This window comes from Bos grunniens, chromosome 5, assembly GCF_055505025.1.
Source record: "Bos grunniens cultivar Pamir isolate PY7600 chromosome 5, Bosgru_T2T1.0, whole genome shotgun sequence".
In the NCBI taxonomy this organism is placed as follows: domain Eukaryota; kingdom Metazoa; phylum Chordata; class Mammalia; order Artiodactyla; family Bovidae; genus Bos; species Bos grunniens.
Genome location: NC_141169.1, coordinates 111,859,006 through 111,928,746, shown reverse-complemented (window position 1 = coordinate 111,928,746; position 69,741 = coordinate 111,859,006). Strand labels below are relative to the sequence as shown.

The following is a 69,741-nucleotide window of genomic DNA, read 5'->3' as shown; positions in this document are numbered from 1 at the left end:
ACTCACTCCTCTCTTAGCTTCTGCACCAGAAGACATTGCATGGGAGTGTGAACACTAGCCTGTTGGCCTTCGAGGCATTGTTGGCTATTTTTCCTGCTGTGTACATTCCCTTCTCTAAACAGATGTATTTGTCTGTTTCAAGTTCTTTCCCCCACTTTTATTTATCCTGAATTAGTATGTCTGCCCATCAGAGCTTCAGTCATGGGAAGGACCTGGCATTTCAAGAGCGGTCCCTGCATAGTTCTGCTGGCCTATGCGCATGCCCCTGGGGCCCACTTGTTCCCTAACATAATGAGACCACCAGACGGGCCCTCATGACTACCTTTTGTGACCCCCCACAGGAATTCAGGGAGTCCTGTGTGGCCAGAAGACCTGAGGCATCTGACTTCCTCACACTTTGGTCCTTGTTCACAGCTAAACAGCTGGGATCCCTTGGACAGGTCCCCAGCAGAGCAGAATCTCTGCTTCCTCATCTCCAAATTGGAATGAATCCTCCAACACAGCAGTGATGTGAGGATTAGATGACAGATACAGAGTACCTAGTGCATGCTTAACCCAGACAAGGCACTTAGTAAATGTTTGCTATTAATAGTAAGTTACGCAGCTGGGCTCCTAGGTCTCACCAGCCAGGAGAGGGGTTTGGGGGGATTCTACTGCCATCTAAAGTAGCTTTAGCCCTCCTTTAGATCAGTCCTCTCATGTTTCAAATGAGGAAACCAGAGCCCAGAGAGGAGAGGTCACTACAGTAATATAAATGCCAACATGGTACCCACTTTATGCCAACCACTGCCACCCCACTTCACTTGGGGGACAACAGATTCAGTCACAGAAAGGAGGAAGAGAACCAGGGCTTCTTTATCACCCACTTTAGTCTCCCCTCCTCAGGGTGCCATGTTTGAAGAAGAGGCTGAGAAAGAGGATGGGGAGTGGAGTAGTTGGACTGCTGCTCCCTGCAGGCCTGGGAGCCTTGGCTAGTGCAGTGCCACCCTGGGTGGGAGGGCGAGTCAGACTCTCCTGCTCCCAGCACCCTCCCCATTCTGGGCAGGTTCTATTAATACAGAAACCACGATGTAAACCAGCACTCACTCTGCCAGGTCCCTGTTGAGCTTTTGGGTGCTTTGCCTGTTTTCTCAGTGCAACAGGAGAGGAATAACTGCCCTTCCTCCCCAGCAGATGGGGTAGAGGAGCTATCCTGCTTGTTCTGAAAAGAACAGCAAATGGCACAGGGAGGGCCTGGGGGCACAGGGTGGAGGGGCTTAATAATCAGCTACATGCTCTCAGCCCCACAGAGGCCCTCAGATACCCTACTCTTATCTCAGCCTGCCAGGGACCCTGCTGCCCCTCTTTGGGAACATTTTCTTTCCCTCTGTTCTTACCCATTTGTAAATGCTACCCCGTTTGTGGGGAGGATGGCCTCCATGGAGCTTTAGGAATGATAGTATCAGTTTATCAGGATACACCAATAATCAGGCTGATATCAATAAGCCCCTATTAAAATCAGGCATTGGCCCACTTAAGTAATTTGCCTAATGGCAACCCAGTGGACAGATGAAGAGACAGAAACCCTCAGCAGAGGAGGCCCTCCCCCAGATCATAAAGGTGGCACGATTTGAACTATGGGCACTTCCATTTCCTCAGCTGTAAAATGGGGCTCTAGCCTCACGGAGCCCCATGGAAGGTAGCCTGAGACAAGGAAGGGTTCATAGCAGTGCCAGACACAGAGGAGGCCCTTCTTTCTCCTCCAAGACCCTGCTGAGTAGCGGCAGCAGAGTCCTGAGATTGGTCTTGGCAAGTGTGTGTGCGCTCTGGAGGCTTTCGATATTGACTTAATTACTGCTTGTTTGCTTTTATTATGTACCACATTTTATTGTGTACCACAAGTGCTGTATGTGGCTTAACACATCTGATTGTCACATCCCCCTAAAAGACATGCACTATTGGTAGCTCTGCTTCACAGATGAAGAACTGGAGGCCCCAGCAAGTGAGTCACTTGCTCACCGCCGCCCCCGCCAGTCTCTCCGGGAGCCCGGCACACTGCTTCTCATTTGGGTGGCTCTAAATCGGAGTGGAGGGGTGCTGGGTGGCCTGGCTCTATGGGGCGTCCAGCCCCCGGCACTGCGGGAGTCTGCGCGGCAGGGCCCAAGCTGCGCGGCCGCGAGCCTGTTTACCCCGGCTCGGGGGCGGGGTGGCGGTCACGTGGCCGTGTTTACCTCGGAGCCGACGCGCGCAGTCCCCGCCCCCGCCCTGCCCCTCATTGGTCGGCCCGGTAATCTGGCGCGCGCGCCCCCGCGTGCGTGCGTGTGCCCGCGCGGCTGCCAGGCCTCTGGGGGCGGGGCCCACGGCGCGGCGGAGTGGAGCCCCCTGTCGGTCTCCTTGCGTTCCGGCCCAACCGGCGGCGCGGAGACCAAGTCTCAACGGCCGAGCACTCCTGTCCTGTTTGAACCCGGGCGGTTCACACAGCGTGATCTACGCTCGCCACGACCTCTGGCTCCCCACACTGCGGAGGGCTGCTGATGACCGCCTCTTTCGGAGGGGCGAGGGTATCCGAGAGGGTGAGGCGTCCGTCCAGCGACCCCATCCCGCCTTTCCTCAGCAGGGCCAGGCCTCCTGCTGCCAAGTCTCACCCTTTCTCTGCACCCCGCTGTGTGCCAGGCCCCGGGTCAGGCACTGAAGACGTGGTCAATCAGACCGTGCCCCTCTCCCAAACATGTCACAGCTCAGTGCGTAGCCAGATATGTCGCCATGTGAGGACCCAAAGGGAGAGAGGGTGGCCAAGATTCAGCTGAGTTCCAACCACAGACTGGCTACTTACTGGTTCGGTGACCTTGGCAAGATGCTTCACCTCTCTGCCCCAGTTTCCTCTGTAGTGTCTGTAACCTACCTCATAAAAGTGTTACAAGGGATGGATGAATCCCTGCGGTTGTCTGCTTTGGCACCTAACCATTACGGTGGTGGCGGTGGTGATGGTGATTCTTAAGATGAGGAAATTGAAGTACAGAGAAGGTTAGGGACTTGCCAGAAACCACACAGCAGCTACATCACCAAAAAGTGGGCAGGGCAGAGGAGACTAGAGCACTGAAGAGACTTCCACAGCTAGAGGATATGGGAGGTGGAGGGCAGACAGAGGAACACAAAATTCTCCCTCTTTTCTTACTAGGTACAATTGAGAAAATTCAGCCTTTGTGGGGAGGAAGGGTGACGTCTCTGCCAGCTGCTGATTGCTTTCAGTTTGGGCTTTACCAAACTATGTAAAAAGTATCAGTTTCACTTTTGCAGTTCTGCAGAATGAGCAGCACTCTGCAGTGACTTCTACAGCCATTCCCGGAACACATGGGGGCTGGGCAAGCTGGGGAGAGGTCACAGCCTGCCAGCCAGGGCACCAGCTTGATTCATCAATATGTATGGCAGGTGCCAAGGGCAGCAATAAGGCCCTGGAGAGCAGCTGAGGGGAGGGTTCATTGTGCTTGGAGAGGATGTCAGGGACCTGCAGGACCCTGACTCTTAAAGGGTGAGGAGGTCCCTGGAGGAAGAGGGCCCCCGGGAGGAGAGCACAGCAAGTGCAAAGGACAGGAGCTGGGATGGTGGTGGGCGTATCACACTCAGGGCGCAGACCTTCACAGCTGAGTTCACGGGGCCTTACACAGAGTGAGTGTGCAGAAGTGTCAGTGAAAGAAAGGAGGAAAGGTCTGTTGTCGGGCAGCTTGTCATTCAGATATAGGTGGGACTATTATTAGGTTTCATAGTAACCAGGACAGTTGAAGATGAAGGTTTTAGCTTGGCTGGTTAGAAGATGGCAGGGGCAGGGCCCGGCCTCTCTCTGCCTTCTAATACTCCCTAATACCTACTCACCTCCCTTCTTGTCCAGCACTCCTGGGGGCAGTCTTGGCCAGAATCACAGCCTATTGCTTTGGGTGGTTTTTTTTTTTAACATGCCCATACACATTTGTATGCATAATTGTATACATATATAAATGTTTTCAAGTTATATTTTTTATGTACTAGCATCTATTTATGATGAATCATCCCCCCCCCCACTTTTGGAAGTTATTTAAAATTTGCTTTTAAAATTATTCAAATAAAATAGCAAGCTAAGTTAAAAGCAGATACTAGGTAAATAATCATGCAGCGGGAAGAAGGATGGCTGAGCTCTGGAATTACTCAGGTCTGTCCTGGCTGTCTAGAATGCTGTCTGGCCTGGGAGTGGTGGAAGGTCCCTTGTGGAAAGACCTAGGAGTCTGCTGTAGGATCACTGCACCAGACAGTCTCTGGGCATTTACCAGACTTCCTGCTATGTGACAGGGGACCTTCAGAGCTGGCCTTGATGATGCAGGTGTGTGCTGAGGAGGGAGGGAGCAGCTGGGCCAGGCAGAGCCCACACGGGCTGGGGCGTCGGGGGCTAGGAACAGTAACAAGCACAAAGCACTTCCTGTGCACTGGCCACCTTAATCACGTGAACGCATTTAGTCAGCGCAAGAGACCTTTCAGTTCAGTTCAGTTGCTCAGTCATGTCCGACTCTGTGACCGCATGGACTGCAGCACTCCTGGCCTCCCTGTCCATTACCAACTCCTGGAGTTTACTCAAACTCATGTCCATGGAGTCGATGATGCCATCCAACCATCTCATCCTCTGTCGTCCTCTTCTCCTCCCGCCTTCAATCTTTCCCGGTATCAGGGTCTTTTCAAATGAGTCAGTTCATCACATCAGGTGGCCAAAGTATTGGAGTTTCAGCTTCAGCATCAGTCCTTCTAATGAATATTCGGGACCAGTTTCCTTTAGGATGGACTGGTTGGATCTCCTTGCAGTCCAAGGGACTCTCAAGAGTCTTCTTCAGCATCACAGTTCAAAAGCATCTATGGATGGGGACATCAGCACAGTGATATTGAGCCACTTGTTCACAGTTGTGCCGCAGCCAGGGCAGAGCTGGGGTTTAAACTTCAGCAGTCTGGCTCTGGAGCCCCTGTTCTTCACCACGTGCTCTTGCCTCTCATGGGAAGGGACTCCAGGGATGTATGGGCCTGCCCTCTTTCAGTTTAGTCGCTCAGTCGTGTCCGACTCTGCGACCCTGAGGTGAACATGGGGATCTAGTCGGGAGCTGGACGAAGTCATTTTTATGGTGACGTGATCAAGATGAGGGGAGTTCTGGTGTTGAAGCCCCCAGAAGGCCCCCAACCTAGTCTGGTGGGCTAGGGACAATTTATGGGATTAGGAGACAATTACAGGCTGGATCAGGAAGGGGCAAGTCCTGCCCACAGCGGCTGTGGCCTTTGAATGCGAGGCAGGGTTGGAGGTGGGACAGCTCTGACCGCTTGTTTGTCTCCCCAGGTACAGCACGTGGGAGCCGGAGGAACACATCCTGGACCCCCGCCTGGTCATGGCCTACGAGGAGAAGTAAGGGGCTCAGCTGGCCCCAGGGCTGGGGCGGGGACGGCAGGCTCTGAGGTTTCATGGGGCCCTGTTGGTGGCTTGACTCTGAACAAGGGTCATGGGCCCCGGGAACAGGGTTCTGGCAGGGATAGCTGCAGCTGGGGAAAGGTACTGGGTACCAGGTCCCAGGGCAGCCGAGGGTCCTGCCCATTTCCTGCTGCTGGGTGATGTCAGCCACTCTGCTAACCACCCCAAGCCTCAGTCTCTTGGCCATTGTTGACCACCCCTAACTACACGTGCCCCGATTTTCCCAGAAGGTAGGGGTTTCAGTTGCCATGAAGAAGGTGAAAATGGGCACAGAGATGCCTTGCATGTGAGGGGTGGCAGTATCAGTATTGCTCTGTCAAGCCCAGCGATGGACCAGAGAGAGATATCCCCTAGAGACCCTCTCACCAAGTCTGATGAAGCTCAAGAAAGGTCTGGGTGTGGGGAGTGTGACTTTAGAGCCAGGACAGCTGGGTTGCAGTCCCTCCTGCTTGGCCCCTCCTAGCTGGGTGGCCGTGGACAAAGCTGCCCCCAAGTCTCAGGCTCCCGTGTCTGCCAGGGCTCTGCTGCAGTTCTGAGGGTGGGTTAGCGATTGGCAGCTCCTCCGATGCCGTGCGGGCACGCCTTTAATGGAGAGCTTTTGCCGAAAATCTTGTTTCTCCTGGTTGGAGGGCTTTTTGAGCATAATCTAGCCATTCCCTTCTGATGAGCCTTGGTGTTACTGGCCTCCCTGCCAGCAGACTGCCCAATCTTTCTGCCTCTCCCTGACCCATCGCCCCTGTAGAGTGCAGGACCATTTTATAAAGTCATTTTTGTTTGATTCCTTTTAGTAACCTCTTGAGACAGGGATGAGGGTCTCGTTTGACAGATGAGGAGACCGAGGCTCTGAAGAGCTAAGGGACTTTTCCAGGAGCCTCATGGCTGGGAGACAGTCCAACTAGGGCTTATCGGGGTGGGCCTCCTGACTCCCAGTGATGCTGTTCTCTGCTCTCCCCACCCCCTTCTGATCGCTTCTCCCCCAGGAGGTCTCCTGCTGCTGGTTCAAAGGAAATGTTCCCACTGGTCTTTCCTTTAAAAATCACAGTGTTCCTGTCCCACAGCTTCTTTCTGTTTCCCGAGTGCTGGTGGGACCTTGATCCAAAAGGGTTGTGACACTGGGAGAACCCTGTGGAATGTCCTGGACTGTGGTAAGACCATTGGGCAGGCGTCAAGGGCCTGGATCAGCATCCTGGCTCGGCTACTCCCCAGCCGTGAGGTGCTGGGCAGGGCCTTTTTCCTCTCTGAGCCTCAGCTTCCCTGTCTGTGAAATGGGGAGAACAGTGCTGACCTCGTGGGCTCTCGTGGGGAGCAAAGGTGTGTGAGAGCACGTCATGAGCCATGAAGTGTGGACACTGGCGTGCGAGTGTTTTCCTCATGGTACCTGGGGTCACCTAGCTTGCACTGTCGTTGTCCAGCCAGTCTTGATTGAGATTGTCCTGTGTGCTGGGCACTGTTCAGGGACTGGGGCACAGCGAGGCACAAAACCAGCAAGCGTCCCTGCCTTCGCGGGGCTCACGTTCCAGCGTGGAGGCCCGCAGTGAGAGTAGGCCAGTGGCGGTGCAGATGCAGGCGTGTGGCTGCTGTTCGGACGGGGCGCGGCGGGGCGGGGCCGCTGCTTTCAGCCGGTGGTTGGGTGCTGGCGTTTGTCCAGAGACCTGAGCTGAGTGAGGCAGGGAAGGAGCCCAGCAGGCATGTTACGGAAGACCATCCACGGAGAGAGCACACTGATGCAGAGACCCTGGGCTGAGGAGCGGCACGGAGGCGAGTGGGGCTCTGAGCGTGGCTGGCTGGACTGGTGTGAGCTGGGCAGGGGTGGAGCATTGTGGAGTGGGCATGGGCAGCTGAAGGGGTGGGGCGCAGCTCAGACTCTGCCTGTGAGTCCTGGTAGAGAGGGTTTGGATGTTCCTTTGAGTCAGAAAAGTCAGTAGTTAAGGGACAAATGAGACCCACTGTCTGAGACCTGCAGACCCACTGTGTGGTTTGACTTCCTCCTCCTCTCTGGGTCTTGGTGAGAAGGAAGTGGAAGGGGGGTGATGAGCATTCTAACACCTGCTTTGCAGTGTTTTTAAGGGACTCAGAAGGAGTCTGGTCAGGGAGTCCCTGTGTCCTGGGAGGGCCGAGGGGACACTGAGGCCTGGCTGGGGCCACGATCCCCACAGCCCTGGACACCGAAGGGCCGAGGGTTCCGGGGTTGACAGAAACTGGTCCCTGGGTAGGTCAGGACTGACAGAGTGGAAGCCCCCACCTCGCCCTCCTGCTGCCCCCACACCCACAGTTACAGGGCGGAAACTTGGGCACCACAGGTGGGAAGCCAGGTCATGTGGCCTAGGCTGCAGGCCTGCCCCCGCTGGCCCTGACGGGGCTCCCAGGCTTGACCTCGCCAGGCCTGGTGCCCAGAGCTCAGCATCTTCACCAGTAGCGAAGGTTGTCAGAATTGTGGCGTCGGTTAAGTGACTTAATCTCTCTGTGCCTCAGCTATAAGATGAGGATAGAAACTGCCTCCCTCATAGGGTGAGGGTCGCAGCATTGAGAACAGTGCCTTGTACAGAGTGCCCAGGACACGGTAATAAATGTAATAATGAACAACACTTACACAAATATAATAGACATCATCAGCTTCTTTTCTCTCAAGGCCCTTTCCTCCCCGCCGCCATTTCCTTCTCCTCTTCCTCTTTTTTCTTCCCTCTCTCTTCCTATGATCTTAGTCTTTCTACCTCCGCCCCCCGCCCAGCCCTGCTTTGAGAAGCGTCAGGGACCTCTCACTCCCCACAGGAGCCCCAGGGCCCAGCTGAGAAGGGAAGCTCGTGCTCCAGACCAGGAAACTGAGGCCCAGAGAGGGAGGGTGGCCAGCCAGGGTGTCCCCTGGCTCAGGTAGGGGTGACCTGGGCTCCAGCACCGGGCTCTGAGACTAGATTCTCACTCTCCAGGATCAGAGAGGCCTGATTGCTCTGGGTATCGCATGCCCTTGGTGCTTCTCTCAAACCCTGGTTCTGGGACCCCAGGGCAGGCCTGCTGAAGCTCCACAGGGTGGGAGGGACAGCTCCGCCCCCAGCGCCCCTGGAGTCTGATGCCTGGAAGCGGGTGGCAGCCACTCCTTTGAGGAGGGAAACAGGGGCCATGGACCTACTGGCTTAACTGGGCTCAGACTGAGAGACTGGCCTAAGGCCTCAGAAAGCATGAGTGGAGTGAAGCCAAGCGCAGTGACTTTGAATCATCCCTCTGCTCCAGCACAGGGCTGGGGCATCTGGCGTGTTGCGGTGTGTGTGTCTTTGTATGCGTCCTCAGGTTGTGCCTTGCATGTGTGTGAAGTGAGGAGGGCATCCGGCAGAGAGTCTGGCATCTGCTGGGGACTGAATGCAAGCTAGTTTTTCTCCCCTTCCCCAGCCAGATGATACAGGCAATGGGAGCCTGTCTTCCCCACCAGGTTCGTGCAGATGCCAAATTGGCGGGGAGTTCTGGGCAGAGCCTCACATGCAGAAGGACTCGTCCGCCATTCTCCTCAGCTCCCCTGGGCCCATTCAAGACAAATTTGATTGAGAGGTGTCTCTACAAGTCTCCTAAGAGTGGAAACTGGAAATGTTCTGGGGGTTGTTCCCAGTGCATAGAGAGCAGAGGTCTGGCCTGACCTTGGGGCCATGAAGACCCACGTGTTTTTGGAGATGCCCCCTGAGTCCCACCTCAGCAGATGGGACCGGTGGCTGTGCCCTCACCTTTAGTCAGTTGAGAAGAGGGAGCCCTGGGAGTTGAACACTCTGCCCCATTGTCATGGCCTAAAGAGAGCAACGGGAGGAGCCCGACCCCAGGATGGGTGGTAGCCTGTGGTGGGTGCCCCCCTCCCCCGTAGACAGCAGAGGGCCAGGTGGAGCGGACGCCTTACTTACCCTTAAATGTCACCAGTGTTTCCTTTTCTTCTGCCATCTGCTTTGCACCCCAGGGAGGAGAGAGACCGAGCGTCGGGGTATAGGAAGAGAGGTCCGAAACCCAAGCGGCTTCTGCTGCAGGTAACCCCGCCAGCTCTGGTGCCATCCCTTAGGGCCCCTTGCTCCTACCCACCCACCCCACCCCCGCCCCTACCATCTGTGCCTTTGTCCCGGCTAGTTCTGCTAAACCACTAACCCTCCTCTGGCTCCATCCAGGGCACTGTGGAGGGTGGGGTGGGTGGGGCACTTAGTGGGTCAGTTTCAGTGGGAGGAGTTGGGAAAAGTCAGAATTCGGGCTGGTACCCAGGGGAAGACAGCATGGGTGGGAGACCCGGTGGAGGGAGGGAGGGTGGATGTATGGCTCATGGGATCCTAGAATTTTGAAAGCTTAAAATCTTGTAAATAAATTGATGCTCAGAGTCCCCAAAATACAAAGTTGTAGTATTTGAGAACCTTAGGAGGATAAACTTGAGAGCTGAGGAAACAAGGGGAGTTTGGAATGTTAGAATCTAAGGAGATTCATAGAATTTTGGAATCATAGCCTTGGAATGTCTTAGAAACCTGTCATTTTGAGTGAGAAGAAACCCTCTGCTTGAGGTCTTGAGGGCACGCTGCTACCCTTTGCTGGTTTGCACTGAAAAGAGGATGTAGGCTAGACTGATGTAGTTCCGTGATTCAAGGCACGTCTCTGAGCTCGAGTTTACTCTTCTACAAAATGCGGATGATAACAATACCTGCTGTCCTTAATTTAATAAGGCCCACCTGGGACTTTAAAGCCAAACATAAGGCTTCTTGGTCCATGTGCAGTGTGAGCCATGTCCAGCCTCCTGTCCACTCTAAATTGTAGATCACATGAGGCTTTTGCCAGATTAGATAGGTCTCCCTTCCTGCAGTGGGTGTGATCCCTGGGTTTTGGTGTTGATTGGGTCCTGAGAAAGGGATAGCATGTCAGACATCTCCATGCTGAGCTCTGCGCTCCGTGCTCCTCACAAATGAACACAGTTTATCTGCATGCCAGGCCCACAGGGAGGGTGCATCAGTCATCTGTTGCTGTGTGACAAAGTAACCCTTAACTGAGCAACTGAAGGCAGTAAACGCTTAACACCACACCGTCTCAGTGAGTCAGGAGTCAGGGAGTACCTTAGCTGGTTCCTTAGTGATTCTGGCTCAGATTACTAAGCTGATGTCAGCTGGAAATCCACTCATCTGAAGGCTTGATCGGGGCTGGAGGATCTGCTCCTAACATGGCTACCCATGTGCCTGGTGCATCAGTGCTGGATGTTGACAGGAGGCCTGGTTCCTCAGTGCTGGGCCTCTCCATAGGGCTGCTGGCTGGCCTCATAGTAGGGCCACTAGCCTCCCCTAGGGTTGGGTAAACAGAGAGCAAGGACAAAGCACCATGTCCTTAGTGACTTAGCCTCAGAAGTCCCACACTGCAGTATTCAGTACAGAGGGGACTCCACACAGGTATGAATTCCCAGAGGCAGATATTTGGGACCATCTTGGAGGCTGGCTGCTATAATTTCTTCATTTCATTGATGGAAGAAACTGAGGCTCAGGGAGGCCAGTACCAAGTCACACAGCTGGACTAAAACCCAGATCTGACTCCTGGTGCTCCCAGACCCATTAGTAACTATAATTCTCTCATGAAAAAAAAAAAAAAATTCTCTCATGGTGAGGTAGAGAAGAACAGAACTATACGAGAGTTTCCTCGGCCTGTGAGCCAGGTTGAAGGTAGTTTCTGATAAAGCTGCCTATGGGATAAGCTGTGCAGTGCTGAGGCATTGCCATAGCTTCACAGTCTCCTCCCAGTTAAGCCCTCTTCCCATCGTCATGACAACCCATGCCCATGCCAAGTGATGGGGATTAGCAGGTGGGAGTGGAGCATGGCACTTGCACCTGTGATGACCTCTGTCCCCAGCTTGAGATGTTTGACACGCAGGTCCCATCTGTGGGCCTCACTCTCTTCTGGGAACTCTTGGCCTCTGGTGACAGCAGAGGAGCTCCTGTCCCAGAATGGCCCAGGCCCTCAACATCTTAGCACCGAAGATCTTTCTTGGATTTGTATAAATTTCCCCTAGGAGTCAGTAAGACAAGTGCACAAATTTTAAAACTTCAGCCTTTGAATGATGGAAGCACGTGCCCTCCAGCCCCTTTCAACATGAATGAGGCAGGACATCGACAGGGGTCTGGACCCATTCAGGAACCCCTCGCACCCCACCCTCGCTGCAGCTCAGAGCTGAGGAGGGCCCTGGGGGAACCAAGGGGCATCTGCGGCCTGCCAGCAGTGCACCGTCCCTATAGTTGGGCTGCGCAGTGCACCCCAGCACTGTGTTAACTTTCTCCAAGAAACTTCAGAGCCCTGTGCCTCCCACCATCTCCCTGGCAGCTGACCGTTTCAGCTTTGGGGGCCTGTTAGAAGCAAAGTTTCCTTTCCTATGATGAATAGCTCCTTAATTTATCGGCCGCAGAAATCCTGGTGTGTTTTCTGTCGGCCAGTTTTCCATCTGTACCTCTTGTCTGCTGCTCTGCCGTGGACCGAAGGAAAGTGCCCTGCAGCCCTGGCCCCGTGGCCCTGAGGCCGTGCCTCGGGGGCCAAGATGAAGGCCGAGCAGGACCTGGCCCAGGGGCTGGGGTGCTGGGTGGGGTGCAGGCTGGTTCTGAGCCCCGAAAGTTGGGGAAGGGACCCCGGGTGGGAGGGACGGCATGCGCCAAGGCGCGGCAGCAGGCGGGAGGGCGGGGCTGACCCGCCGTGCCCTGGCTTGCCCCCGCAGCGGCTGTACAGCATGGACCTGCGGAGCTCCCACAAGGCCAAGGGCAAGGAGAAGCTCTGCTTCTCCCTGACGCGCCCACTCGGCAGCGGGAGCCCCGAGGGGGTGGTCAAGGCGGGGGCGCCCGAGCTGGCGGACAAGGGCCCCTTGGTGCCCACCCTGCCCTTCCCGCTCCGCAAGCCCCGCAAGGCCCACAAGTACCTGCGGCTCTCACGCAAGAAGTTCCCGCCCCGCGGGCCCAACCTGGAGAGTCACAGCCATCGACGGGAGCTCTTCCTGCAGGAGTCACCGGCCCAGGACGTCCTGCAGGCGGCCAGCGAGTGGGAGCCTGCTGAGCAACCCCCCGAAGAGGAGGGTAAGGCAGCCCGGCCCCCGGCGCAGACCCAGGGACCCTCAGAGCTGGCAAGGCCCCTCGAGTTGTCAGGGCCCAGAGAGGGTCCCCTCAGCCTGCGGGGAACCCTGGCACCTAGCCCAGAGTTCTTTCCGTGGTCCCACTCGGAAGTAGCGCGTGTCCAGCCAGGGAAGATAAATGTCGTGATCTCTCCCCATGTGGCCAGCCTCGAACTAGGCTCTGACCTGGCTGGAGACTCAGAGGAAGATCTGGTGTTGGGGGTGAGAGGGCCGGAAGGGGGGTTCACACGCGGCCCTCCATGCCCACTTTCCCCACCTTGTTGCCAACGCTGCCCCTCCCCCCCCCCCACGCCCCGTCTGTCTGTCTGTCTGTCTATCCGTCTGTTCCACGGCTGCAGCAGAGGCAGACCTGGGCGAGGGGCCCCCTTCTTGGACACCCACGCTCCCCTCAAGTGAAGTGACAGTGACCGACATCACCGCCAACTCCATCACCGTCACCTTCCGAGAGGCCCAGGCCGCCGAGGGCTTCTTCCGAGACCGCAGCGGGAAGTTCTGATCCGCCATTTTTAACTCTTCTTAAACTGTTTTCTGGGGCTCGGGGTGGGGACTTCCGGAAATGAGGGGGTTAGGGCGGGATAATTATTTTATTTAAAAAAAAAAACAACAACGAAAACATTGACCAGGAGAAGGGGTGATGCTCCCAACACTGTCCCGCCCACCCGCCCCTTTCTCTGCGCGGACGGACGGACAGACAGACAGACGTTTACAGAGCTGGGGCGGGGCGGGGCCTGGGCAGGCCTGGCACTGCTCTGTCACTTGGGACGCCGTCTCCAGGGTAGGACGGGGACAGGGCCAGCCTCCCCCGGACCCCTCTGGCCTGCTTCTTCTCCGGAGAGATAGCAACCGGCCCCGGGACTAAAGGAGGACGGGAAGACCTGAACCCTCCCCCCGAGCACCTTGCCCCCGCCTTTCTGGTTGGTTACCCCTTTTCCCTTCTGTGTGTGTGTTTGGGGAGGGGTCTTTCCTTTTAACTTTGCACTCCAGCTCTTCGAGGGAGATGGAGACTGGCTTTGAGCAAAAGCGACGGGGTCTGAGAGCTTAGGGGCAGCCGGGAAGGGTTGGAGATGGCTGGGCACAACCCAGAAAGTTCTCTCCCTTCCCCGGGTGGGGTGGTTGCCAGCTAATGAACCCCTTCGCTGAGAGCTACTCCCCAGCCCACCCCACCCCACCTGGCCTGTGAAAACCAGTCACATGCGCACCTGGCCTCACAGGTGTGTGCACTGTCCTTCGTGCCCTCGTGACTGCACGCACATGTCCGTAGCCGTGTGCAGCAGGTCTTGGAAACTTCCTGTATAGAAGCCCTGACCAGGTGAATGGGGGGTGGAGGGGGTGGGGTGAATCACAGCATAAAAGAGCTTGCCATAGGCAACCCCCAGCGCTTCACCTGACAGGACCTGTCCAATCAGCGTGCTGGCGCCCTCACTGGAGGGCAGGGGTCGGCTGGGGCGGGGCGGCCAGATGGCCTCCAGTGCTCCAGGTGTGGGATGCCCTCTTGAGGTTTCACCTGGCCAGTCACATGTGTGCCCTGCACCAGCGCAGTCACGGGTGTGCAAGTGTGTGTGTGTATGCCCTGCATCAGCGCAGTCATAGGCGTGCAAGTGTGTGCATGTGTGCCCTGCATCAGCGCAAGCTCTGAGGCATTTGGGTTCCATTCCTCTCCTGCGCGCCCTCTCCCCGCCGGGGCCCCTGTTCACTCTGACTCAGGTGACTTTCCAGCTCTTCCCCTCCCCTCTTTTTCTGCCCCCCCCCCGCCCAACTCAGCCAACCAGACGTGGGTGTGGGTGGTCAGGGAGGGAGAGAGCGTCCCACCACCTTCTCAGGGCAGCCCTTGACTCCTGACACCCTTCCTCCTCCTGTTGTGGGTCTTCTCTGCATCCACCCTCAACGCTGCAGCTGGGACTAACCTTGTTTCCCCCTGGGGGGACCTCTGTCATGTCTTCCTGTGATCGGGCTGTAGCGGAGGGCGGGTCAGGCTGTGTCCAAGCCCCGCCCCCTGCCCCCGCCCTAGTAGGGCCTGTGTCTGCCAGAAGAGGGGGCGCTCTGTTTCTAGTTTGCACAGAGGCGTCCTGTGGACTAGTGGCTTCTCCCCATAGTGAGGAGTGACCTCTTCCCTACCCTGGCCCTGTAGGGGAGAAGCCAGGTTGGGGGTGGGCACCAGGGGAGCAAGCACAAGACTGGCTCCCTCCCCTGTCCCCATCTCAGGCCAGGCACTGGGTCCCGACCCCCGCTCCCTGCCCCAGGGCCAGCTCCATGCTCTGCTTTGTCCTCAGGAAGTAGGCAGAATCCTGCTGAGGCTCCTCCAATAGGGCAGTTCTTCCCCAGACCCCTTCTTCCCAAGTTCCCAAACCAAAGACACCCTGCAACCCCATTTTTCTTTGGGGTGCCTTGCTGGCCAAATTCCAGATCGCTGCGTGTGGGTCCCCTCTTCCTCCTCAGTCCTTTGTTGTCCAGGGTCAATTCAGTGCTTCCACTGGGGGATGGCACCACCCCCAACCCCGTGACTTGATTGACCCCCAGCCTAGGGGTTTGTGTCTAGAGGAGTATGTGGGGGTGGACCGGGGAACCGAGGGGCTGTGGGGAACCCTCCTTCCTGGAGCCCTGGGGGGGGGATGGGCAGCCAGAGTGGACCGATGTCCCAGGTCAGGGGCTCCTGGCAGAGGGGAGGGTGGTGGCAGGGGCCTCGCTGTGATAGAAAGATGCTGGCCCTGGCTTTGAACTTGACTGGCAGCTTCCAATAGAAGTCACACCCACCCCATCCCTGGGGACAGGTGGCCTCCTCCGCCCTCACTTTGAAGAGCTGTTTGCATCATGTGCTGGTTTGGGGGGGTGCTCTTTTGTGGGACGAGGTGGCTGCTGCGGTGGAACACTGCTTGACTCTCAACCCTTCACGGCCTGCAGGGTGCCCTGCTGTCTGGAGGGCTGAACCCTGGCAGCCAAAGCTCTTAGGACCTACCCACCCAGGACACAGGACGGAGACCTTTGCGAGGGGTTGGAAGTGGCCTTCAGGCCTTCTCCAGCCCTGAGCATCCCAGTGGGGCTTGGGGTGAGGGGAAAAGCTGGGCACGACCTTCCTCCCCACCCCATAGCCACCCCAGCAGGCCAGTACTCACTTGGGGAGGGGGCATTGAAAAAGTTGGACCACCTGCCTTTCCTTCCCCCAGGCCCACCTGTTTTGAATGTAGAGACCGGTTGGTACTTTTGTTTTGCTGTGGGGTGGGGCAAAGGGCATGTTCTCTGCCCCTGGCAGGGCCACCCCCCTGCTGATGCCGCAGGCCACTCCAGGACCACCTCTGCTCTCAGGATGGTGGTCCCGTCGCCAGCTTCCTCCTTGGCTCCTGCCCCGGGAGAGGGCGCTTCGCTGGTCCGGTGGTTTTTGCCTTTGCTTTATAACTGGCCCGCCGGGCCTCCAGGGCTCAGCACAAGAACGCTTCCTTTGCACAGAATGAGCGTCGAGCTTTGTTCAGACTAAATGAATGTATTTGGGAGGGGTTGGGGGGCACGAGTCAATTCCAAGCACATGCCTTTTCTGAGTGAGCGTGTGCGGGGAGAGCTGGAGCAGATGCAGAGCGTGGTTTTATTTTTCTACTGATGTTGGTAAGAGACTGTATAGCATCTATTTATTTAGATGATTTATCTGGTAAATGAGGCAAAAAATATTAAAACATTAAAGATGATTTTAGAAAAAAAGCTTTTGGACACCTGATCTTTGCTTGCGATGGCGTCACAGCCATGCCGAGGGAAGAGCTGCACCCCTGGGGTGAGCCCTCCAGACCTCTCAGACCCATCCCCGCCCCAGATCCATCTTGGCAATACACTGGGCCAGCGCCAGGCATCCTCATTGGCTTGTTAATCTTGAGATCTGGAGGTGCTCTCGTACCTGTACATTCTCCCTGTCTGGTTAATTTTCCCCTCTAAGTCTCAGACCCTCACATGCAGCCCCACACGTGGTCTCAGTACTCCCACTCCTGTGTGTCAGTGGGCCTTACAGTTCTTCAGGAGGATAAGGCATTTCCTCCTGGGAAGGAGTGAGCTGTCTCTGGACAATGCTGGGATGAGGAGGGGAGATGAAGGTGAATTGAGAAGGAAAAGAGTGACCTTGAGGGATATCTGCCTCAGGTGTGGCCCTCACATGGGCACCAGGTGGTCCATAGGCTAACAATGCCAGCCAGAGGAGTCAGGGGATTCTGGTGGGCAAGGTTCTTAGATCCTTTATCCCTAATGTTTTCATCGCAGGGCTTCGGGTTCTGATTCCTTCCTGTTGGCCCTCAGCATAAGAGGCCCGTGAGGCCGTTTGTTCAGTCTCCTTTGCAGCTCTGCCTCTCTTAACGACTAAATGTTGGGCCCCACGGCCCGCAGGATATGTCCCATGGCTGCCAGACGTCAGGGGCCTTTTAAACACTAACAAATAAAATGCAAAAAATATGATTCATTTACATACACGAGGAGCTTCCCAGGTGGTGCTAGGGGTAAATGCAGGTGACATAAGAGATGTGGGTTCAGTCCCTAGGTTGGGAAGATCCCCTGGAGAAAGAAATGGCAACCCACTCCAGTATTCTTGCCTGGAGAATCCCATGGACAGAGGAGCCTGGTGGGCTACAGTTCACGGGTTGCAAAGTCAGACACTACCGAAGGGACTTGGCACACACACCACACACATACATCTATGAAAAATAACTATACTCTCCAAAACAACATCTAGAAGAGGGACTTCCCTGGCAGTCCAGTGATTAAGAATCTACCTTCCAGTGCTGGGGATGAGGGTTAAATACCTGATCTTGGAACTAAGAATCCCATATGCTGCAGGGCAACTACTGAGCCCGAGAACCACAGCTAGAGAAGTCCAGGTTCCGCAACAAAGCCCATGGGCTGCAACCAAGACCTGATGCAGCCAAATAAATAAAATATTTAAAATAGGAAAAACCTAGAAGGCCCAAGTTGAGAGTGGGCTGACCTGGGTCTGCCAATTCTTTGTTCGAGCTTTCACACTGAGCCAAGTCCACATTCAGGGCCACCGTCTTGTATCCAATGCTTTATCTCTGCCGCCCGTCCCAGGGCACCGCACAGTCAGGAATTATCACAGAGGTCTGACTGTGGGGGACCTGTTTCCATGTCCCACCCTACGGATCTGCTTCTGAGACCCATGTCCACAACTCTGTCTTAGCTTCAGTTTCTGTTACGGATGGAATTGTGTTTCCAGAACCAGCCCCACCCTCCTCACCTCCCTGAATGCACAAGTTGAAGTCTCGACCTCCAGGGCTTCAGAGTATGACTTTGTTTGGAGATTGAGTCTTTACAGAGATAATCAAGTGTAAATGATATCATTAGCCTGGACCCTAATCCAATTTGACTGGTGGGAAATTTGGGCCCGAGACAGAGAGGGGAAATGATAAGAACAGACACAGGGAGAAGGTGGCCGTCTACCAACCGAGGAGAGAGGCCTGGAACACATCCTTCCCTCAGCCTCAGAAAGAACCAGCCCTGCCAACACTTTGATCCCAGACTTCCAACCCCCAAACTGTGTCAGAATAAATTTCTGTTTTTAAGCCATCCAGTCTTACTTCATTAGAGCAGCTAGCTCCTGAAAACTGCTACGGTATCTATGAGAACAGAGTCTGAGACTAGGCTTGGGTATAGGTCTGAGACTTTATTTTGGAGGTGGTCCCAGGGAGCAGGGTAAGGACTAGGGAGAGAGGGATGGGGAAGGAGGAAAAGCATGTCATTGAGGTTGATGCCGTGGGCAAGAGGGTTGATTCCACCTGGACTTTGTGAGAAGCATTCCAGTCCCCCGCCTCCAAGTGGTCCCCCACCACCCGGAGGACTGGAGATGGGAATGTTTATCTGAAGCCTCCTGTCTGTCATTGGCAAGGGTGCCAGGGTGCTGAGTCCCTTGTACCTAGAGGCCAAGGGTATCAGGAGAGTCCATGGGGCAGGAAGTGAAGATGGCCCATCCATCCTCCCATGGCTAAAATCATTGATGAGGACGAGAGGACAGGAGGCAAGCACCCAGAAAGAAGATGATCCAGCCAGCTTTTCGTTCTGAGTTTCAGGTGGCTGTGGGCACATAAGTGGTAGATGTTGAGGCCCTGCCCCCACCGGTGCGAGGCCTCGCACCAAGGCCTCAGAGGCGGGGCCCGGAACCAAGGACGCCGCTGGCGCTGACTGAGCCCCTTTGTAACTGTTGCCCCCAACCCCCCATCATCACCAACAAGCTTCCTGACTCCCAATTAGGCAAAGATGCCAACCCAGTAAATGCCCTATAGCGCCCCAACCAGTCATCTAACGCCAGCCTTCCAGCGGGAATTTCCTTTGTCTTGAGGCTATAAAAATTGGCTACTGACCAACGAACTCGGTCAACTCTCCCTGGCCTGTCAGGAGTTGTCGGTCCCCCACGCTCACAGTGCCCACTTTATCTCTGCTCTTTGTTCTTAATAAACTCTTTTCTGCTGTACTCTGTGTCTGGAAATTCTTTTCCAACCCACGCTCGGATCGCCTCAACAGTAGATAAAGCCACAGGGGTGATGGAGAGGGGGCCAAGGTCAGAGTTGGTTTGGAGGAGGCGAGAAGGCAGCATGTCGGTGAGTTCCAGATGCTTCTTAGTTCCTGACCCGGGGGAGTCTGGTCTCTGCCCTGGCAGCTCCTTGAAAACTCCAGTTAGAGCGTAGGGGACTCAGCAGGCTCTGCCCTCAGCTCAGAGCCTTGACTCTGATTGTGGGTCCCCAAGAAAAGTTGCAGAGGACTCTGGTATGAACTCGCAGCCTGACACTCAGGTGTGTTACCTGAATACAACCTGCTGCGGTGGCATCGTTACTGTGCTCATTTTCATGGGTGGGACAGACAGGGTGTGGTTAGCTCTTCAGGTGCACCTAGCCAGGTCGTAGAGAGCTGTGTCCACTGCCAACGGGCTTCCTAGGTGGTGCTAGTGGTTAAGAACCCGCCTGCCAATGCAGGAGACTTAATAGATGCTGGTTCTATACCTGGGCCAGGAAGATCCCCTAGAGGAGGGCATGGAAACCCACTCCAGTATTCTTGCCTGGAGAATCCCGTGGACAGAGGAGGCTGGGGGACTACTGTCCATGGGGTCACAACGAGTCAGACATGAGTGAGTGACTTAGCACACCGTAGGGGGCATGGGTTAAATCCCTGGTTGGGGGAGTAGAATCCTGTATACCTCAGCCCAAAAGGAAAAAAACAACGAGTTAAAAAGGAAAAGCTGAAGAACAAGAAAGAAGGCAAGTCGAGAAGGAAGACAAAACGGAAAAGAGAGGAAGGGTTTAAAGCAAGTGGGAGGAAAGACAAGGGTCCGATGGAGCCCGGGAACAGGAGGGGAGAAGACAGCGGAGGAAAGGAGGCCACTGACCTTGAGAAGCCTCGTGGAGACCCACAAGGCCAGCTACCACAAAAAGGAGAGAAGAGGACCCGCATAAGGTGAGGAGGGAGAGGGCCCTGGTCTGGGAACAGGCAACCACCAGCCTTCCCGACTTTCTGAAGGTCCCCAGCTGTCCTTGAAAGGGGAAGAAACATCAGCTCCCAGCATTAGGGCTTCAGTGCAGTCATGTACGGACGTGAGAGTTGGACCATAAAGAAGGCTGCTGGTTGAAGAATCGATGCTTTGGAACTGCGGTGCTGGAGAAGACTCTTGAGAGTCCCTTGGACAGCAAGGAGATCAAACCAGTCCATCCTAAAGGAAATCAAGCATGAATATTCATTGGAAGGACTGATACTGAAGCTGAAGCTCCAATCTTACTTCCCTCTCCAATACTTTGGCCACCTAAGGCAAAGAGCTGACTCACTGGAAAAGACCCTGATGCTGGGAAAGATTGAAGGCAGAAGGAGAAGAGGGTGACACAGGAAGAGGTGGTTGGGTGGCATCACTGATTCAATGGACATGAAATTGGGCAAACTCCGGGAGATAGTGAGGGACAGGGAGGCCTGGCATGCTGCAGTCCGTGGGGTCGAAAAGAGTTGCACGCAACCTAGCTACTGAACACCAACAGTGGCCTTAAAGCACCCCCCAGCCCCACCTTCTGGAGCTTCTACCCACTTCTTTTTTTTTTAGTTAATTAATGGATTTATTTATTAGCTGTGCTGGTCCTATGTTGCCCTGCGGGCTTCTCTCTAGTTTCGGTGCCTGAGTTTCTCACTGCGGTGGCTTCTTTTGCTGCGGAGTGGGGGGCCGTATCTAGGGTGCAAGGCCTTCAGTAGTTGCAGTTCCCGGGCTCTACAGCACAGGCTCAAGAGTTGTGGTCCACAGGTTTACTCTTCGATATGTGGGATCTTCCCAGGTCAAGGCTCGAACCTGTGTCTCCTGCATTAGCAGGAAAATTCTTTACCACTGAGCCACCAGGGAAGCCCTGTACCCACTTCTTGCTGAAGACAGGCCTGGCTGGGCTGAGTCTCTCCAGACCCTGCCCTCTACAACCTAGCACCCCACTGAAGCTGACACTCCTAGTCTCTGTATCAGTGTCCCAAGGCCACCAGAACAAAGGACCACAGGAGGGGGTGAGGTAGGGACTGGAGCAGGACCTCACACTTCTAGAGGCTAGGAGCTTGAGGTCTCGGAGTTGGATGAGCTGTTTCTCCTGAGGCTTCTCTCTTTGGCTTGTAGACGGCCATCTTCTCCCCGTGTCTTCACGCGGCCTTCCTTCTGTGTGGGTCTGTCCCCTCTTAAAAGGACTCATACTGAAGTAGGGTTTACCCCTATGACCTCATGTAACTTAATCTCCCCTTTAAAGTTTCTTACTCCAAATGCAGTCACATTCTGAGATCCTGGGGGTTAGATCTCCAACATGATTTTTTTAATTTGTATTTTATTAAAAAAAAAACTTTTTATTTTGTATTGGAGCATAACTGATTGACAGTGTTGTGCTAGTTTCAGGGGAACAGTGAAGGGACTCACCCACACATATCAGCTCAGCTCAGGCGCTCAGTCGTGTCCGACTCTGCGACCCCATGGACTGCAGCACGCCAGGCTTCCCTGTCCATCACCAACTCCCGAAATGCACTCAAACTCACGTCCATCAGGTCGATGACGCTATCCAACTGTCTCATCCTCTGTCGTCCCCTTCTCCTCCTGCCTTCAATCTTTCCCAGCATCAGGATCTTTTCCAATGAGTCAGTTCTTTGCATCAGGTGGCCAAAGTATTGGAGTTTCAGCTTCAGCATCAGTCCTTCCAATGAATATTCAGGACTGATTTCCCTTAGGATGGACTGGTTGGATCTCCTTGCAGTCCAAGGGACTCCCAAGAATCTTCTCCAACACCACAGTTCAAAAGCATCAATTCTTCGGCACTCAGCTTTCTTTATAGTCTCTCACACCCATATATGACTACTGAAAAAACCATAGCTTTGACTAGATGGACCTTTTTGGCAAAGTAGTGTCGCTGCTTTCTAACATGCTATCTAGGTTGGTCATAGCTTTTCTTCCAAGGAGCAAGCATCTTTTAATTTCATGGCTACAGTCACCATCGGCAGCAGTTTTGGAGCCCCCCAGAATAAAGTCTCTCATTGTTTCCAGTTTGCCCATCTATTTGCCATGAAGTGATGGGACCAGATGACATGATCTTAATTTTTTGAATGTTGAATTTTAAGCCAACTTTTTCACTCTCCTCTTTCTCTTTCATCAAGAGGCTCTCTAGTTCTTCTTCACTTTCTGCCATAAGAGTGGTGTCATCTGCATATCTGAGGTTATTGATATTTCTCTCTGCAATCTTGATTGCAGCTTGTGCTTCATCCAGCCCAGCCTTTCTCATGATGTACTCTGCATATAAGTTAAATAAGCAGGGTGACAATATACAACCTGGACATACTCCTTTCCCGATTTGGAACCAGTCTGTTGTTCCATGTTCAGTTCTAACTGTTTCTTCTTGACCTGCATACAGATTTCTCAAGAGGCAGGTCAGGTGGTCTACTATTCCCATCTCTTTAAGAATTTCCCACAGTTTGTTGTGATGCACACAGTCAAAGGCTTTGGCATAGTCAATAAAGCAGAAGTAGATGTTTTTCTGGAACTCTCTTGCCTTTTCGATGATCCAACGGATGTTGGCAATTTGATCTCTGGTCCATACATATACATGTATCCATTCTCTCCCAAACTCCCCTCCGATCCAGGCTGCCACATAACATTGAGCAGAGTTCCACGTGGTATACAACAGGTCCTTGTTGGTAATCCATTTTAAATATAGCAGTTCCAAAGTGAATATTAAGGGGGGACATAAATCATAACAGTTGCCTATGGACATCCAATTCATCTTACTGCTAATAGAACCTTCATCATTTTGGATGAGAGGAAATGGCAACTATCCAACAAAAGGTTCATTTCCTCAGTTCCCCTCCCCAGCTGCCCACAGCAAGGGGTGCTGTATGACCCATGACAGGTAAGTGAGCGCTCTGAAGTGTGTCCCTGAATTTGGGCTCCTCTGATGTTTCCTCGGGGCTTCCCTGGTGACTCAACTGGTAAAGAATCCATCTGCAATGCAGGAGACCTGGGTTCAATCCCTGGGTTGGGAAGATCCCCTGGAGAAGGGAAAGGCTACCCACTCCAGTATTCTGGCCTGGAGAATCCCATGGACTGTATAATCCATGGGGTTGCAAAGAGTCAGACATGACTGAGCGACTTTCACACGTGTCTACGAAAATTCAGTTAACCCTCAAGTTAAGAAGAAAGGCGGGGAATTTTAATTGAGCCAAACAGAGGATTTTAACCTGGGGAACAGAGTCTCAGAAAGCTCTTAGAATTATTCTGCCTGTTAATTAGAAGTCAAGGGCAGAGTTGTTTACATTTTTAAGACAAAGGACCCGACGTCAAAGGGACACACTGCTATTTCACATAAAGTTCACCGAGGATACATAAATCCAGGTAAGTCTGGACAAAGTGAGCAGTGAGTCACCACGACCCCCTGCAGAGCCGGGAAAGAGTGCTGTTCTTTACGTAGTTACGTTGCCAGCGTCTGAAGAAAGGGGAAAAGTTGATCTTTATGGTTGAGCAGGCACTCCTTTCTTTGAGAAACTCTGGTTAATGTGTAGTGCAGATGCATATTGCAAGTTAGGGAGGGAAGGCGGAGACCCAAACAAACACACACACACAGAGAAAATTTTAATTTTTCTCGTCCCGCCCTATTATATAAATTTTATTTCATCACTTGTGATTAGGTTCAGGTCTTGCATCTGCAGCAGGAACATCACAAAAGTGACCTGTGTTGTCATGGTACCCCATCCGCGTGCCGTTCCTCATGTTGTCCAGTTTATTTGATTAAGGAGGCGCCTGCCAGGCTTCTCCACTGTGAAGTTACTTCTTTTGCTTTGAAATTAATAACCATTTCTGGGAAAGGTTCATGCATGCCTTGGAGATATTACAAATTTGGTTTCAGACTACCACAATAGAATGAATACTGAAATAAAGCAAGTCGCAAGAATATTTTGGATTCCTAGCCCATATAAGGGTTTTGTTTACACTCCCCTGTAGGCTACTAAGTGTGCGGTAACATTATGTTTTTTAAGAGTGTACATAATTCCCTGGCGGTCAAGTGGCTAAGATTACACTTCCACTTGCAGGGGCTCGGACCTAAGATCCTGCATGCCGCATGGTGCTGCCAAAAAAAAATTTAAGTACACACTTTAGCTTACAAATACACAACAATAAAAGCAAATTAAAATGGTAATGTCAAAGATCACCGACCAGAAACCAACACAACATGGTTAAGCAATTATCCTCCAATTAAAAATAGATTTTAAAAATAATAAGAAAAAATATCACAGATCACCATAACAAAATAATAATGAAAACCTTTGAAATATTGAAAGTATTGCTAACATGGGACACAGAGACACGAAGTGAGCAAATATTGTAAGAAAAACACTGCTTGTAGACTTGCTCCACGCAGGCTACCACAGACCTTCAGTTTGTAAAAAATGCAGTGCCTGTGAAACGCAAAAAAGGGGAACGCAATTAAACGAAGTCTTCCTGTAATTTGAAACTATGGAAAATCCAATTCCTCATCACACATTCAATGTAGTTATTAACATTTATTTATATTAGTATGGATTCATGGTTCCCTATTTTATTCAATGACTGTCATCCATTATTATCACAACTTGCTCGAAAGCTCAAAATTTATCATTTTGGGCCAGTTTTAGCCTAGTTGGCTGCTATAGCTTTAGGGTATGTTTGACATTTAATATATTCAAAGTTTTTAAATATCTGACAAGGCAATTCCCCTTTCCACAATATTGTTGTTCTTTTTCAGAATCATTTTGGCTATTCCTGCAGATTTTTCTCTTTCCATATTGAGGTTAGAATTGGATTTGTCAAATTATGTAAGAATTCCAAATGAAATCTTTGTTAATACTCTTTCGAATTTATTGAAGAGAAGGAAAAGTAAAATATTTTCCCTGGGAACATTAAATGTTTCTTCACTTCATGTAGCTCTATTTTATGTCCTTTATTATATTGTTGCAATTCTGTTCATAAAGTGTACATATTGCTTCTTGGGTTTCCCTGGTGGCTCAGCAGTAGAGAATCCAGTTGCAATGCAGAAGACGAGGGTTCCATCCCTGAGTCGGGAAGATCTGCTGGAGTAGGAAATGGCAACCCACTGCAGCCTTCTTGCCTGGGAAGAGGAGCCTGGCGGATTACAGTGCATGGAGTCACAAGAGTCAGAGCCGACTTAGCAGCTAAACCACCACATATCTCATCTTCAGACTCATGCTAGGCATTCCATAAATTTTATCACAGTTGTGAATAGCATCCCCATACCAGACACACACAAATATTTCTAAATTAGTTATCACTGATTTGTGCCCACACCTTGATTCCAGACTTCTGCTCTCCAGAAGTGTAAAAGGATACATTTCTGTTGCTCAAAGTCACCCCATTGGCGGTACTTTTTTATGGCAGCCTTGGAAACCAGTCCAATGTAAGTGTCTACAAATAGTGGTCTGATGAGCTAGTGACTGGGCTTCCTAGGTGGCACAGGGGTAAAGAATCCAATGAAGACGCTAGGGAAGACTCCTTCCCATGGCTTCTCCAGGTGGGGCCTTTTTCTCGTGCTGTGCTGATACCCCTTGACATTCCTGGGCTTGTAGATCATTACTCCAGCCTCCACCTCTGTCCCCACATGAAATTCTCCATGCAAATCTGTGTCTTTCCTCTTCCTAAAGGACTACCAGTCGTGTTAGATGAAGGGTCCACCCTGCTTTGGTGTGATCTGACCATACATAATTATCTCTGCAATGACTCTATTTCCAAATAAGGACAACATTCTGAGGTCCTGGGAAGAGTATTAATTTGGGCGGATACTGCTCAACTTGGTGCATACATATTTCACATTTATTATTAAAAGCTTTTGTCTCTCTCTGTCTTTTTTCTCTGAATTTTGACTGTACTGGGTTTTTGTGGTGGCACTCAGGCATCTCTTGTTGCAGTGTAAGGCCTTCTGTAGTTGTGGAGCACAGGCTGCAGTGAATGCAGACTCACTGACTTCTCGAGTTGCTGTGCTGGCTTAGTTGCCCCAAGGCATGTAGGATCTTAGTTCCCTGACCAAGGATTGAACCCTGCATTGGAAGGCAGACTCTTGTTTGGGCTATTCAGAGTCTGTTGTATTTCCACACAAATTTTAAAACTATTCATTGCATTTCTATTAAAAAAAATGCCTATGGTTTTTGATAGTGATTGCTTTGAATCTGTAGATTGCCTTGAGTAGCGTGCTCATTTTAACAATATTACTAAGAACACTGTATATCTTTCCATCTGTGTCATCTTCAGTTTCTTTCACCAGTGTCTTCAGTTCAGTTCAGTTGCTCCGTTGTGTCTGACTCTTTGCGACCCCATGGATAGCAGCACGCCAGGCCTCCCTGTCCATCACCAACTCCCAGAGTTTACCCAAACTCATGTCCATTGAGTCGGTGATGCCATCCAACCATCTCATCCTCTGTCATCCCGTCCTCCTCCTGCCCTCAATCTTTCCCAGCATCAGGGTCTTTTGCAATGAGTCAGCTCTCCAAATCAGGTGGCCAAAGTATTGGAGTTTCAGCTTCAATCAGTGTCTTACAGTTTTCCAAGTATCTGTCTTTTGCATCCTTAGGTAGATTCATTCCTAAGTATTTTATTCTTTTTGATGTGATGGTAAATGGGATTGTTTCCTTAATTTCTGTTTCTTTTTTTAAAAAAATATTTCTTTGGCTGCATTGAGTCTTAGCTGCAGCACGTGGGATCTTTAGTTGCAGCCTGTGGAAACCGGTTCCCTGACCAGGGACCAAGACCTGGGCCCCTGCACTGGAAAATTCTGAAAGAGACAGGAATACCAGACCACCTGACCTGTCTCTTGAGAAACCTATATGCAGGTCAGGAAGCAACAGTTAGAACTGGACATGGAACAACAGACTGGTTCCAAATAGGAAAAGGAATACGTCAAGGCTGCATATTGTCACCCTGCTTATTTAACTTATATGCAGAGTACATCATGAGAAATGCTGGGCTGGAGGAAGCACAAGCTGGAATCAAGATTGCCGGGAGAAATATCAATAACCTCAGATATGCAGATGACACCACTCTTAAGGCAGAAAGTGAAGAGGAACTCAAAAGCCTCTTGATGAAAGTGAAAGAGGAGAGTGAAAAAGTTGGCGTAAAGCTCAACATTCAGAAAACTAAGATCGTGGCATCTGGTCCCATCACTTCATGGCAGATAGATGGGGAAACAGTGGAAACAGTGTCAGACTTTATTTTTCTGGGCTCCAAAATCACTGCAGATGGTGACTGCAGCCATGAAATTAAAAGACGCTTACTCCTTGGAAGGAAAGTTATGACCAACCTAGACAGCATATTAAAAAGCAGAGACATTACTTTGTCAACAAAGGTCTGTCTAGTCAAGGCTATGGTTTTTCCAGTAGTCATGTATGGATGTGAGAGCTGGACTATAAAGAAAGCTGAGTGCCGAAGAATTGATGCTTTTGAGCTGTGGTGTTGGAGAAGACTCTTGAGAGTCCCTTGGACTGCAAGGAGATCCAACCAGTCCATCCTAAAGGAGATCAGTCCTGGGTGTTCATTAGAAGGACTGATGTTGAATCTGAAACTCCAATACTTTGGCCACCTGATGCAAAGAACTGACTCATTGGAAAAGACTCTGATGCTGGGAGGGATTGGGGGCAGGAAGAGAAGGAGGTGACAGAGAATGAGATGGCTGGATGGCATCACTGACTCAATGGACATGAGTTTGCGTAAACTCCAGGAGTCAGTGGTGGACAGGGAGGCCTGGCGTGCTGTGGTTCATGGGGTCGCAAAGAGTCAGAGACAAATGAGCAACTGAACTGAACTGACATGAGTGCAATTATGCAGTACTTTGAGCATTCTTTGGCAATGCCTTTCTTAGGGACTGGAATGAAAACTGACCTTTTCCAGTCCTGTGGCCTCTGCTGAGTTTTCCAAATTTGCTGGCATCTTGAGTGCAGCACTTTCACAGCACTATCTTTTAGGATTAAAAACAGCTCAACTGGAATTCCATCATCTCCACTAGCTTAGGTCTACTTGACTTTACATTCCAGGATGTCAGGCTCTAGGTGAGTGTTTCCACCATCATGATTATCTGGGTCATAAAGATCTTTTCTGTACAGTTCTTCTGTGTATTCTTGCCAGCTCTTCTTAACATCTTCTGCTTCTGTTAGGTCCCTACAATTTCTGTCCTTTATTGTGCCCATCTTTGTATGAAATGTTCCCTTGGTATCTCTAATTTTTTTGAAGAGATCTCTAGTCTTTCCCATTCTATTGTTTTCCTCTATTTCTTTGCATTGATCACTGAGGAAGGCTTTCATATCTCTCCTTGCCATTCTTTGGAACTCTGCATTCAAATGGGTATATCTTTCCTTTTCTCCTTTACTTTTTGCTTCTCTTCTTTTCACAGCTATTTGTAAGGCCTCCTCGGACAGCCATTTTGCTTTTTTGCATTTCTTTTTCTTGGGGATGGTCTTGATCCCTGTCTCCTGTACAATGTCGTGAACCTCCATCCATAGTTCATCAGGGACTCTATCAGATCTAGTCCCTTAAATCTATTTCTCACTTCCACTGTATAATCATTAGGGATTTGATTTAGGTCACACCTGAATGGTCTAGTGGTTTTCCCTTCAATTTAAGTCCGAATTTGGCAATAAGGAGTTCACGATCTGAGCCACAGTCAGCTCCCGGTCTTGTTTTTGCTGACTGTATAGAGCTTCTCCATCTTTGGCTGCAAAGAATATAATCAATCTGATTTTGGTGTTGACCATCTGGTGATGTCCATGTGTAGAGTCTTCTCTTGTGTTGTTGGAAGAGGGTGATTGCTGTGACCAGTGCATTCTCTTGGCAAAACTCTATTAGCCTTTGCCCTGCTTCATTCTGTACTCCAAGGCCAAATTTGCCTGTTACTTCAGGTGTTTCTTGATTTCCTACTTTTGCATTCCAGTCCCCTATAAGGAAAAGGACATCTTTTTTGGGTGTTAATTCTAGAAGGTCTTATAGGTCTTCATAGAACCTTTCAACTTCAGCTTCTTCAGCATTACTGGTCTGGGCATAGACTTGGATTACTGTGATATTGAATGATTTGCCTTGGAAATGAACAGAGATCATTCTGTCGTTTTTGAGATTGCATCCAAGTACTGCATTTCAGACTCTTTTGTTGACTATATGGCTACTCCATTTCTTCTAAGGGATTCTTGCCCACAGTAGTAGATATAATGGTCATCTGAGTTAAATTCACCCATTCCAGTCCATTTTAATTCACTGATTCCTAAAATGTCAATGTTCACTCTTGCCATCTCCATGTTGTTTTTGCTTTGGCTCCGTTTCTTCATTCTTTCTGGAGATATTTCTCCACTGGGACTGCAGCATGCCAGGCTTCCCTGTCCATCACCAACTCCTGGAACTTACTCAAACTCATGTCCATTGCATCAGTGATGCCATCCAGCCACCTCATCCTCTGTCATCCCCTTCTCCTCCTGCCTTCAATCTTTCCCAGCATCAGGGTCTTTTCCAGTGAGTCAGTTCTTTGCATCAGATGGCCAAAGTATTAGAGTTTCAGCATTAGTCCTTCCAATGAATATTCAGGACTGATTTCCTTTAGGATTGACTGATTGGATTTCCTTGCAGTCCAAGGGATTCTCAAGAGTCTTCTCCAATACCACAGTTCAAAAGCATCAGTTCTTTGGCACTCAGCTTTCTTTTTTAGCTGTTATTTTTAAAAATTTTTAATTGTATAAAATTTAATTTGCCTGATATCTTTTTGTTCATCCCTTTGTCTCTTTGTTCATCCCTTTATTTCCAAGCTCTATCACTTAAAAAGTATTTTTTTTTTGTAAGCGGTGTGGAAATATTTATTCTGTTCACATTTTGTGTTGTGTTAGTCGCTCAACTGTGTCCAATTCTTTGGGACCCCATTGACTGTAGCCCACCAGTCTCCTCTATCCATGGAATTTTCTAGGCAAGAATACTGGAAGCAGGTTGCCATTCCCTTCTTCAGGGGATCTTCCCAACTCAGGAATCGAACCCAGGTCTCCTGCATTACGGGCAAATTCTTGACCACCTGAGCCACCACGGAAGCCCCTCTGTTCACATTCAGTGTAATACATTAGATTTTACTCTTCTCATCTTATGCTGTGTTCATTATTTATTTTAACTGTTTCCTGTCCCTTTCCGCCATCCTGATGGGACTGTTGGCAGTGGGGGCAGTCGAAGCAGGGATTCTTTGTTAGTATCCAGCTGCTGTGGGTGAAGCATGCCATCACCAGCAGTCCTGGCCACTAGACCAGCTAGCAGCATAGTTTGGAGGCTTCCTGGCAGTGAAGCCTTCAAATCTAGTTCCTCGTCCTTCCTAGAGATTCCGTGAACCATCCAACATCTTTCTATTAAATGTTTTTTCTGTGTCAGGAATTTCAGCATTCCAGGAATGCCTGTTGCTTCAACCAAGAACACCGGAAAACAGTTTCAAGTCTGTTCTTTCCCCAGTCAAGGCTGTGGTCAACTTCATGCAATAAAGTTTTACTTTGCTTATTAACAATATTTGATTTATTATTTTACTTGGCTGTGCCAGGTCATAGTTGTAACATATGGGGTCTTTTGGTTTCGGCTTGCAGGATCTTTAGTTGTGGCATGTGGGATCTCATTGTCCCCTGACCAGGGCTCAAACCCTGGCCCCTTGCATTCGGAGCAAGGAGTCTTAGCCACTGGACCACCAGGGAAGTCCTTATCTTATTTATTTAGGCAAATGTTAGATATAGAGAAGGAATAGAGCATAGTTGAATCACAAAATGATCCCACTATTCCAGACTCTACTAGGAATTCTAAAGCAAATTTTTCCTTAGAGCTGTAGCACTAAAGTTCTTTGTACTCATCGTTTAATGAAGGAAAGACTAATCCTTACGTAACCCTTTTAGAAAGTAAAGTTTTACAGACTTTCAAATTGTCTTTATTATTATTTTTTTCAATTAAAAAAATTTTTCCCACTTAGAAAACAGAAGAAAGATCTCTGGACTTGGGCAAGGGTCCGGCTTGCCTGTGGAGCTTGTTCCTCGATCCTGAGAGTCAGCAGTTCATGAAGCATTGGGATGCCCCAGGAACTGTCATCTTGAGTCACTCCGTAATGACAAAGGGATGAGAGTCTGATGCTCAAGCCTCTGAAGATCTTTTCTAAATTGGGGCCTGTTGAGAGAGGAATGAGAAAGCTTTGATTGGCAGGAAACTGTGAGGGAGGTAGGGGAGGAGAGGTGATGCTGAAAACGCAGGGACTAGAAATGCAAAGGAAAAGAACTGAGTCAAGTGCGCCCTGGAGGCCTGGAGGGAAACAGAGAGCTAAGGAGAATTTATTAAGGGGCTTCCCTGGTGGTCCAGTGGTAAAGAGTCTGCATTCCAATGTAGGGGACTCAAGTTCGAACCCTGGTAGAGGAACTAATATCCCACATGCTGCAGGGCATCTAAGAGGCTGTGTGCCACAAAGAAGTGTCAGTCACTCGGTCGTGTCCGACTCTTTGTGGCCCCGTGGACTATAGTCTACAGTAGCCCGCCAGGCTCCTCTGTCCATGGACTTCTCCAGGCAAAAACATGGGAGTGGCTAGCCATTCCCTTCTCCAGGGGATCTTCCTGACCCAGGGATCACATCCAGATCTCCTGCATTGCAGGCAGATTCTTTACTATCTGAGCCATCAGGGAAGCCACAAAGAAGACCTGAAGCAAACAAACAAAAAGGATCTATCAAGACAGACATGGAAGGAACTGCAAACGCCTGGGAGAGGGAGCCAAAAGGAGGTGTCATGAGAAAAGAGAAGGGAGTGGGGGGTGGGAGACAGCAAGCAGAGGACAGATGATAGAAGTGGGGAGGCTGAAGCTGGCGAGGGAGTTGGGGAGAGGCCGGGGACCTGCTTTGGGGCTGGCTTCTCACCGTTAGGATCCTCTGGAGCCTTCGTCTTATGCTCGCACTGTATTGCTCCAGCTTGTCCCAGGGCTGGAAGGGCCTTGACTGGTTGTCCACAAACTGTTCCCAGCAGTCTTCAAACTCTTGAGATATGAGAGAGAGAAGCAGAGTCAGGCCCTGAGGGCAGAGGAGCAGGTTTCCTCCTTCCTTCCCGCTTCTTTCTATTCCTGTCCCTGGAATTTCCCCTCCAGGTGGTATCACCCCTTGAGTCCCAACTGGGCCTGCGTCCTTCCTGCCCAGCCTCCCCTCTTCTCCCACTCCCACGCAGTGGCTTTCGCTCTTGGAACTTGTAGAACCTCCAGGGCACTGACAGCTCTGTCTCTCTTCCTACCTGTGTGGGTCATGACAGCCACTGAGATCCCAGCTTTCTGCAGATCCTGCAGCCCCATCTTAAATGGCTTGATCCAGTGGAAGTACAGGCGGGAGGCAAAGATCTCCAGTTTCAGGTGGTTATTCCTGGTGATGAAATTGACCAGCTCATTGGCACAGTTCGGGCAAGGGCTCCATGTGATATAGCAGATGATTTTGTAGCTCTGGCTCGGGTTCAGATCCAGTGAGTTGATCTTGTCAATAAAGCGAATTTCTGCATGCCGCTGCTTCTGGAGAGGGTATAAGACAGAGAGCAGGAAGGGCTGGTTAGAAGGCAGAGGCCAGAGGTCACACATGGAGGGTGAAGTTGGGGATGAGGGGCTCTATCCTGTGAACTTTCTAGGATGTGAGCTTGCCTATACCACAAAGAAAGAACCTCCTTTTGTTCATTGTGTATTCCTTCACTCACTCACTCATCCATTAATTCCACACATCTGTATCTTGACCGGAATCTGATCAGGGTCCTTGTGGCCAGAGGAGACGGGTTGTAGACCAGACACCCCCAGGGCTTCGTAGTTATTTAGTCACTAAGTCATGTCTAACTCTTTGTGACCCCATGGACTATAGCCTACCAGTCGCCTCTGTCCATGGGATTTCCCAGGCAAGGATACTGGAGTGGGTTGCCATTCTCTTCTCCAGGGGATCTCCCCAACCCAGGGATCAAACCCGCATCTCCTGTGTTGGCAGGTGGATTCTTTACCACTGAGCCACCAGGTAGAGTGTGAGCTGGTGTTTGGACACAATCAGGAGGTTGTCTGGAGATGTTTGAACCTGAGGGTAGTACCAAGGAGCAGGTCAGGGAGGAAGAGAGGAAGAACAGACAGGTAGAAAGATGAGCAGAAAGGCAGAAATGTGATGGAGATCTTGCAGGTGAGGTTAGGTGCTCAGTCCTTGGAAGAGCGCTTGGCTTCCCGGAGTGATGACTGAGCTGAGACCTGGAGGATGAGAAAACATGAACTTCTCAAAGAGGAGCAGGAAGACTTTGTGCTGGAAGGAAGGGCTTCTGTGGTGGCCTGGGATGGGGAAGAAGGTGGAGAGTTCCTGGGAAGCTGGGTTAACTCAGACTCTGCTGAGTCTCGCGATTTCCCCTGCATGGATGAGGTTAGCCCCTTCCGGCCCTGTACCCAGAGGACCCGTCTGGCACCTTGTTGCGGAAGCAGCCTCTGTCAAGCGTCAAGTCATTAAGCTGCTTCAGCTGGTAGCACAGGTAGGTCTTCCTCCTGTAGTAAGGTGCTGGGACCCGGGGCTGGTTGCCAAACTGCTGCTTGAACAGAATTTCTCTTAGCAGATTCATCGTGTTTCTGTGCAACAAGGAAGGAGAAAATCCAAGATGCAGAGAGCGTTCTTTCTCTGGTGCCACCCTAGGCTGGGTTACATTCTGAACCCAATTCCTTGGGCTCGCCTGGGCCCTTAAGGGGAGGTATGGGAGGGTCTCTTCCTTCTTGGCTGACCAGGGGGACCGGGGAGGGAGACGGAAGAGTGTGAGTTCTCCCACCTCAGAGACCACCTCCCACCTCTGGCCTGAAAGAGAACCCCTCCACTCCAGCCCACGCTAGAGGACACTGCAGGCAGGATGCCTGGGCTAGGGTAGGGCGGGGGCACCCCGAGAACTGAACACTGCATGTCCTTCCTCGGCTCTCACATCTTTGTCCTGAGCCCCAGACCCCTCTGTGTAGGTCCCACAAGCACCTCAATCTCATGTCTAATGTCAGAACCCTTTCTCTTTGGGGGATGGGGGGATGGAAGCTGGTGTTTGTCCGTTAACTCTTTGTGCTCCTGGCTGAGGTGTGTGTATCACACTTCTGTCTGTAGAAAGAGCACAGAGGTACATGACCAGGAAAAACTGCTGTCACCAAGGGTGTGTTGCAACAGACACCTTTGGTGGAAGCACTCACTTAGCTTTTTCTCCCCCGCCCATTATGCTTGTACTCTGTAAAGTATTTCGTTTTGTACCTTGCTTTCCTTCATGTAATACATTGCAAAGTGGCCCAGCCTACGTGGAAATGCAGAACCACGAGGTTCTAGTATGCGAGCTTGCCCACAGCACAAGGAAAGAACCTCCTTCTTTCCTTCATTAGGTATTCCTTCACTCACTCACTCATCCATTAACCCCACACTCCTCAAGCATCCGTATCTTGATCAGAATCCGATCAGGGTGCCTGAGGCCAGAGGAGATGAGTTGTAGACCAGACACCCCCAGGGCTTCGTAGTTGTTTGGTCACTAAGTCGTATCTGACTCTTTGTGACCCCATAGACTGTAGCCTGCCAGGCTCCTCTGTTCATGGGATTTCAAGAAATCCCATTTTTTTTCAATAAACGCTGCTGGCTCTGCACAAATTGAAGCAGGTGGATACAACCAGGAGCCTTCCTGCCAGACCCAGGGAGGTGCATGAAGGTACGCTCTGGCCAGAGCCCCACCACACGTGGACACCCAAGGCCAAGCAGATGCCAGCCTGAACAAGCTTGGGAGGCTTGATGGCCTCAGACCACCGTCCTTTTGGACTCTCCACCCACGGTAATGTCACTTGGCCTATCATCGCGTCAGACACAGGTGACCTCAGAGCATCGGAACTGGCACAGGAACCAAACTAAGGATGCCCTCATAGCCCAGACCCCGGGTTGCAACACTCTGCCTACAAGGGTGGAAAAGCTCTGCCATATTTCCAGCTGACTCACTGAAATATCACCAGTTCCACCAACGAAAAACCATTTCTGGTATCTGTTATTCTAATTAGCAAAGCCACAGATTTCACCAGTGGAAACCTATCTTATCAATGGAAACCTAACATGCCTCGTGTTAATCAGTAAAACTTTAGGTGGATTTGGAGAACAACTGCTAAAGAGACCACCTCTGGACTGGGACCCTTCATTACCCACCACTGACCTCCCCTGAAGTTCATACTCCCGGTGAGGGGAACTGGTGGCCAGATCAGAAGGGAAATCCCATTTGCAGCACATCTAAGACAACCACTGCCCCATCTGCCCAGAGTCTTCCTGATTTTAGCCCTGAAGTCCCCGTGTTCTGGGAAACTCCCCAGTCCTGGGGACACCCAGACAACTCAAGGCTTAGACCCTTCACATTTCAGACGAGAGGACTTATCTTCATAGCACATATGTTGCACCTTGACCTTGACTAGCTAAAACTGTAGGTGTGACAGAAACAACCTTTAAGAAGTATTTAAAGATCAATTGAATTTTTCACACTTGGTAGTGTCTTCATGGGAAATGAGTTATCTTCTTATCTTGGAGAGTTTTCCCTCCACAGAGCAGAAATGAGAGTATTCTTTTGCAAAATTGTGCCTTTAAAATAAAGTTTTACAAAAACGCTTTTGTAGCTGACTCCAGACATTGTTTCAATCATCCTTGAACCTAAAGTCTAGGATTGAGGGTGCACAAAAAGCTTCAGGAAGACCTGGGGGCCATGTCTATGGGATATGGCCAGGGCCAGACACAGAGATGGCCAGGGACACAGACAGACAGGCTGTGGCAGAGGCGAGGCTGGGAGGCCTGAGGCAAGAGGAGGAACAGAAGTGGAGCCCTGCAGGGAAGGAGCCAGAGAGAGAACCCAGGGCTGGGAGTGGATGGTGGCAGAGCCCGAGGCTGAGAGGAGAACTGGCATCGATACCTGGTCCCCACAGCCTGGCTCCAGCCCCCTTGGCAGTCTCGGCTTGCCCTGGCACTGGGCGCTCTGGCTCCACCTCCCTCTCAGCAGGCTGCCCTTGGCCTTGGGAGAGTCCCTTATCTGAGAATGTTCCCCGACAGCTTTCTGAGTGGCAGATGCCCTTCTGGCCTGGGGAAGCTGAGGCGGGAGGTCCTAGGCTGGTTTTCTTTTTCTCCATCCTCTTCCTCCTCCCAGGCTCTTGACTTACCTGGTTCCGGGAGTCCAAACGCAAGCTCCTTGCCCAGGATGGCCTGACCCAGCCCAGCCCTCGGTCATAGACACTCCCAGGACCCCTGCTTTTAGGACAGTCCCTGATCTGAAAGCAACCTCCCAGCCATCTCAGCTGAGGCTCCACCCACTTCCTGTTTTGGCACCAGGCGTGGGAGGGCCCTGGGGTGCTTTGATTCCTCGGGTTCAGACCCGCCTTCTCTGGGGCCCTCCCTCTTGGCAGAGCTCAGCCTCTGATGGATGGGCAGGACCGACATTACTGCAAAGGGGAAAGAGAAAGTAAAGATGCCAGCAAGAGGGATGGGCCAGACCTTGGCTGTAGAGAGCAGGACAGAGGCTGCTCCCACTGGGGGAGGGGCAAGCTGATGCTCTCTCCACCCACCCCGGCTTGGTACTTTGTTGTCATTTAGTACCCTGGCAAGGATGGAAAGTACTCTGGGCAGGATGGAAAAGGAGGGCTGGGGGTCAGCACTACAGATCTTCATCTCCAGCCCTGTGTTGGGCAGATCTGTGCACCATCAGCCACCCCAGCGCCCCGACAGCCTCAAGCAGGGAGGATCGTTATCCTGACATTTTAGATGAGGTCCTAGCACGGACAGGCTAAGACAGTCTCTCAAGGTCACACAGCAAATATGAAAGAACTGGAAAGCTGTCCAGGCAGCCTGGCCTGGCTCCCTCCTCCCGCTTCCCCATTGTTCCATTAAAAAGAGTGGGTGGAGGGTGGGTACAAAAGAAAGGGTAAGCTGCCTGCTTACCTTGTCATGTCAAGACCTCCAGATGAAAAAGTAGCTCTGGGGAAAGGGGAAACCTAGGGAGGAGGTCTTAGAGCAGTCGTGGCCACCTCCGGTCCAGATTGCACACAGATGCAACTCCTAAGTTAACTTTTCCCAGCTTGTCATCTCACTGCTCTCGGACCCTGCACACACCCCCTTCTGCCCCACAGGCCCTGGTGTGGCCTCGGGGGTAACAAGACCTTGGGCAGGAAGTTAGAGGATCTATAAGAATGCTGTCCCCTTTACCTCCCTTTGTCCTAATGCCCAGGGTCACAGCCAATGGAAAAGTCTAGAATGATCTGGGTCCTTCTGGGAAGACTGATCAGATCTGCACGCTGAAGTGTTGGTCAGACTCAGAGCTAAGTCACCCCTGGCCTGAGAAGCAGGAAGGGTGGACAAGAAGTCTGAAACCCTTTGCTGGCCTTTCCCTAATGACAGCAATCCTCCAGCCCCGGCCCTAGAAATCCCCATGAGCTGCCGGGGATGGGCCGAGATGCAGGCATGCCAGGAGCGGGGCATTTTGAGCTGGCCACTGGGGCCCTTTCAATGCTGGAGACAATCAGGACGTGTGTCATCCACAGCTGTGTCCGTCTGTGCCTCCCTCCTTGAAGGAAACACCAAGAGGGAGGGCATCGAGGCAGATGAGCTGAAGCAGCCAGGGACCCCCCGGGACTCTGCTCAGGACCCCCAGGCAGCAGTGCAAACAAGAGGGGAGAGCAAACGGACAAGCATCTGCTGCCACTGACAATTCATGCCAGATGCCAAGAGGAGTGGGACCCCCCGACCTTCTCCACGAGGACTTTATGACAGATTCCAAACCAACAGCTTCCTACTTGCCAGTCCTTCCTGTGCCTCTGGTGGCCCAGAAACCCAGCTCATCAGGAGCTTACTCTCTTTACCCCTTGCCATCGTTCCCGCCACCCTTTCTGGAATCTCCACTGAGTTCCTCCTCCTCTGTGCGTTTATGTGGCTGCTGGCTCTGCAATCACAGGGCCAGACACTCACGTTCTGATCTACCTTGAGCAGCCGAGCTGTGGTCTCTGACCTGACTCCTGGAGGCCCTTCCACTTTCTGTTCTGCTTTTGGGAAAATTTCTGATCATCTCAATCCTCAAGTGCCCAATCCTACCTTTTCCCCTAAAGGCCTATTTAAATGTAAACTTAACCATTAACTACCCCCCGCCCCCACTCACTCTCCATCACCATCCTCAGTACTTCATCGCTGGCAGCAATGTGGGAATGGGACCAGGAATGAGCAGAGTGAGCTCGGACTGTGATGATGTCAGAGTGATGGTGGGGTGAGGGTGGGGTTGTGGGGGCACCAAGGTCTAGAATGGAAGCAGACGAGTCAGGGTCAAGGGGTGGGGCATAACCTGGAGAGAGATACACAGGACCAGGATCCTGCTGTCACTGCGCCCGCTCAGCTCAGAGATGCCCTTGGTCATTGTAGGGGCTGAACTGTGAGCTCCAAATCCATATTCTGAAGTCCCCACTTCCACTTCCTCAGAACGTGACCGTAACTGAGATAGGACCTTGAAGGCAGTGATTGAATTAAGAGCAAGCTCTTAGGGCTGGGGTCCCCAGCCTCCGGGCCATGGACTGGCACCTGTCTGTGGTCTGTTAGAAAGGGTCTGCACAGCAGGAAGTGAGCGGTGGGCAAGTGAGCAAAGCTTTATCTGTATTTACAACCGCTTCCCATCGCTCACGTTACTGCCTGAGCTCTGCCTCCCATCAGGTCAGGGGCAGCATTAGATTCTCATGGAAGCACAAATAGGGCTTCCCAGGTGGCATTAGTGGTAAAGAACCCGCCTGCCAATGCAGGAGCCAGAAGAGACTCGGGTTCAATCCCTGGGTCAGGAAGATCTCCTGCAGGAGGGCTTGGCAATCCACTCCAGTATTCTTGCCTGGAGAATGCTATGGACAGAGGAGCTCGGCGGGCTACAGTCCATGGGGTGGCAAAGAATTGGAAATGACTGAAGCAACTTAGCTCACACATACAGGAGTGCAAACCCTACTGTGAACTGTGCAATCAAGGGACCTAGGTTGCATGCTCTTTATGAGAATCATCCCCAAAGCATCCTCTTCTCAACCCTCCGGTCCATGGAAAAACATTGTCTTCCATGAAACTGGTTCCTGGTGCCAAAAAGGTTGGGGACCACTGTCTTAGGGTGACTCTTACTCCAATCTGACTGATGTCCTTGTGTGTGCTAAGTTGCTTCAGTCGTGTCCGACTCTTTACAACCCAGTGGTCTGTAGCCTGCCGGGCTCCTCTGGCCAGAGGATTCTTTAGGCAAGAATACTGGAATGCGTTGCCATGCCCTTCTCCAGGGGATCTTCCTGACCCAGGGATTGAACCTGCATCTCCAACGTCTCCTGCATTGGCAGGCAGGTTCTTTACCACTAGCGCCAGCTGGGAAGCCCCAATGTCCTTATAAGCAGAGGAGATTGGGACACACAGAGGGACACCAGGGGCTCCCCAGAGGTCACGCACAGAAGAAAGGCCATCTGAGGACACAGCGAGAAGGCAGCCACCTGTGGCCAAGGAGAGAGGCCGCAGGAAAACCCAGCCTGCCATCACCTTGGTCTTGGACTTCTAGCCTCCATGACAGCGAGAAAAATTAATGCGTCTTGTTAAGTCACCAGAGTGACTTAACAAGTCTGCGGAGTTTTGTTGCTGACGCCCTAGCGAACGAATACAGTCACTCCCATCAGGAATCCTCGTTCTCTGATTAGTCAAGTCAGTCTTCAAGGTTGTTTTTCAAATCTCATTTTCACACGTATACATGTTCATACCCACTTATGTTCAGTTCAGTAACAAGGTTGGGTCAGCGCGTGAGATGGGAGGAGGCGGGGGCCCCCTTGCTGGGGGAGAGGGAGACGCTGGGAGAAGAAAGGAGAGAGGACTGAGGAAAGGTTCAAGGGCAGGGGCCCGGCAGGACCGGGGCGGGGGGAAGAGGAGGCTGAGAAGGGAGGTAACAGTGGGCGGAGGTGAGGGGGAGGCCGTGGGTCGGGGTAAAGGGGAGGCTAAAGAAGCCCTCACCCGAGAATGTCCTCAAGCTCTTCAACCAGCCGCTGATAATTTCTGTATAGTTTCTTCCAAGGCCTGAAGGGCCTCCTCTGACTGTTTACAAACTTTTTCCAACAGTATTTGAATTCTGAGATAAAGAGGAAAGCAGAGCTGTCAGAACTGGGCCTGTCCTCTGCTGACCCTCTCCCTGTGCCCTGGGCCCTCCTCCCCGCTCCCCAGGCTCCCCTCCCACTCCCCTCTTTCTCGGGAGGTATTCTAGGTGCCCCCCCATACCTCCCCTCGCCCAGCCCCCCAGCCCCCTCTGCTCTCACCTTGGTAGGACATAATGTCCACATGGGCTCCCTGGTCGCTCAGCCTGAGCAGCCCCTGCCTGGACCTCTCCTCCTGGAAGTTGTAGAGACGGGCGGTGAAGATGCTCAGCGTCACATTCTGGTGCCTCCCCAGGAAGTCAGCCACCTCCTTCGCACACTTCATGCAGGGGCTCCATGACATGAACCAGGTGATGTGGTAACGCTCGTTAGAGCGCAGCTTCTCGGCGCGGAACCAAGACAGGAAGCGGAGTTCGGTGTGGCAGCGAGTCCCATCATAGACCTGGGAGAGACGGAGGAGGAAAGCGCGGTTGTTCTTGGCGGCAGAGCAGGCCGTGCGGGTGGCAGCAGGAGGAGGAGTCAGGGGCTGGTGTCCCAGAGGCAGGTGGCTTACTAGTTATCCCTTCTTTCCATCTGTCCCCTCCCTTCTTTTCTTCCTTAGTTGTCCCTTCCCACAGTCACCCACTCATCCATTCATTCCAACATCCATCCTCTCAAGCATTCATTCTACAAGTATCCTGAGTCCGGCTTCGTGCCATGCCCTCTGGGGTCCAGGTTGGTTCCCTGGCTGCTGTCTGCTAGGAGGCTCACAGAGCTGCCCAGCACCTCAGGGAACCCACCAGCCACACACCTCTACAGAGCATCTGACGTGTGGCTCGAGTGAAGGGAGTTGTGTGGCAGGTGTGAAAATACACAGTTAAGGGATTTCCCTGGTGGTCCAGTGGCTAAGACTCCACGCTCTCAATGCAGGGGACCGGGGTTCGATCCCTGGTCAGGGAACTAGACCCCACAGGCAGCAACTAAAACAGATCCCGTATGCTGCCTGGAGCAGCCAAATAAATAAATGTTAAAAATAAAAAACACAGTTCGTTTCAGTGACTTAGTATGAACAAAAAAGAATGCAAACTATCTCATGAAGTTTTATATTAGTTATGCATTATAAAATTCATATAAGTATATAGCTTAGATACACAGACAATTCTCTTATCTGAGGGCTGCTCATCTGTGGATTCAACCAACCACCTATTGAAATTATTCAGAAAAAGGAAATTCCAGAAAGTTTCAAAAGACAAAACTTGAATTTGCCCGGCTGGCAACAATTTACATAACATCTTGTTCATTCGCTAAGTTGTGTCTGACTCTTTATGACCCCATGGACTACGGCACTCCAGGCTTCCCTGTCCTTCACCATCTCCTGGAGTTTGCTCAGACTCATGTCTATTGTGTTGATGATGCCATCCAACCATCTCATCCTCTATTGTCCCCTTCTCCTCCTGCCCTCAATCTTTCTCAGCATCAGGGTCTTTTCCAGTGAGTTGGCTCTTTGCATCAGGTAGCCAAAGTATTGGAGCTTCAGCATCAGCCTCAGTCCTTCCAGTGAATATTCAGGCTTGATTTCCTTTAGGAATAACTGGTTGGATCTCCTTGCAGTCCAAGGGACTCGCAAGAGTCTTCTCCAGCACAATTCAAAATCATCAGTTCTTTGGTGCTCAGCCTTTTTTATAATCCAGCTCTCACATCCGTACATGACTACTGAAAAAAACCATAGCTTTGACTATATGGACCTTTGTTAGCAAAGAGATGTCTGCTTTTTAATACACTATCTAGGCTTGTCATATGCTTTCTTCCAAGCAGCAAGCATCTTTTAATTTCCTGGCTGCAGTTGCCATCCACATTGGTTTGGGAGCCCAGGAAAATAAAACCTGTCACTGTTTCCACTTTTTCCCCATCTATTTGCCATCAACTGATGGGACTGGATGCCATGATCTTAGTTTTTTGAAAGTTGAGTTTTAAGCCAGCTTTTTCACTCTCCTCTTTCACTTACATAGACACTGCATTTACAAATGTTTATGTAGCATTTACATTGTATCAGATATCACAAGTAAGCTAGAGATGATCTAAAGTATATGGGAGAATGTGGGTAGGTTATATGCAAATGCTATGCCATCTTGCATATGGAATTCAGTATCCACAGATTTTGGTGTTAGCAGGGTTCTTGGAACCAACCTCCCGCTCCATACAGAGGGATGACTGCATTGCCCAATACCTTATCAATATTAATTTCATCGGTTTCTCTTAATCTTTTGAATACTGGGTAGTAGAAAAAGTCAGATGACACGTATGACTCGGATTATATTTTGATGGGGTAATATTGCTACAGCACACACTCCTACCCAACCCAGCCCATGAGAGCTGCCTTCCCCAGGTAGGTTCTGAAAAGGCTGCAGGCAGGTGGGGGACATTTTGCAGGAGTGGTGAGATGCTGCCCCAGGAGCCGCAGGGCAGTGGACTTATTAGGCACTGCTGATGCTGCAGTGGTCATCCAGGAGACCTGGCCACGTGCTCACCAGCTGGGGGACAGGCAGAATGAAGGTTGTGGGTCTCCCCTGTGAGATCCCAAGCCCTAGGCACAGAAGTGGAATGGGTGTGGCAGGTGAGGACCCAACTAGCAGAGCAGCTACTAGGGTCTGATCGGCACTGGAACACAATAGACCAGACTTCCTAAACACATCCTTGTTGTTAAGTCACTGAGTCGTCTCCGACTCTTTTGTGACTCCATGGACTGTAGCCCACCAGGCTCCTCTGTCCATGGGATTTCCCAGGCAAGAACACTGGAGTGGGTTGCCATTCCCTTCTCCAGGGGATCTTCCTGACTCAGGGATGGAACCCATATCTCTTGCATCTCCTCCACTGGCAGGTGGATTCTTTACCACCAAGCCACCAGGGAAGCCCACATGCTTTCCTCCGAAGCTAAAGGCCAAGCTTGATGACAACTCAGAGACCCACCACCAGCAGACTCTAAACAAAGCCTGGTGGGATGTCAACTGCCATCTTGTATGAGGTTCCAGGAGCGTCAAGTAGAGACTTCACAGGCCAAGGACTTAGGAAAATGTATGGGAAGACACGGAATTCCCTGACAGCCCCCAAATGGCATAGGACTGATTACAATTTTTTCCACTATATCAACTTGCTTATGAACCTTTGTAATACCTGTGATGGAGGGACAGCATCTGGGGGCTAAAATTTCATCCCGTTTTTGAAACAGGAACTAGATTTGAACGATTACCCTGCAAAGACATTGGACACTATCACTGCTGTGCGTGTGCGCTCAGTCGTGTCCAGCTCTTTGCAATCCCGAGGACTGTAGCCTACCAGGCTCCTCTGTCCATGCACTTTTCCAGGCAAGAATACTGGAGTGGGCTGCCATTTCCTTCTCCAGGTGATCTTCCCGACCCCGGGAAAGAACCGTGTGTCCCGCATCTTCTGCACTGCAGGCAAATTCTTTACTGCTTGAGCCATCCAGGAAGCCCCATCACTGCTATATCTGCATTCTTTTATTTATCTAGGCCCCACCAAACTGCTTGCGGGATCTTAGTTTTCCATGCCCCCACTGGGAGCACCGAGTTTTCACCACTGGACTGCCAGGGAAGTCCCTATAACTGCATTTTTTATAAAAACTGGACGCACTGCAAAAGGAATTTTCCTAGTATCTGACATAACACAGTCGGAAAACCAGTGAATGGCAGTTGTAATTATATCCCCCAGTCATAACTTTGGGAAAACAACTTGTGCAAGGATCCTAAAAGGGCAGTTTGCCATCCACTCCCTGCTCCCGGGCTTTTCCTCCCCTGGCAGGACACAATGCCGGCAGCACGTGAAATCTGTGCTGCCCGCACTGCAATTCTAAGGCACCAAATAAATGCGATGAGAGTTTCCTGGGGCCTGTACCTGGTTATGAAAGACCCCCCAGTCGAAGGAGACACGTGAGTGGTATTTCCTTCTTTCCACCTTGTAGCAGATATAGGAGCAGTTCCTCCTGTTGGCATAGAGTAGGTTGCGAAACTGGAAGTAGAAGGTTTCAGGATCTAACCGTGCCATGTGTTCGCTGGAGTCTCTGGAGCGAAAGAGAGAAAAGAGAAAATGCAGAGAACGCCCCCCTCCACCCCGACCCGGGCATTTCTCCCAGCTGTGTGTGTCTCCTGAGCACAACGCCCTGGCTGCTCTCGGTGCTCTGCTTCCCAGCAACCCTCCTGGGCCTTGGGAATTTCCTGCTGCCTTTGGCAGACAGGAAGACTGGGGAAGAGAAGACGGTGCTGGGTCAGCAGGGTGGGTGACGTCTCCCCCTAGGGCCCAGGCTCTGCTCTTTCCTGTAGCACCCTAATCCCCACTCCAGTTTTCCTGCCTAACATTAGTAAAACATAAAAAATAATAAAAACCTCTCCACTACAAAATAATATCCTTTGACATTTCAGTTCCATTCATTCCTGACTTTTCACTTGTGCATTTGTTTGCTTGTGTTAATTTTTATTGGAGTAAAGTTATTTTATAATGTCGTGTTAGTTTCTACGGTCCGGCAAAGTAAATCAGCTATACACGAACATGCATCCCTTCTTTTTTGGATTTCCTTCCCATTTAGGTCATCACAGAGCACCGAGTGGCGTTCCCTGAGCTATACAGTCCGTTCTCGTTAGTTATCTATTTTATACATGATATCAATAGTTGTTTCAGTTTTTCAACGAGATTAACACCTAAATTCACTGGTTCAGGCTACTGTTTCAAGTGTTTTCTGTATCTGAACTCATCGACTCCTCCCCCAAATCCCAGGGGAACCAAGCCCATTTTATAGAGGAGGGAGCAGGGACACAGCGGGGGCAAGTAGCCCACCCAAGTCACACAGCAGTAAGTGATGGAGCCGGGCCCCAACCAGACGAGGCCATCTCCAGCTATGCCATCTGTGACCTTGCAGCCGTGTGAAGCCTTGGATGTGGCTTTCTTTCCTACTCACTTTTAAAACAGGAGCACTTCCCCTGATCTTTCCTCGATTCTAGACCCATGGTACAGTTATAAATGTTAAGCGTGGTCACCTAAGGTGTGGCCAGGTTGTAAACCATTTAATGGTTTTACTTAAACCAATGGTTGTAAATAAAACCATTTATTTTTCTGCTCAGAGCTGAGGTACCCTCGGAAGAGGGGATGTCTCTACTTGCCTTAGAGAAGTATTCTCACACTGTGCTTACAGTGGTCTAAACAGTAGAGAAAATGGATCGGAGTGCTGTAAACAGTCCACCAGCTGCTTCAGCCATCCTTTGGCCAAATTCTAAGTGTTCATAGAGGGTGCAGCCCAGCACAGGTGGGAAAAGAACTGGCCCACAGCATTTCAGACTGAGAGCTGGGCCAGAGGACCCTCAGAGAGGCGTGGAGGTGTGGGAGGGGCCAGTTCAGAAGCAAGAGTGGGCGCCCCCTCCCCAGAACAGGGCAAAGACTCCAAGTGGGAGAGGGTCCTTTCAGAAAAGGTGCCAGAGGGGGAAAAAGAACGGGGCTGGAGCTGCAGAGACGTCAGGGAGAAGGAGGCTGAGGGATGAGACACAGCCCTAGAGACCTCGGGAGAGGGGGCCCAGTAGACAGAGCGGGCGGGCAGCAGTACCTGGTCCAGGGCATCTGGCTGTAGCCTCGGTAGGCTGGTTGCATCCCTGGCCTTTGTCTTGAGTGCAGGGGCTCCACTTGCTCTCTCAGGACTCTCGGGTAGAAAAACCCCTTATCTATGAGTGACCTCCCAGGCCGGCTCTGCGGAAGCCCGCCCTCCTTCCTGGTTTGGCACGGGGGTGGGAGGAGGGCCCCGGGTGGGAGGGCCCCCGGGGTGCTTTGCTTCCTCAGGCTCAGACCCACCTTCCCCTGGGCCCTCCCTCTTGGCTGAGCTCAGCCTCTGATGGGGCCAGGCCCCTCCATGGGGTAGGACCTGACGTTACTGCAAAGGGAAAGAGAAAGTAAAGATGCCCAAGAGGGGGATGGGCCAGACCCTGGCTAAAGAGAGCAGACCGCAGCCGATCCCACTGGGGGAGGGCAGACTGGATCCCTCTCCGCCCTATCCACTCACCCAGCCCAAATCTGCGCCTAGCTCTACACCTGCCTGTTGAATGAATGGACGCCATGAGGGAGTGTGGCCCTTATGAGGTAGGAGACAGGTGGGCTCCAGGTTGGAAATCTACAATAAGCCACCCTTCTGCTTGCATTTCTTGAGATAAGAGATAGGTGGGCTCCAGTTAAGGAATTTACAGGGTTAGTAGCCAGTCTTTGTCTCTTATCTCTAGGGAATAATCACGGCAAAGACAATGAAAGGAAAAAACCCTGTCTGACAGAGGAGACCCTACAAACGCGCAGAAACTCTCCTTGGAGTCAAGAAATAAAGTAGAAAATTATTAGTTGCCTTGAAGAAGGAATTCATAGGGCCTGGACTCCATCTTAGGCCTGTTCATGCTGATCATGCTCGGCTACCTTTCCAATGGACTCTGAACTCTGTGTTTAGTGCCTATGAAAACAACAGAAGGATAAGACCCCTCCAGACAGGGGAACCTTGAAGATCGTATCTAGGTTACTCATCGCCTAAGAGAAAACATACACTAATCACCCCTTCCTCGAGACAGGCCGTAAGTTTTTCTGTATCTATCAGAGTATAACCTCGGGTTTATTGATTATTGGCTAACTGTTTGACTGTTTGAGCACATGAGCACATAGCACGTGAATGATGGGGTTACTGGGATTGTATTTTCCTTGGTTTATGTAAGTCTCAAGGAATTTGGAGTGGTGGGTTCAGACACATACACACAGGGTATAAAAGATTTTCACAGATGCTGGTTGGGGTCCTTGGCTAAGAGGAGACTCTGCCTTGGGCCCGCCGGTGTAATAAACTGCACTCCACTATCTGCATTGTCCTTCTGAGTGAGTTTGCTTCCCGGAATGTGTGGCTACAACAGCCTGACTCTTAGCGACCCCATGGACTGTAGCCCGCCAGGCTCCTCTGTCCATGGAATTCTCTAGGCGAGAATACTGGAGTGGGTTGCCATTTCCTTCACCAGGAGATCTTCCCAACCCAGGGCCACCGGGGAAGCCTTGGAATCAAAAGTCAGAGGATAATTCCAGGCCATGATGAGTCTTGCTCCTCCCAGAAGCCTTCACTTCAAGATCCAACTGGGCTAGGGTGGGCGTGCGCACCCCAGGGGAGGGTCCTGAGACAAATTAACCAGGGAGGACAAAGTAAGGTGATTGGCTTGAGGGAAGACATAGACTCAGAAAACTGCCCTTTTATGAAGGATTTATTATAAAGGATTTAAACTCCCCAAAGTTGCTAATTTCTCTCTCTCGGAGCTCTCTCCTGTGCCTTTCTGAATGTACTTTTTCTTTTCAATAAACTTTTTACTTTACTCTTTACCTTCTGCCTCCTTGCCTGAATTCATTCTTGATTAGGCAGGCAAGACTAGGAACCTTAGCCTTACCTGCTGACTCCTGTGGTCCAGGGCTTAGGACTCCTGGTCTGGGAAACGAAGTTCTTGCTTCCAGTTGCCGGTTGCTGCCGTTTGCTCCTGACTGCATCCGAAATCATTCCCACCTCCAAGTTCCAGCCTGCTTGGGGTTCAGGCTGTACAGAGAAGAACAAACCTGACTCCAGGTTGAATCTGTTCCTTAAGCTCGAACCCTTGTGCTCTGTGGCCTGTGTTCAGTCACGCTGGCTCTGTAGCCTTATAAACCAATGTTGCTTGGAATTTCCCATGGATTCAGGTTACGGGTCCCACTCTAACGCAGGGGTGGTAGACGCTAGCCCCAGACTAACCACATGATTTGTTGTAAATAACAGTTTATTGACACTTTTAAAAAGGGGAAAATCAAGGAGTTCCCTGGTGGTCTGGAGGTTAGGATTTGGCACTTTCGCCACCATGGTAGGCTTCAATCCTTGATGGGGAATCTGAGATCTTCACATGCCTTGCAGCACACTCAAAACTAAAAAAAGGGAAAATCAATCGATAAAGATTACTTTAAACACACACACACACACACACACATATAAGAACGCTGCCTAGAGCCAGGAATATATGTGATAGACCAGTCTCCAGCCAGCCTCTGACCTTTAAAGGCACTTTCCCATTCACATAGAGATTAAAAGTTGCAGAACAGAAAGTAACAGTTGTCTTGTTGGAGGTTTACTGGAACATGGTGACCAGATTTACCTGGATAGCTGCAAGAACAAAGGATTCTCACAACAACCAGCAACACCCCCTCTCCTTTTAGGATTAAAGAAGCCTGAATTCTAACTCAGATAAGGTGGATCTTTGGGACACGAGTCCACCGTGTTCTTGGTCTGCTGGCTTTCCTAATACAGTCGCTATTGCTTGCCCTGACACCTCTTTTCTCAATTTGTCAGCATGTACCGTGGAGAGCAGTATGAGTTTGGACTCCAAAACAGGGCTTCAACATACAAATTTGCACACAGATGTTCACTGTTCACAAGTGACACAGACTTTTAGCCCAGACCAGCCCGTGACCCACAAGATTGCTTTGGTTGCCGCCTGGACAATGATGGTGTAATATTGCTCTCGATACACTAATTGCCGCTTTACACCCAGAGCTGAAACTGCAGTGCACCTGCCTTCCCAGAGGTCGTGTTCATTGCTACAATACCTCACCCGGAGGCCTGGAACATGGCTCCTTTTAGCTGAGCTTTTGCTGCCCTTAAAGGATCGACATCTCCTTGTGGGAATAAAATGCCTTACTTGGCACTCACTGCCAAATTGCTTAAAAAAAAAAAAAGGTTTACCTATTTACTTGGCTGGGCTAGGTCTTAGTTGCAGCATGTGGGATCTAGTTCCCCAACCAGGGATCGAACCTGGGCCCCCTGCCTTGGAAGCTCAGTCTTAACCACTGGACCATCAGGGAAGTTCCCAAGCTGTTTTCTAAAGCTCTAGTACCAGCAGACCCTTCCAGGAGAAACAAAAAATATTACCATTCTGACAGAGTCAATTCCTAGGCAGATTGATAAGAAGTCCAGGGTCCCCAAGGAGAAAGGGGTCTGGGGCTCTCAAAGTGGAGATTGAAAGTGAAAGTGAAAATGAAGTCACTCAGTCGTGTCCGAATCTTTGTGACCCCATGGACTATAGCCTACCAGGCTCCTCCTTCCATGGGATTCTCCAGGCAAGAATATTGGAGTGGGTTGCCATTTCCTTCTCCAGGGGATCTTCCCGATCCAGGGATCGAATTCGGGTCTCCCGCATTCCAGGCAGACACTTTAAAGTGGAGATTGCTGCTGCTGCTGCTAAGTCGCTTCAGTCGTGTCCGACTCTGTGCGACCCCATAGACGGCAGCCCACCAGGCTCCCCTGTCCCTGGGATTCTCCAGGCAAGAACACTGGAGTGGGTTGCCATTTCCTTCTCCAATGTATGAAAGTGAAAAGTGAAAGTGAAGTCACTCAGTCGTGTCCAACCCTCAGCGACCCCATGGACTGCAGCCCACCAGGCTCCTCCATCCATGGGATTTTCCAGGCAAGAGTACTGGAGATTAGGGGTCTGGAATTCTCGAGGAGGAGAAAAGGACAAACTTTTTTTTCCCTTTACATTCGTTCAGTTCAGTTCAGTTCAGTTCAGTTGCTCAGTTGTGTCCGACTCTTTGCGACCCCATGAATCACAGCAAGCCAGGCCTCCCTGTCCATCACCAACTCCCAGAATTCACTCAAACTCACGTCCATCAAGTCAGTGATGCCATCCAGCCATCTCATCCTCTGTCGTCCCCTTTTCCTCCTGCCCCCAATCTCTCCCAGTATCAGAGTCTTTTCCAATGAGTCAACTCTTCGAATGAGGAGGCCAAAATACTGGAGTTTCAGCTTCAGCATTGTTCCTTCCAAAGAACACCCAGGGCTGATCTCCTTTAGAATGGACTGGTTGGATCTCCTTGCCGTCCAAGGGACTCTCAAGAGTCTTCTCCAACACCACAGTTCAAAAGCATCAATTCTTCAGTGCTCAGCTTTCTTCACAGTCCAACTCTCACATCCATACTTGACCACTGGAAAAACCATAGCCTTGACTAGACGAACCTTTGTTGGCAAAGTAATGTCTCTGCTTTTCAATATGCTATCTAGGTTGGTCATAACTTTCCTTCCAAGGAGTAAGTGTCTTTTAATTTCATGGCTGCAGTCACCATCTGCAGTGATTTTGGAGCCCAAAAATAAAGTCTGACACTGTTTCCACTGTTTCCCCATCTATTTCCTATGAAGTGATGGGACCAGATGCCATGATCTTCGTTTTCTGAATGTTGAGCTTTAAGCCAACCTTTTCACTCTCCTCTTTCACTTTTATCAAGAGATTTTTTAGTTCCTCTTCACTTTCTGCCTTAAGGGTGGTGTCATCTGCATATCTGAGGTTATTGATATTTCTCCCCGCAATCTTGATTCCAGCTTGTGCTTCTTCCAGCCCAGCGTTTCGCATAATATACTCTGCATAGAAGTTAAATAAGTCTTAGTCAATTACACAACTCAGTTTAAACTTTGTACTAGGGATTATACAACAGCAATGTATCCGGCTGGAGGAGCTTCTCCTTCCTGAAAACCTGACTAATTCTGATATTTTAGAATGTATATTATGGGAGTGGGTCTGGAGGATCTTTCTATTGTTAAATTCTAATCTTGTTATCCAAAATGTAAATTGTGGGAGTAGGTCTGGTAAAATTTTCACAAACTTGAGACATTCTTTTGATTCATTGTAATAACTAATTAAAAGGTATATAACTCTATGACCAACCTAGATAGCATATTAAAAAGCAGAGATATTACTTTGCCAACAAAGGTCCATCTAGTCAAGGCTATGGTTTTTCCAGTAGTCAAGTATGGATGTGATAGTTGGACTGTGAAGAAAGTTGAGCACTGAAGAATTGATGCTTTTGAACTGTGGTACTGGAGAAGACTCTTGTGAATCCCTTGGACGGCAAGGAGATCCAACCAGTCCATCCTAAAGGCGATCAGTCCTGGGTGTTCATTGGAAGGGCTGATGCTAAAGCTGAAACTCCAATACTTTGGCCACCTCATATGAAGAGTTGACTCATTGGAAAAGACCCTGATGCTGGGAGGGATTGGGGGCAGGAGGAAAAGGGGACGACAGAGGATAAGATGGCTGGATGGCATCACCGACTCGATGGACATGAGTTTTGGTGAACTCCGGGAGTTGATGATGGAGAGGGAGTCATGGCGTGCTGCAGTTCATGGGATCACAAAGAGTTGGACATGACTGAGCGACTGAACTGAACTGAATTGAACTCCATTGCTAACACTAGCAAGGGGGTACTCTTTCTGCCCCCTTCTGATGTCTGTGTCAGAAGCTTTCTCTATTCCTTTTATACTTTAATAAAACTCTATTGCACAAAAGCTCTGAGTGATCAAGCCTTGTCTCTGGCCGCGGATTGAATTCTTTTCTTCCGGAGGCCAAGAATCCGGTGTCTTTTCATAGGTCAGCAATAACCTTTCAATTCCCCATATTCTCACCAATACTGGTGTTATGAGACCTCTCATTTCCCCAACTTGATGAAATATGAAAAGCTATCTTATTGAGGTTTTATTTTATATTTTCCAGATTTCTAGGGAGACCAAGCATCTTTTCATAATTTTCTGCCCCTTTCTAGAATTGTTGGCTGCATCCTTTGTCTGTTTTCTAGTAGGAAGTTTGTCTTTCCTTATTGCGTTATAAGAATTTTTAAATATTCTGCATAGTAACCCTTTGTCAGTTATACACATTGCAGATACTCCTTTCCAATCTGTGACTAGGCTCTTAGTTCATGAAGTCTTTCCATAGGTAGATGTTTTAATTTTTAATGTTTTCAAATGTATCAGTTTTTCCATGCATGTATATGATATGAGACAGATATCTAATTTTTTTAAAAATTTCATTTCTTGGCCATGCTGCAAGGCATGCAGGATCTTAATTCCCTGACCAGGGCTCAAACCTGTGCCCCACGCAGTGGAAGCTCAGAGTCTTAACCACTGGACTGCCAGAGAAGTCCCAAGAAAATTCTTCTAAGATAGGGAAATAAATATTACACATCCTGTATTCTTTATTTTGGGCTGTGCTGGTTCTTCGTTGATGCACGGGCTTTTTTCTAGTAGTAGGGGGTAGGAGCTACTCTCTAGCTGCATTGCAAGAGCTTCTCATTGGGCTGGTGTCTCTGGTTGCAGAGCACAGGCTCTAAGGCGCGCAGGCTTCAGCAGCTGCAGCATGTGGGCTGAGTAATCGCAACTCCCAGAGTCGAGAGCACAGGCTCAATCAAGAGCTGTGGCACGTGGGCTTAGTTGCTCTGAGGCATGTGGGATCTTCCTGGATCAGGGATCGAACCTGTGTCCCCTCCATTGTCAGGCAGATTCTTAACCACTGAGCCACCAGGGAAGTCCATAAGTCCTATATTCTTTAAGACTTCCTTGGCGTGAATGTTTGCTAACAATTTAATTATGACTTTTCATATTTATGTTTATAAATAAATATGGTTATAGCTTTTCTTTTTCACATTCTTCTTACTCAGTTTTAAAATCAAGATTATTGTAACTGCTCAAAAACAACTAGGGGAGGTTTAACTTTTTTTTATTTCTTAAGAAAGTTTAGTTCTGATACTTATAGGGTTGATTGAACTCAGCATAAAACTTTCTGGGCTGGTAACATGATATGATTGCTTTTGTGACCTTTTAAACTAATAATTGCATTTCTTCAAATGGTTTAGGGTTAACTCATGTGTTCTTTTTCTTTTGGCATAATTTCTATCATTTTTTTCCTAGAAAGTTGTTCATTCTGCCTCATTTTTCAGATCTATTGGTGTGTGTTCATAGTATTCTCTTCTGACATGTACTTCTATAAAAGGTAGAGACTTTTTATGGTGTCTATAACTATGACTCCATTTTACTCATAATATAGTTTATTTTTGCTTTCTCTCTTTTTTGAAGAGATTTTTCAGCTTTGTCTGCTTCAGTGTACTAGGTTTTGATGTTAATCCTTTTGCTATTCCCTTTTATTGAACTGATCACTTAAGCTTCAAATATCAATTTTTTTCTTTTCTAATACATGCATATTATGAGATAAATTTTATCTTAAGTACTGTTCAATTATACTCCACAAATTTGCTCTCTATTGTTTTAAATGATCGATGAGTTCTAAATATGTCTTTAACACGTGAATTATTTAGCAACGTGCTGGTATAGGTGGAAGCAGGGATCCAATTCAGATCCTGATGCCCTAGCTTGAACCCACTGGAAATCAATATCCAACTGTCCATTGGTACCAGGGACACTCAGGGCTCAGCCTTCATCACATCCCCCAAGAAGCAAATACATCTCCCACAAAGTAGAATGAGCATTAAAATTTTGCTAATGTTCTTGGTTAGTTGATGGAGGAGGGTAACACTTCAGGGATGCGTTCATTAGTCAAAGTTCAACCAAGAAAATCAGGGCATCTGTGATATATACATTTCATATAAGGACTTCTCTTTTTTTCCAGCTTTGTTGAGGTATAATTGACAAATACAATTGTATGTATTTAGAATATACAACATGATGATTTGATACACATATACGTTGTAAAATGATGACCACATTCAAGTTAACACATCCAGAGTCACCTTTTGTATGGTGAGAACTCTTAAGATCTACCTCTAGCAAATTACAAGTTTCCAATACAGGGTTATTAACTATAGTCACCATTCTGTATATTAGATCCTCAGAACTTACTCATGACTGAAAATTTGTACCCGATGCCCAGCGTCTCCCCATTTGCCCACCTCCCCTGGCAACCACCATTATACTGTCTGTGTCTATGAGTCTGACTTTTAAGAAGTTTCACATATAGATGATAACATACTTTGTTTTGTCTTTCCCTGGCTTATTTCATGTAGTATAACGTCATCCACTTTCACCCACATTGTCACAAATGGCAGGATTTTCTTCTTTTTATGACTGAATAATATCTCAGGATATGCGTGTGTGTGTTTGCAGTATCTCCTTTATCCACTCTCCCACTGATGGGCACTTTGGTTGTCTCCTTGTCTTGGCTCCTTGTCTTGGCTCCTTGTCTCCTTGTCGTGAGCAATGGTGCAGTGAACACGGAATGCCTCACAAAGCCCTCTCTCGGACATGCTGATTTCATTTCCTTCCAATGTATACCCAGAGGTGGGACTCCGGGATCACATGGCACATATAAGGGTTTCCTCCAGAACTCCCACTTTCTGGAATTGTGGGGGCTGGTTAAGTAGTCTTTGTAAGATGCTGTCTTTGTGTCTGATGCTGAAGTCTGCAAGAAAGCAGCTGGCAAGGGAAGATGGATGTAAGCGTGGGTGAATGAGAACAAGCTGGGACCCTCAGTACGAGCTGTGGAGCACACAAGGGTGAACAGAAACCCCTACAATCATTCTTGCCTCTGACTTCAGTGGTCTGGGTGTCCTGCTGGGGCCCTTCTTCAGCGAGATAAGAATGCGACCAGGGGGATGTGGGAAAGTCCTGGCCGCTGCAGGCAGTTACTGCTTCACACCAGCGTGCTGAGTCTGGTCAGCACATCAACACGTGAGCACCTAGAAGAGGTGCTACTTCTCGTCCTCCCTGGAAACCAGCCAGGACAGTCCTCCCAGGGCCTGGTCCAAAACTTCTGGGAATGGAACTCTGGGAAATGTCATTTGGCCTGGCCAAGCCCACACGTGGCAAAGCTACCACAAGGGGGCAGGATTGGGATTGCGTGGAACCAGAGGATTGACCCCAGTGAATAGTGAACCCTCCCATCCACAAACATGGTACCTCTCTCTATGTATTTAGGTCTCCCTTACCTTCTCTTGGACTTCCCTGATGGCTCAGACAGTAAAGAACCCACCTGCAATGCAGGAGACTTGGGTTTGACCCCTGGGTTGGGAAGATCCCCTGGAGAAGGGAAAGGCTACCCACTCCATTATTCTGGCCTGGAGAATCCCATGGACTGTATAGTCTATGGAGTTGCAAAGAGTCGGACATGACTGAGCAGCTTTCACTGACCCTCTCTTGGGGCTTCCCAGGTGGTACCAGTAAAGAAGAAAGAAGAAAGGTAAAGAGTCTGCTTGCCAATGTAGGAGACACAAGAGACTTTGTTCGATCCCTGGGTCAGGAGTAGGAAATGGCAACCTGCTCCAGTATTCTTACCTGGAAAAGTCCATAGACAGAGGAGCCTGTCAGGCTACAGTCCAAGGGGCTGCAAAGAGTCAGACATACACACATACCTTCTCTTAGAGCTGCTCTCGGTGTATGGGTCTTACACAACATTTTTGTGACAATGTTTAATGCTCTGTTTTCAGAGACAGATTTCTAGTAATGGATAACAGCAAACACATGTATACTGCTTACAATGGGTCAGGCACTCTTCATAATATGTGTAGCTATAAATATAAACAAAGGCATTTAAGCTTCACAGCCACCTATGAAGAAGTTCTATTACTGTCTCCATTTTATAAGACAGGACTGAAGCACAGAAGGGACCCTTCTCCAGCGGATCTTCCCGACCCAGGAATCTCCTGCATTGCAGGATTCAGCTGAGCTACCAGGGAAGCAAGTAACTTGTCAAGTGTTATAATCCAGCAGGTGGTGGAGACAGGATTGGAACTGGCAGCTGACTCCAGCTACTCCCAATATTACCCTATTCTACTTGGTAGTAGCTACCAGCGTTCACACAAGAGTCCAACAGCCCCGAAATCAACACTGATGCTCCGTGAATATAATATCATGTATGAAACGAGTTGCCAGTCCAGGTTCGATGCATGATACTGGATGCTTGGGGCTGGTGCACTGGGACAACCCAGAGGGATGGTATGGGGAGGGGGGAGGGAGGAGGGTTCAGGATGGGGAACAAATGTATACCTGTGGCGGATTCATTTTGATATTTGGCAAAACTAATACAATATTGTAAAGTTTAAAAATAAAATAAAATTAAAAAAAAAAAACAGAAAACTAAAAAAAAAAAAAAAGATTCCATCTGATGTTCAGAGTCATTGAACTGGCGCTTTGAACTACTTCTATGACACAGCAAGGTCTCTTATAACTGCTGTGGGGCGAGGGGACCCTCATCTCTGTCTTACATTATTCTGTGTTTAGGAAGATTAGCAAATATTTTCGAGCAAGTCCATGGAACTTCATCTGTAATAGGAAAGCCAGTAGCAAGCTGGTCAAGTCAAATTTTACAGGAAGAAAGAGAGTGAAAGGAATAGGATTTCCCTTCAAGAGAGTAAACAAACACAGCGTTTTCATCTTGTCCTTAGTGTAACCAAGCAGGACCCCCCGGGCCTCTCCCAGTGTCTTCCACCCACCTCTTTCTTGTCTGTAGAAAATCTTTAGCTTCCTAGGTCTTCCCTGAGTTCCAAAGAATAATTTAATTGGAGAAGTGAGAAAATGCAGAAACAAAGGACAACAGTCAAGCAAGAGAAAATAATATACTAGTTTAGCCATTAAACAAAATCAAGGGCATTTAGAGTCTCCCCAAGGGCTATGGATAACATTCTGAGCCATGTCCTCCGAGCTGTTTTGCAGATACTGAAACCCCCAGCAAGTGGAAGAAATTAACTGTATGTTGCCCATGAGCATGTAGATCCCAGATCAACTGGAACCAGAAGGTCGATGATGTTGACTCCCAGTTACCTCACCACCTACCATTCAGAAGAATCTCCACGAGCTGATCACGCACTTCATGACCCCCTCCCTCACCCTGTCTCTGAAAAATTTTTCTTTGAAGGTCATCGGAGAGATGGAGTGTTTTGAGCACTGGCTGTCTGGACTCCTTGCTTGGCATCTGCAATAAGCGCTGCTCTTTCCTTCATCACAACCTGGTGTCAGTAGATTGGCTTCACTGACTGTGGGTTCGTGGACCCAAGTTTGCCTCAGTAACATCAGGAAAATACAAATTAGGACCACTATGAGAGCTTATCCCCATACAGGATTGGAAAGAATTGATGGGATTGGTTGTACAGACACATGAGCAATGTTCTGAGGGGAAAGAACACAGTCCTGATGAATCTAAGCTCGGGCATTCTCTGTTCTCCTCGGGCTCCTCATGGTCTCCTAAGCTCTGCCACGGTCACTGTGCCCCTAGCCAATGTCCATCAACCGCATAGATGATGAAGAACCTGGTGGGATTCTCTCCAGCAATGAGAACTGATGGTAAGCAGAGTGGATGAACCTCAAACATAATTGAGTGACAGAAGCCAGACTCCAAAGGTTCTGGGGGGAAATGTGTTTATACAAAGCACAGAAAGAAGACGAGTTAGATAGTGAAGGACAGGGAAGCCTGGTGTGTTACTGTCCATGGGGGTCGCAAACGGTCGGACGTGACTTAGCGACTGAATAACACCAACAGATGGTACTGTGAGCGGCGCAGAGCTTGCAGGCTTGGCGTCATCTCTGCACCCATCGCGCCCAGCCCACTGTGGCCCTGGGGGCGATGGGAGGCCGCCATGAGGCCCCTCTCTGCTGTTGGGTGTGTACATTCACAGACAAGCATGAATGGGTAACAACTGAAAACCATGTTGGAACAGGGGGAATCAGCAATTTTGCACAGGAAGCTTTGAGAGGTTTTTTTTTGTTTGTTTGTTTGTTTTACTGTAGTCTGCTTGAAGTTGAGACCAAATTGGAATTGGACAAACAAGAGGAATTCGGTGCTTTGACGAATGTGAAAGCTGCTAGTGAACTCTGTTCTCCTCTCGAAGAAGTAACTGAAATGAATGAAACTCTAGCAGAAAATCCAGGACTTGTCAACAGATCTTGGTATGAAGATGGTTGGCTGATCAAGATGATGCTCAATAGCCCTTCAGAACTAGATGAAATAATGAGTGAAGAAGCATATGGGAAATACATAAAAATCTATTGAGGAGTGAAAGTGGAACTCTTAAACTAGTTTGGAACAAAAACAAACAAACAGCAAAATAAGATGAACTAACTTGTGTTAGAAATTAGGAGAGTGGTTATCCTCGGGGAGACAAGGAGAGGGAGTAAGATGGGACAGAGGGGGGCCCCCGAGGCGGCTGGACTTTTCTTTTATGATCTACCTGGGGCATTCATTTGGGGAAACTGTACGTCACACCGTAATGAGAAATCTCCTTACAATCCCACATTTCAGAAATAATGCATGGTATTATAGCACATTCCATCACATACTGATTGGTTCAAGACTGAGAAAGGAGTACGACAGGGCTGTCTGCCGTCACCTTGTTTGTTTCATCTACAGAGCACGTCATGAGAAATACCGGGCTGGATGAGTTACAAGCCAGAATCAAGATAGGCAGGAGAAAACATCAACAGCCTCAGATATGTGAATGACACCACTCTAATGGCAGAAAGTGAAGAGGAACTAAACAGCCTCTTGTTGAGGGTGAAGGAGGAGCATCAAAGAGCCAGCTTAAGATTAAACATTAAAAAAGCTAAGATCATGGCATCTGGCTCCATTACTTCATAGCAAACAGAAGGGGGAAAGGTGGAAATAGAAATTTTTTTTCTTGGGCTCCAAAAATCACTGCAGACGGTGACTGCAGCCATGAAATCAGAAGACGGTTTGCTTCTTGGAAGGAAAGCTATGACAGACCTAGACAGTATGCTGAAAAGCAGAGACATTACTCTGTTGACAAAGGTCTGTGTAGTCAAGGCTATGGTCTTCCCAGTGGTCACGTACGGTTTTGAGAGTTGGACCATAAAGAAGGCAGAACGCCAAAGAATTGATGCCTTCGGACTGTGGTGCTGGAGAAGACTCCTGAAAGTCCCTTGGACTGCAAGGAGATCAAACCAGTCAATCTTAAGGGAGATCAACCCTGAATATCCACTGGAAGGACAGATGCTGATGCTGAAGCTCCAGTCATCTGATGTGAACAGATGACACATTGGTAAAGTCATCTGATGTGAACAGATGACACATTGGTGAAGTCCCTGATGCTGGGAAAGATTGGGGGCAGAAGGAGAAGAGGGCGTCAGAGGATGAGATGGCTGGATGGCATCACTGATGCAAGGAACATAAACCTTGGCATGTTTCAGTCCATAGGGTCACAAAGAGTTGGACATGACTCAACAACATGGACTGTTCAGTTGGGCAACTGAACACCAACAGCAACAACATTATAACATGGTAGATGCATGCAGACCACTATAGATGAGTTTGCATGCACATCTGTCCTTCGTTAATGGAGAAAGGTCTGAACAGGCACACTCAGACATACCACAGCATGTGTCTGGAGAGATTGGGTAGGGTAAGCACTGGGAATGGAAGAAGGAGATTTTCTTTCTAATTCTCTTGATTATAAGTTGTTTGAGGGAGTTCCCTTGTGGTCCAGTGGCTGAGACTCCGTGCTCCCAATGCAAGAGGTCAGAGGTTCAATCCTTGCTCAGGGAACTAGATCCCACATGCTGCAACTAAAGATCCCATGCGCTACAACTGAGACCAGGCACAGCCAAATGAATAAGTAGATAAAAAAAAATATAAAAAATAAGTGCTTGAGTGTTTTACTAGAAACCTATAATTTGGTTTATCTGTATAAAGTATTTTTTTAATACACAAGAATTGTTGTTGTTGTTCAGTCATTAAGTTGTTTCCAACTCTTTGCAACCCTATGGGTTGGGATGATCCCTTGGAGGAGGGCATGGCAACCTATTCCAGTATTCCTGCCTGGAGAATCCCATGGCAGAGGAGCCTGGCAGGCTACAGTCCACGGTGTCGCAAAGAGTCAGACATGACTGAGCAACTAAACGACCAAAACATGTGACCACATCTCATCCTTTGCTATCTGTCACTGGGGTCATGGTCGCCCCAGAGACCCAGGGCTGCCCTCTCTGTGCAATGGCCTCTCCCACTGACTCTCTGGCCTCCTGTTCACTGGGTTTCCCCCACTGCCCACCCTACAGGCACCTCTGTCCCTACAGGTCCCCCTGGACCTCTCCTCTTTTAGGGGACAGTGGTCAGCCGACCTGGGGCTCTAACTGGGTGAATGCTGAGCCCAGGTGTGTAAGGTCGAGCCTTTATTCAGAGTGATGGAATCGCAGTAACACGGGGACTTTGTTCCAGGATCGTGGCTGGGACTTGGTTTGGGGCTGAGCTCCTCTCAGCCTGTGGGTTGACTCCTATTCTTCACCTGACCAGGGACAACCCCAGACGCAGAGGAGCCAGGAGACGGTGGTCCCACAGGGCCCTCTTATGCTTTCCTGCTGGGAGAGGCGCTCCAAGATTTTCAGAGGAAAGTGTGTCTACATGCACCAAAAGCTCGATGTCCAGCTCTTAGGAAATTTCCTAGCCCCAGTTGTCCAAAATGCCAGAGATTTATGAAACTCAGTGTCACTGCCTTATTGACAATACTGAAAATTTGCGAACTACCTAAATGCACTCCGCTGGGGGATTGCTTGGATCAAACAAATCAGGAAATACCCAGATATAGAACAACATACGGCCTTTTGAGTAATGATGCATTCATTTCTCTATTTGATTGTTATGCATGTATAAAGAATCTTTATGACTTGAGGAAGTGTTTATGATGTGCTGTGAAGGAAAAGCAGGACTCCAACTTGAGGGCGTCAAGTGCAGTGCAGTTCATGACCTGGAGGCCTGCCCTGTTCCCAGGGCTATGTCTGTCCTCACCCATTTAATCCTTTTTCTATCCTGTACTTACTGCGGAGGCACAAAAAGGGTTAGTCACTCAGCGGAGGTTACGCAGGTAGAAGGAAGAGTTGCCAGGAGGTGAAACCCAGAAGTCTGTACCCACAGATCATGGCTACAGTCTGTCTTCTTTCTTGTGAACATATTGGGCAGGAAAAAAAAAAAAATCAGGCAGAAGAAATATGAGACTGTTCCTAGACTTACTTCTGAGCTAGAAGTCAAGTGTGATTATTTTTCCTGAATCTAAAGAGTTGAAGGGAGATGGGGGTCGGGGAGAGCCCTGATGTGCTGTTTCCTGTCTGTTTCTTAAGCTGGGGAGTGAAGCAAATACTTGGTGATCACATAGTATCATATTTAAGTCTTACAAAGAAAAGAATATCTGCATTGAACATGTAATTAAACTTATTTAAAATATTGAGACTTTCCTGGTGGACCAGTGGTTAAGATTTTGCCTTCCAATGCAGGGGCTGCAGGTTCAATCCCTGGTCTGGAAGCTAAGATTCCATATGCCTCAGGGCCAAAGAAACAAAACATAAAACGGAAGCAAAATTGTAACAAATTCAATAAAGACTTTAAAAAAATGATCCACATCAAAAAAAAAAATCTCTATCAACAACCAAAAAAAAAAAAATTTAGTGGTGCACTTACACTTTGTAACAGGAGTGATTTTGATTGTAGATCTGGGAACATTTTCTCTGTGACATTAAAGGACAAGTTGACTTCCTTTCTGAAAAGTAATAGTTTCCTGATAGGAAACTGCATAACCACTTCTTCCTCTACCAGGAAGCTTTTTTTTTTTTTTTTTAATTGTATCTAGATTAGGAGTTTGCTTATAAAATTGTGTAAACCTTTACAGTAAAAAAACAAATCTTGGCTATTAATTTCAGACTTTCTTCAATCATCCCAGGCAAAGGGTTCAAGGACCACGTGGATGAGAGGTGCTGACTGGTTCAGACTAGCTCTGCTTTGTGACCTCTGACCCCAAGAGCCTCAATTTCCTCACCTGTGCAGTGATCCTCACTGCTGGGCTGGGCAGAGGTTTAAGTGAGCCACTCACTCTGGTTCAGACATGAGGATGAAAATGTGGTGGACATTCAACACACAGTAAGTGTTGCTTATTTTCACATATTTCTGCTTCAGTTTAAGTCCTTAGTTTATAGCACAAGGGTGTCGTGGGGACCCGGGGTCACTTCCCAGGATGTGTGGTTGTGCACACTCAAGGGTTCAACAGCACCAAAGATGAAAACCAAAGGCAGAACATGGAGGAGGAGACGAGAGAGTCGAGGGTGACCGCAGGGTCCAGCCCAAGGGACTGCAGGTGCCTAGCTGAACTGGGCCATTATATAGCAGGAGAATGAAAACCCGAGGACCTGGGTGACAGCTCTCCGGTATCACTACTCTGACACTGTTCTTCTCTTTTTTCTTTAATTTGAAATTTAGTTTTAATAATATAAGTGAGATTATATCTAATGGTATTGATGAAAATGACAATTAAAAATCCCACAACAGCCTGGTATGTTCATACATAGACCCAGTAACATCTGAATATATGTGTGAGTCACACCGGTTTCCTGCACATGGAGCCCTGTTGACCAAGGTGGAGGCACAACTGCTGGGGGTCTGGGACGCCCATCTAGAAGTTCTGGACTCACAAATATAAGGGCACATTTGAAAAGTTACATATCAAAGTGAAAAATAGTAGAGAGCCATCTAATTTGAACAAATGAGACATTCAAGTGACATTATTCAGAGATGAGAAATGAAAGGGTATTCTTGAGTAAATTTTATATGTGTATTATACTACAATTTTTAAAAGTATATTCTTTTTTAAAATATAGTTCTCTGTGCTATACAGTAAGATCTTGTTGTGGATCTATTTTAGATGCCGGAGTTTGGATCTGCTAATCCCAAACTCTTTATTTATTCCTCCCTCCCCCTTGCCCCCTTTGGTAACCATGTTTCTTTTCTGTGTCAGTGAGTGTTTCTATTTTGAAAATTAGTTCATTTGTATCTTATTTTATATTCCACATATAGATGATCTGGCATGCTGTTTGTCTTTCTCGTCTGACTTACTTCACTTGGTATGATCATCTATAGGTGCTTCCCGGAGAAGGCGATGGCACCCTACTCCAGTACTCTTGCCTGGAAAATCCCATGGACGGAGGAGCCTGGTAGGCTGCAGTCCATGGGGTCGCAAAGAGTCGGACACAACTGAGCGACTTCCCTTTCACTTTTCACTTTCACGCATTGGAGAAGGAAATGGCAACCCGCTCCAGTTCTTGCCTGGAGAATCCCAGGGATGGGGGAGCCTGATGGGCTGCCGTCTATGGGGTTGCACAGAGTTGGACACGACTGAAGAGACTTAGCAGCAGGTGCATCCATGTTGCTGCAAGTGCTATCATTTCATTTCTTTCTATGGCTGAGTCGTATTCCATTGTGTGTGTGTGCATTATCCTTCTTTCTGTCCATTTAGGTCTTTTCCATGCCTTGGCTATTGTAAATAGTGCTGCTATGAACACTGGGGTGCATGTATCTAACCTGAGTTAGAGTTTTATCCAGATATATGCCCAGGAGTGGAATTGCTGGATCGTACGGTGGATCATATAGCTGGATCGTATCGCTTTTTAAGGAACCTCCACAGTAGCTGTGCCAATTTACATTCCCACCAACAGCGTAGGAGGGCGCCCTTTTCTCCACACTCTCTCCAGTATTCATTGTTTCTATTTCTTTAACGATGGCCATTCTGACTGGTGTGAAATGATACCCTATTGCAGTTTGATTTGTGTTTCTCTGATAATTAGCGATGTTGAGCATATTTTCATGTTCCTTTTGGCCATCTGTGTGTCTTCTTTGGAGAAATGTCTATTTATGTCTTCTGCCCCTTTTTTATTGGGTTGTTTGGGGCTTTGTTGTTGTTGTTACTGAGTTGTATGAGCTGTTTGTATGTTTTGGAAATTAAGCCTTTGTTGGTCCCCTCATTTGCAAATATTTTCTCACAGTCTGTAGGTTGTCTTTTTATTTTGTTTATTATTTTCTTTCCTGTGCAAAAGTTTATAAGTTTGATGAGGTCCCATTTGCTTATTTTGGCAAAAGCAGAAACTTCTATTGTCTTGGGAGACTAACTTCAGAAAACATTGGTATGATTTATGTCAGAGAATGTCTTGCTTATGCTCTTTTCCGGAATTTCTGTTTCATGTCTTATGTTTAAGTTTTTAAGCCATTTAAAATGTTTGTGTGTGTGGAGTGTGAGTGTTCTAACTTCAATGATTTACATGCCACTGTCCAGCTTTCCCAACACCACTTGCTGAAGAGACTTTTTCTCCATTGTTTATTCTTGCCTCCTTTGTCAAAGATTAATTGACCATAGGTGTGTGGGTTCATTTCTGGCTCTCTATTCTGTTCCATAGCTCTATATGTCTGTTTTTGTGCCAGCACCATGCTATTCTGATTCCTGTAGCTTTGTAGTCTTATCTGAAGTCTGGGAGAGTTATGCCTCCAGCTTTGTTCTTTTTCTTCTGGATTCCTTTGGCAATTCTGGGTCTTTTGTGATTCCATATACATTTGTTCTAGTTCTGTGAAGAATGTCATCAGTAATTTGAAAGGGATCACAAAAATATATTCTTCAAATGATATGAAGTGTGCCTATTGCCAGTCAAACAGCTGACTGTCCAGATAGTGTAGGGAGAGCATGCTGGATGTCTAATAATACAGAAGAAAAACATTTTAGCTACAAATGAATGAGAGCTAAGTACCCTCCAAGAACTGGCAGTTCCCAATTGGCCATCAGGTTCAGTACAAATTTCCCATCAGTATCCATGCAAAGGCTTGGCGTTAATGAGGTTGGGATGGGATTCACATCCAGCTTGGAATTCACCTTCCTTTGCACCAACAACCCAAGATGAACTTTACAGACACACTAATTTTTTAAAATAACAGTGTCTATTTTTTCAAAGATTTATTTGTTTATTTCTTTCTTTATGGCTGCGCTGGCTCTTCATTATTGTGCATGAAGTTGCAGTTCACTTCTCCAGTTGCAGTGAGCAGGGGCTACTCTCTAGCTGTGGTGCACAGGCTTCTCATTATGGTGGCTTCTCTTGCTGTGGAGCAAGGGCTCTAGGGCGTTCGGGCTTCAGTAGTTGTGGCAGACACGCTTCGTTGTCCTGCAGCACAAGGAATCTTCCCAGATCAGGGGTGGAACGTATGTCCCCTGCATTGCCAGGTGGCTTCTTTACCACTGAGCCACCAGGAAAGCCCCAAGACATGCAAATTCTTAACCTGAGCCTCTTGCAGACCAGGAGAAAGGCCAGGAGCTAGATTATTTCAGCCATGGTTCCTTGGGGCTTTCTGATCGCCTGTTTCACCCAGAGCATGGGGAGGGACATCTCCCTGTCACAGGGTGATGTCCAAGTTCAAGCTCCCTTCCCAGTGGTCTCATGGTTGGACCCCTGATGGGCTTTCGGGCCCATGAGGCCCATGAGATTTTTGGCTGTTTCACCCTCCATCACATGCTTTCTAAATCTAACTTCTTTCTTTTACTATTTTTACCTAAATAGTAGATTTTCTAGTCCAAAAAGCGGCAAAAGCAATATTGTGTTTTTCTGTGGACTTCTATTAAATGTGCATATTACTTTAGTCTTATTCATTTCTTTCTTTTTTTTTTTTCATGTAAACTGCACACTTATTAGTACTGGTGCTGCAACACAGCGCTTCCAGTGAACATGCAGAGCTGCATGGACGTGACCGGACAGGTGAGGTGCAGACTCGGGAACCGCGGGTCCTTACGTCTTCCACTTGTCCTTGTCGTAGTCCCGCTTGGCTGAGAAGCCCTGGATGGGGGCCACCTTCACGTCGAGCATCCTCCTGGTCTGCTTGGCCACCCACTCCTCTTCAAAGGTGTGCGGGATGGGGCCGTACACACAGCGCTTCTCCCAGGTGAGGAGCGCGGTGAAGCCGATGAAGAACGTGGCCGCGCCCACCACTGTCTGGCACCTGCTCATCTCAGCGAAGCTCTCCTTGAACTTAAGGTCGTGCAGTTCAACTTTCTCATCGATGGAGAGGCTGCTCCAGGAAGCCTTCTCCTTCTGCTTCAAGACCTTCTGGCTGGCAGACAGGTTCTTGACGTGGGCCACGTAGGGCAAGGGGTAGTCACGCCGGTCCACATAACTCGGGAGAGCATAATCTTCACTCTTTACAACACTTCCATGGGCCCGAACACACACCGAGGTGGAAACCGCACGCCTGCCAATCAGGCTAAATACTCTGGTCGCCAATATTCTGCCACCACTGACCAGCCGCTGCCCACCGTGCCCGCCGCGACTGCCCTCTCTGATTCATTTCTTATTAAATTTATTACAAAGCATTTTCTACAGGTTTTGTCCCTGCTGTGAATGAAATTAGAAGATATTCATGTAAGGACACACACCATGACAAAATCAAAATGACGAGGAAACAGCAAACCCAGAGCAAAGCTGTGTCATCATTCTTGTCGACTCCAGGCCTGCCAGACACCACGGCTTTCAGCCACCTCTCTAACTTCCATCATTTCCTGATTACATGATGTGCTTGTGCTTCTGGGTCTTGATCCATCATCTTTTGACATCAGTTCTGATTGGGGAGAATATACACGGCTGCATCTTCCCATCATTCTTCTCTGCCTTGGAAGTGATATCACTGTTCTCAGACCCTCAACTCATCCCCACCTTCAGCTTTAACTCCCTTTTTCATTCTGCCAACCATGAATATCCCCCTCGGCTCCCACGTTTCTCCCTGCCAGGCCACCCGCCCTGAGGCTCCAGATTTTCATTTTACACTTCAGAGCAAATATTCTGCTGTTTAAACACCCACCACTTCCTGCAGTGTACAGCGGAATATTACTCAGCCAGAAAAAGGAATGAAATTGTACCATCTACAGTGATGTGAGTGGACCTAGAATCTGTTATACAGAGTGAAGTAAGTCAGAAAGAGAAAAACAAATATCTTATATTAACAAATATATACAGAATCTAGAAAAAGGATACAAATGGACCTCTTTGCAGGATAGGAATAGAGACACAGACGCAGAGAATGACATGTGGACACGGTGGGGAAGAGGGAGTGGGCGAACTGGGAGAGTAACATTGACATGTATGACGTCTGTGTGTGCGATAGATAGCTGGTGGAAAAGTGCTGTGTGGCACAGGGAGCTCAGTGCTGTGAGCTGTGATAACCTAGATGGGTGGGATGGGGTGGGTGGGTGAGAGGGAGGCTCAAGAGGAAAGGGATATATGCATACATACGTCTGATTCACTTTGTCACACAGCAGAAATTAGCACAACTTTATAAAGCGATTATACTCCAGTAGTAACATTAAAAAAAAAAGGTATGCGAATATTTGTTGCTGAATGAGCAGTTATCCTTCCTCCCGCAGTGTTGCAGTGTTGGTTGTGCAATGACGCTTGTGCATCTCAGAGGAAAGTCTCTTAGTGTCACGTTCAAAGGATTGCCCCCTTTTGATATTCCACAACCAGGCAGGAGGATGCCCTTGTTAACTGGCATCTTGTTTGGAGCCTGTCAGCAACCATTGTGGGGGAAGGGTGGGGTGCTCCAGGGAGCTCATGGGAGGGAAGTTTGGAGCCAAAGGACCCCCAGCGAGGGTACAGGACCCACTCAGCCCAAGCGGGGCTGCGAAACAGAATGGGAGTTCCTGTAAATGTCTCCTGCATGAAAAGAGCAGCCAGGGCTTCCCTGGGGGCTCAGTGGTAAAGAATCCGACCGCCAATGAAGGAGATTCAAGACCGATCTCTAGACCCGGAAGATCCCTCAGATGCAGAGCCACTAAGCCCAGGCACCGCAACTACTGAACCTGTGCTCTGGAGCCTGGAAGCCACGACTACTGAGCCCGTGAGCTGCAACTACTAAAACCCAAGCACCCTAGAGCCTGTGCTCCTCAATAAGAAAAGCCACCATGATGAGAAGTCCGCACACCGCAACCAGAGAGTAGCCCCCACTTGATGCAACTAGAGAAAAAGCCCTCGCGGCAATGAAGACCCAGCACAGCCAAAAATAAAAAGAGCAGCCAGATTTAGCAAACAAAAATATAGGACCCCAGTGAAATGTGAATACATTTTTGGTTAAGTAAATTCCAAATTATTTATCGTTCATCTGAAATTCAAAGTAAACCGGTGTGCGGTCAGCCATCGGCAGTCCCCTGACACAGTGCTGTGTCTGGGCCCTCGGACACAACACAGAGCCTTGCACCTTCACGGGGGTCCAGGGTGATGAAGAGACCACCCCTCCAGCTCCCTAGGTGACAAATGGTCCTGTCCCCTCACTCCGGGCCTCCTCCAGGCCTCAGCCCTGCCCCTCCTTCGCTCTCTCCCCAGGTCTCCCCAGGGATCAGGTCCTGTCTCAGTCCCTCCCCTGTGCTCTGAAGCCTCCCACGTGCGCTCTCAGGTCTGACCAGGTGAACTCCAGACTCTGGCCCTGGAAACCCCGGCTTTGCTTGCAGCCTTCTTCAGCCTCCCTGTGAGTATCCTTAGGAAGGTCTCTCAGGGTTGGCTGGGGATTGGCAGGGACCCAGGTGTGAATGTGGCCTCTACCTACCTGTGAGACCTTGGGAAGAGGGAAAGAGGACTTTGCTTCATAGCCAAGTGGCGCTAAGCAGTAATTCCCTGAGATTTGGTAAAGCCAGGATGAGCTTGGGTGTGAAAAGGGCTTGGTCAAAACTGGGAGACATGGTGAGTTTAAAACCAAAGGTGGGTGTTGAAGACAAGTGAAAGGGGCCCCCTCTTGGTCCATCTTCCCTCCCGTGGGCATGAGTCCATCGTCTCTGGGGACTTGCAAACTCCCTGACATGCCTGCAGCAGGAGAGGGAGGGGACACAGAAATAAGGGCATCAGCACAGAACATGGTTGGGACCCATGGGAAGAGGCCAGGCCCAGGGTCAGCAGTGCAGGAGGAGCCCCCAGGGGTCAGAGAAGGAGTCCCCAGGAGGTAGGAGGTGAGGCCCCATCAGCAACACTGAGAGGAGGGGAACAGGCCTGGCCTGGGTCTGGGCCGTAATGACCCTGCTGCCAAGGCCTCAGATGCTGCTTGTGGCCCATGTCTCCCCTGGCACCTGGCTGCACGCAGGGTGATCCAGAGTGAACTGGAGGGCTGATGGTTTGTTGTAGATTGAGTGATTTATTAAATGGGTGATCTTTCCCCCTTTTTTAAATAGTAACGTCATCATCTGTTGAGGATTAACTATGTCAACATCGTCCTAAGTACTTGACATTTAACTGCCCAACGGCCCTCAGTCAGTCACTGTTATCCTCCATGTATCACAGGTGAGGAACTCAAGAGCCAATCTTGCTCCCTCTGCAGCCCAAACTGGGTCAAGTGCAACACCAACAGGGTTTCCCCACCGGCCCCTCTCGCTGTAAGACGCTGCTAGTGTCCATTAGAAGAACGTGTGGGCTCTGAAGTTCCGGGCTTTGTCCTATCTTCTTTCTCCCCCTCTGGAATGAGGTGTGAGGTCTGGAGTTAGGCAGCCATTCGAGACCCTGAGGAGACACTGAGAGCTGAGCTGAGGGGACAGCAATAGTGGGCCAGCATCACTGAGCAGCCAAGCCAGGCCTGGACCAACCTACCCACCCCACATGGTTTGTTTTATGAAATGAGCCCTACTTTCAGCTTTTCCAGACGGCTCTGAGCCTGTCCACCCTCCTTCACCCCAGCATCCTTTCCTCAGGCCCCTCGTCTTCCCATTGTTGGGTCTCAGCCCTGCTCCTCTGCTCACCTCTCCCCTCCCCTCTCCCTCCCAGGTTACCTTTCTCTACCTGTCCTTCCTTCCCTCAGACGCACCAGCCCTCCCTGATTTAGTTCCTTCCTCCCTTCTCAACCACCATCATCATCTGTCCCTCATTTTCTATCACTTCAGGTCTCACACTGAATGGCTCTGCTCCCAGCTTCTTAGAGTCACATGTGTGTGTGAGGTTGTGATGCAGTTTGGGCC

The 69,741-nt window shown here is 49.4% G+C and overlaps 2 protein-coding genes, 1 long non-coding RNA gene and 1 pseudogene across 11 annotated transcripts in view; 2 read left to right on the top strand and 2 right to left on the bottom strand.

Moving 5' to 3' along the window:
- CBX7 (chromobox 7) overlaps positions 1–13,170 on the top strand; it is a 16,970-nt gene extending 3,800 nt beyond the window's left edge. For 2 of the 6 annotated variants that reach the window (XM_086402896.1, XM_086402891.1), the window contains 4 exons: positions 5,324–5,389; positions 9,384–9,450; positions 12,144–12,495; positions 12,890–13,170. In XM_086402896.1, the coding sequence (XP_086259022.1) occupies positions 5,324–5,389; positions 9,384–9,450; positions 12,144–12,495; positions 12,890–13,047 (643 nt within the window). In that variant the 3' untranslated portion in view covers positions 13,048–13,170. Of the gene's footprint in view, positions 1–5,323; positions 5,390–6,510; positions 6,598–9,383; positions 9,451–12,143; positions 12,496–12,889 lie in introns of those variants that run through there. The other 4 variants (XM_086402895.1, XM_086402892.1, XM_086402893.1 and 1 more) reach the window with 4 other exon arrangements.
- A 17,790-nt stretch (positions 13,171–30,960) lies between these two features.
- Positions 30,961–46,123, bottom strand: LOC147373086 (DNA dC->dU-editing enzyme APOBEC-3H-like). 2 transcript variants are annotated; one of them, XM_086402887.1, is made up of 8 exons: positions 45,770–46,123; positions 44,074–44,239; positions 40,348–40,627; positions 40,049–40,163; positions 33,492–33,648; positions 32,310–32,577; positions 31,946–32,061; positions 30,961–31,209 (listed from the first exon to the last, which is right to left on the bottom strand). In XM_086402887.1, exons 1-8 carry the CDS (start codon positions 45,811–45,813, stop codon positions 31,198–31,200), a joined length of 1,158 nt encoding a protein of 385 aa, XP_086259013.1. In that variant the 5' UTR covers positions 45,814–46,123; the 3' UTR covers positions 30,961–31,197. The 2 variants fall into 2 exon arrangements, with proteins under 2 accessions (XP_086259013.1, XP_086259014.1); XM_086402888.1 differs by lacking the exons at positions 40,049–40,163; positions 40,348–40,627; positions 44,074–44,239; positions 45,770–46,123 and adding an exon at positions 36,217–36,517.
- Positions 46,029–56,114, top strand: LOC147373085 (uncharacterized). Of its 2 annotated transcripts, XR_015164520.1 has the most exons (3): positions 46,031–46,296; positions 46,434–46,769; positions 55,608–56,114. It is a non-coding gene; the product is annotated as an uncharacterized LOC147373085 (long non-coding RNA). The 2 variants fall into 2 exon arrangements; XR_015164519.1 differs by lacking the exon at positions 55,608–56,114 and having other exon boundaries at positions 46,029–46,296; positions 46,434–47,550.
- A 9,363-nt stretch (positions 56,115–65,477) lies between these two features.
- Positions 65,478–67,943, bottom strand: LOC147373084 (cytochrome c oxidase subunit 4 isoform 1, mitochondrial pseudogene; annotated as a pseudogene). The gene is made up of 2 exons (XR_015164948.1): positions 67,926–67,943; positions 65,478–66,088 (listed from the first exon to the last, which is right to left on the bottom strand). The product of XR_015164948.1 is annotated as a cytochrome c oxidase subunit 4 isoform 1, mitochondrial pseudogene (transcript).
- Between the last annotated feature and the right edge of the window lie 1,798 nt (positions 67,944–69,741).

What these genes read in the sequence shown, in the direction of transcription:
- LOC147373086 (XM_086402887.1), bottom strand. Translation starts at nt 45,813, where the DNA reads ATGCAACCAGCCTACCGAGGCTACAGCCAGATGCCCTGGACCAG. An exon ending in GGGGGGTCTTTCATAACCAG is followed by an intron (nt 40,628 to 44,073) that starts GTACAGGCCCCA and finishes CGTCTCTCCCAG; the next exon opens with GTCTATGATGGGACTCGCTG. An exon ending in GGACATTATGTCCTACCAAG is followed by an intron (nt 40,164 to 40,347) that starts GTGAGAGCAGAG and finishes TCTTTATCTCAG; the next exon opens with AATTCAAATACTGTTGGAAA.